This window comes from Mesocricetus auratus, unplaced genomic scaffold, assembly GCF_017639785.1.
Source record: "Mesocricetus auratus isolate SY011 unplaced genomic scaffold, BCM_Maur_2.0 Super-Scaffold_100027, whole genome shotgun sequence".
Classification (NCBI taxonomy): domain Eukaryota; kingdom Metazoa; phylum Chordata; class Mammalia; order Rodentia; family Cricetidae; genus Mesocricetus; species Mesocricetus auratus.
In genome coordinates this window covers 13,192,660-13,264,748 of record NW_024429208.1, presented here as the reverse complement: position 1 = coordinate 13,264,748, position 72,089 = coordinate 13,192,660, and the positions used below count along the sequence as shown (strand labels likewise).

Sequence of the window (72,089 nt, the reverse complement as noted above, 5' to 3'; positions counted from 1 at the left end):
AGCATTCCACAGGCCTGGGAGAGATGAATTCTAATAGTCCTATGATAGAAATCAAGACTAATAGGGACAACTCGTATTTGAGTGCAAAAACTCTGATTGCATCAATTGACACTGAAAAAAATTGTCCTCTACAGATTTATTCCACATCAGAAATTCCATAATGGTTGGTATGAATGCCATAGAGATCAGCCTTCATGAGTAAAAGCTCATGTTTTTAGTCTGTGATATGCTGAGTTTCTATCCCTACCACTCTGGTAATGCATCCAATGCATAAGAATTAGGCTTGCTGGCCCCAGACAGTAGGGGCTGTCAGCTGGCTCGCTGACTCCATCTACTTTGTGTTTGGTGTCTTTCCATACTGAATGCTACTTAGTAAGCATTAATGTAGGCTTCAAAGGGCTTTGTACCTTTGATCGCTTCAGTAAGTCCATCAACTTAGCTCCTCCACAGTCCTCTTTATCTCCAATACTACTCATTCTTGGTCCATAGACTAGCCATCCAAGCTATACTCCAATTCTGTGAGGCAGACAATTGTCCCATTTGGGGTTATTATTTTTATGCAAATTGGATGAAGTGGCGCTATTAGGAGGATGTTTTTCCTAAGAGCTCTGGATGTTTGGCTCTTGCTTAGCAGCCCTTTGCTAGCCAATACCCCATGCCTAACATTTCATCTGTGGAGGGAGCTCTGCCTTTCATCTCCTATGCTGGTTAGCCAAAAGGAAACCCAATGGGACATAAGTTCACTCTGAGGAAGAAGCCACATTGACAGATGGTGTAGAGGCTATCTACATATCAGCTTTATATAGCCTGGATGACACCCCAACTTCAGTGTTTCACTTCTACTTTAGGGTGGATTCCCAATGGGCCAACTGGACATTTGAATTGTTGGCTCTGATGGCACATAATCGGCATCCCCAATAACAGTCACCCCATGTGCTTACCCAGACTGTTTGTCTACTTGTACTGACATATGAAACTATTTTTATAGGCTCAGGTCATCATTAACTGGTGTTATAAAGCAGACCTATTAGTCAAGGGTATTCAGGTTACATTTTTTCACACTACGCTTGCCACACACTTAAAAGAAAGTTTCCTCTAACAATGTATATGCCTGTATTGTTCAGACAGCAGGGCTATTTGATCTATTGTCTGAAGCTCAGAGCCATTCTGTTTTCTGGGTCCTTCTCAAATGTGATGCTCTTGTACACCATTTAACAGAAGTAGCATCACATTATTCACAGGCATAAAATGTGCCATTGTCGCCAGAACCAGAAAACAACAGATGCTGAGCTAGCAATTTAGTGATGCACCTAAGATGGGATGATTAGTCCTTTGGTTAGGAGCTGTGTGTGGTCATATTCACCAGACACATGGACCACTTTTTAAAAAATCAGTTTTATGACAAAGGTTTTTCTCTTACCTATTATTCTTAATTTGATCTCCAGGGTTTTGAGGCATAGCTAAGTTGCTGAAATCTCCAATGTGTTTGCCACTTCTTATTCTCATTTCAGCTTAAGGTTACTTCTCACTGATAGAGTGACTAGGGTGATAGTAGTGGACTGCCCAGCTGTGCTCAGAATATTTCCCAATCCCAGTCAGGAGAGTTGGCATAACTCCTGATCTGTATTGTGCATTTGCAGTGATTCCTTTCCCAGGAGAGTGTGAAATAAGCCTGGGTCTCCCATATTAAAACATTGGAAAATAATCCATCAACCTGCTCGGTGGCAAGTTACTCTATGCTGAACATGATGCATGTTATGTCCTTTCCTAATTTATCACCCACAGCTCTTGTTTTATAAATAGTATCCTGTCTCTAGCCATCTTAGCTATTTTCTGCAGTTCCTTGATATATATAGTTTGATAGCTCTAGGTGTACTTCAAATCTGTGATAATTCTGAGCATCCCATTGCCTTTCTGATCCATTCACTGTTCCAGCAATGACATTTAATCATTTAGTCCTTATCATTAATATATTTCCTATGTTTATCAAGCCTTAGAACATCACTTCTGCCAATACACCACCACCTTGCCAATTTTGCTTTAGTTCAACATTATGCATACCTTAAGATTTTTAATTACAAGGCAAATCTCAAAACATCCACTTGTCCTAGGCAACTTACCAGCTTTTCAAATGGCTTCTCTTTCTACTTGTAGGATCAAATTATTTTTTAAGTATGTACCTGGCATGTGAATAGTTTTATAAAGATATACACATTTGTAATATACATAATACATTTATACAGATACATAAGTATCTTGTGCTGCAAATTAAATAAAAGCTTTAATAAGTCAATTAATATTTAAGAGAAATAGGAAAGTTTTACTCCTCTCCCAAAAAAATATGTTACCTTTGATTGTTCTCCAAAGTATATAAACAAATGCTTGGTAAATGTTCTGATTATCAGGATCAAATTCACATAAGAATGATCTGATGATGTATGAAGCAGATCATGATCTTCATGATGGGACCGCCTTGTCCAATTCAATTCCCATCCCAAATTAAATAATTTATCATTTGTAACATATGAGATTTGTTATAAGAAAGAGGAGTTCATTTAATTAAATGTACTACAAGGCAAAATGTTTTGTAAATCATCTGTTTTTCTGTGTGGATAGTTCTGTGTACACTTATATGATTTGTGGAGACCAGAGGATAATCCTGGTCATAATCCTGAGAAAACTAATAAGAAATTCAAACCCCCTTTGACAAAGAATCTCTCAATGGTCCCATGATCAATAATTAGGCTAAGATGATTGATCAATAAGCTCCAGGGACCCTTCCAGATCTGTCTACCTAGCATGTGGATTACATTTGCAGACCAACAGAACCTGTTTTCTGACATGGATTTGAAGTCAAATTTAGGTCCTTGCACTTTCCTAACTAAGCTATATCATGAGCCTTTTAAACTATTTATTTAAATATAAAGTTAAAAATTAAGGCCAGGAGAGATGGTCCAGAGTCTGAGAGTTTGCTATTCTTCTAGAGGAAACAAGTTCAGTTCTCAGCACCCACGTCACAAACCTTACCGTCAACTGTAACTCCAGTTATAACAGATGAGATTCCTTCTGGCTTCTGTGGGATTCTATAGACATGTAGAAATCACTAACACAGCCACGTATACATAAATACATAAAAGTAAATCCTAAGCTGTGTGTGGTGGCTCACTCCTTATATCTATCTCAGCACTCAAGGAGGCAGAGACAGGTGGATCCTTGATTTCAAGGCCCATCTGGTATAGAGAGTGAGTTCTAGAATAGCTAGAGAAATACTATTTTGAAAAATCAATAGTAGTAGTAGTAACAGTGATAATAAATAATTTATAATAATAAATCTTAAAAATGAAACACAAACTAGAATTTATATGACTTTATATAAATGAATTTTCACAGGTTGACTCATTATAAGATCCATAATTCAGCTTCTTCTGAGCATACATGGATCAGAACCCATTTGCAAACTGCTTTTACTGCATTTTATACTCAGCATTTCAGCACTGTCACCTTTTCAAGCACTGATTCAGATTCATTTTGTAAAACAGGAACTAAGTGTAATTGTTGTCTCCAAGACAATTCATAGTGTTATAGGATTATATTCCCTTAGCATAAATACTTTAATTCATGTATTTTGCATAATTCTGCAGCTCCAAATTTACGATGAGGGCAAAATCACCCTTTACTCAATGGATTTTTCAAAATCAGCAGAAGGGATTGCATTTAAATGTAAAAGCAATTTTAGGATGCTTAAGAAACATGATTATTTTGTACATACAAAGATTTTAAAGAAAAGACTTAATGGACTGCTAGAACACCAAACAATAATCTCTCTCTCATACACACACACACACACACACACACAATCATTATACTAAAGTCAGATATTATTTAAATGAGATAATGAAAAAAATTAAAGTTACATTATTGAATTCATGTGAAAAGAAGAAATTAGTTGACTAAATTATTAAGGGAAATTGGATGCTAGAATTTTATGAAATTTTATTTTAAGTAAAATTATGCTCTTTTGCATGAACCACTTTGTGATCTATAAAATTCCTATTCCTAAAAATGATAGTCAGTGCTAAAGTTGGTTGCATCCAGTGCAGCAGTCTGGAGTTCTTCATGACAAGAGGCATGCTGACTGTATAAACTTATTTGGGGATTGTTAAAAGTAATGCTTCCTGGTAGTGAGTAGTGTTAACAAAGTAAAAGAAATAAAAGTAAAATGTGCAGGGTTTTTACCTTGACTTTCATGTGCTTATCAAGATGATGGGGTAAAACTTTCCACAGAAGCATATGACACACATCAGTACAAGAGTACAATCTGTGTGTGTGTGTGTGATAGAGAGAGATAGAGGGAGAGAGAGAGAGAGAGAGAGAGAGAGAGAGAGAGAGAGAGAGAGAGAGAGAGAGAGATTATGTATTGCCACTTGGACCATTTGTTTACTAATTTAGATAAAGTATGTTTATGTTACACTTACTAGCCAAGAGAAAGAAGGTCCTGCTAGGATCTACTCCGTTTAACATTCCTGGATCACAATTTCACTTAAATAGAATTTGGTATCAGAATTGTCATTGTTAGTAATACAGCTCTGGCTTTCAGTTTACAAAAACTCACTGCTTCTGTTATTCCCATGGTTAGTGAATACATCAACATGGGTTTCCAAAATTTGTCTATTTTGTGTTTTCAAACTTGTCCTGTGAATATGTTTGACACATTTAAAATCAATGTGACCTCTGGGTCAATATTGTTTCCCAAGGGCATACACTTTGGATTCCAGGGCTGACTTAAAGTAGCAGTACTAATTGTGTGCCTATCATCACTTTATGTTTGCTGTGTATTTTCCTAGGTAGTCATTTATGACAGTGTAACACTGACTACAAGTAATCGCACTTCTGGTTCCTCCCCTAATTGGGCTTCTCTGGCTAATATGACAGGGAGAAAACATATAATTTGAAATCTCTGACAACTGTGATATTGAGATTGAGCGAGTAAGTTGTAATGTCTTTAAACCAAAACCAAAAAAAAATCCATTGGAAGAAGAGGTATTAAAAACACAACCAAAAAGAAAGTTCAACAACTGAAACTCAGCTTTATATTCACACTCCCACTGTGGCTAGATAAGTTACACAATCTTGTATCCAAAATGTCTACCTTCAAGTACTGATGCAGATCAAGACATCAGTTGATCTAACATATTCTTACGGAGCTACTAATGTGCAACATTGGAAATATTTGAAACTCATGTGTATGTATTCATTCACCATCCTGCTCCACTTTAGGGAGCTTTAACACCACAGGGATGTTACTGCACTGTCCCCCATGTGTGAAAAGTAAGACTAGAGCCCAAATCAGGAACATCTTAAATCTCATGGAGGTTTAAAGCTTACTCACTGTTCCTCAGACTGTGACCCTTACCAATATTTAGCTTATTCATTTTGGTCTAAAATGACACAGGGACTATTTACTTCCACTAGGATTTCTGGGAAAACCTTTCGGGTTCATAGACAGTTCATGTTAATAGGATTACAGTAGCAGGTTCATATTCAAATTGATCACAGGTTTCCATTTTATCTCATGTTTTGGCATCCACCCTGATGAAAAGAGTTCAGATGTCTCTCACTTTTATAAGACTCTCACGCCTTGAATTTTTTATTTACTGGCACGTTTCTTGCCCTTTAAAAAAGTCAAAATGAGATTGCTGGATAAATCTGTTGGATTTTATGCATACATACTTTCACTTCCATTTATAGAAAACCCTGCTTGGATCAGAAAATGACTTTTCAAAAGACTTAAACCTTTCAGTGGGAGTGGGGGAGGCAGAACAGGAGGTAAATATAGTCTCCAACCTTGAGACTGAGAAGCACATGATTAGTACTGGCCAAATAGCAATTAGTGAATTATAAAAAGTAATTAAATTTGAATGACTTACCACTCCCAAGTCCCAAAGGCTCTGATTATTAGCATACAGAAGCAAATAAATGGATGATTTGGGCCTGAAATGGAATCATTAAGTTTTCATGCTACTGAGAGATGAAATTCTCAGATTATTGGAGGTTTGCTGTCTACAAAGTATAATGCAGGATTGGAAAACACTGTTGAAGAAGAAAAATGCAATGAAAACTGGGTTTTACACATGCACAGTGGCTATTACAGCCATGCCCTCTCCTTTCACTGAATCCTCAGAATGATGGCAGACTGGCATTTACTAAGGAGGATGGCATAAATACTCAAATAAGAAACTACTATTACAGTGTGAGTGAGGAAGTACTCTTCCCTTGAAAATAAACCTTCAGTGAGCTCATGTGAAAGCTCCCTCCAAAGGAAGCATGCAGAAAGTCTTCTCACCCAGTTCTTAACCCCGTAAATAAGAACAGAGAATAGAGAATTCCCTGATTTTCCGATTAAACAACTCCAACAAAGCTTGGGTTAGAACCTAAATGGGAAAACTGAAGCAGAGTGAAGAAAATTTAAAATGTATGTGTAGCTATATCCTTAGGAGAAGATAAAATGCTTCTACTCAGTAGATATAATATCTCTTTTCTCTATTTCTCTCTCTGTCTGTGTCTCTCTGTATCTCTCTCTGTCTCTCACACAACTTCATGGGGGAACAGGAAGTTTGAGTCGGGGGGGGGGGGGGGGGTAGAATAGGGGGAAGAGGGAATCATAGGTTAGAAGACAGATCAGGCACCAGAGTGACCTCTAGTGATCTAAAGGGATGACACCAATTGGCAAGCTAAGCAATAGTGGAGAGACCACCTCGTATGCCCATTCCTGATAATGAACTTGATGTCTATAACCATCCAGGAGCCTTCATCCACTGACTGATGGAAGCAGAGGCAAACACACAAAATTAAGCACTGAACTGAACCCAAGGAACCCAGTGACAGAGAAAGAGGAGTGATGAGCAAATTGGCAAAGAATGGGCTGGCAAAACCAGCAGAGACAGCTGATCTGAACAGGGGAGAGCTCTTGGACCCCAGACCGATAGCAGGGAGGCCAGCATGGGACTGATCTGGACCCCCCCCAAATGTGAGTGTCAGTGAGAATGCCTGGGCAACCTATGGGGCCCTGAGCTGTGGATCAGTGTCTATCCCTGGAATACAAACAGTCATCGTGTGCCCATAGCACAAAGAGGGATGCTCTCTCAGCCTGGACTCTTAGGGAAGTGCCTGGACCCTACCCAGAGTGAAATGACAGACTCTAGATATCCCCTATATGGAAGGATTGGGCAATAGGGTTGGAGGCTGGGGGGGAAGGGGAGTGAGGGAGGAGGGGAGGGAGAGGGAACTGGGATTGACATGTAAAACAAGCTATTTAAAATTAAAATAAAAAATCATAAAAGAAAAAAAAAGAAAAGAAAAATGCATGAACCTTCAATATTTCCTTCCTTTTATACTAATAATCTAACAACTTTTATAATTAGTCTATGAATACTTCACTTACTAATAAATTTTAGACTTTTGTGAAAAAAAGTATTGTTCACATACCAATCCTGATAAAATGGCAAAATCTATTTCAAGGAAGAGAGGACTCTTGAAATTGATTCATATAAAACACAGTTTATATGAAGTTACTTGATGCTTTTTGATAGGTTTGATTTCTAATGCTCATTGTGTCAACCAACAAGTTGGATATTCCTGGCTTAAAACAATAGTTAGTTACGTTAACCACCTGCTAAAAGTTTTGGCTGGTTTATAGGACTTCATGAATGAATCTGAAGGGACACCTGGCAATGAAATTAATGATGACCTGGGAATGTCATGCTAAACCAGGCTTGTAGTTTAAATTATCAGCAGACATTATCAGCTAAAACATGAGAATAATATTTATTTCAATTTTATGTGTATGAGTATTTGCCTACATGATGTATATGAAAATAATTATAATAGTGGCACACAGGACATTCCAGTTCATCAGTTAAATAATATTTCTGGAAATAGGAAATGTATTTTCTGTAAAAAATAGTCATGATAAAAGTATATTTGATGTCATCTGTATAATCAAGAACCTTTGGCAGGTGGGGCAGAACCAAATAGTAGTCAAAAAACCAGAAATTCTTTTAAAGATAGTTTTAGCAATAAAAGCAACACAAATATAAGGTCCTAAGGTCTGTGTAAGTGCTAGATCAGACACTTTCACTCATCTTTTTGTGGGAAGAAATTATACAGGAAAAAGTACATAAAGGATGTATTTTTCAACAATATCTGAAGTAGTAGATACAAATGAAAATGTGCATAAAGTATTCATTACCAATGATGAGATTCAAGAGCTCTTGTAATAACAGATGAGACTGAGGAAGTCAGAACTCAAATAAAACCCCATTTTCCCTTGTGGGTTCCTACGGGCTGGCAGTTCAATATTCTGTTGTCATATTGCTCCTACTTAATATTATCTACTTAGAAATCTGTCATAAACTGTAGGAGTACCAAGTCTTTACCACAGTTATATGCAAACCCACCTTGTTCAAAAAGTAAAACCCACCAGGGCTCTAATTTTATGAATGATCATGAGTTTATGCGAGTCAATGGGATACTAACAGGTGTGATGTGACAGAAAATTTAAAAGACATTTGTATACAAGACCTTTTTTAACTTTAGTCATGACAATGTTAATTTCCATGTCCAAGGAACCAAAAGGAGAACCTGAAAGATCCATGAGACAGACCTGATTTGCTCAAATATGCCATCTGTGACCATTCCTGACCAGTTGACGGTCATCCAAACTCCTAAGAGGAGAGCTGCAAACAACAGGCTGCAAGTGTGTGAACGAGCCAGAAAGCTCAATCAAGCCAAGGGCGAATCCCACCAGATTTCAGGAGCCAAATAAAGACATTTCAAGCCACTCATATTTTGAGTTATTTGTCACATAACATTGTCATGAGGATATTTGTCAAGCACATATGAATATACTTAAATACTGTGATCATAACTGTATCTACAAAAAGGCCAAAGTTATTGATAGTGATGACCCTGACTGCAGAAGGTTGAGCATCATCAGGAGTCCTGTACGGATTCTTGGGTTATACATACATACAACAAAGTAGAAAGCAATTACCATGTATTTAATCTACTTTGACTATTTAGCACTCAAAAATGTTATTGAATTGGGGAGCAAATTTCCATTTCATAGAGATAGAGTTGAAGTTTGAGAAGCTAAATAGCAAAATGATAACAAAAAAACCCCACATTTGTAAGAAAAGAGGCCAACATCATTTGACACAAAAGTCTATACTCTAAACAGTATGTGATACCTATTTACCATGAGAAATATTTATTCTCCTCAAATGCTGCACTAGCATTGAGTAGTTAATATGTTTCTGAAAGGAAAGTCACATTTACCCTGTTATCAAACAACACATCATAAAAATCTGTCATAAGGAAAAACAAATATCTCAATTACTTGATTTTATTCATACATAGTCAAAAGGTCAACTGGAAATTTAGGTCCCAGAACCAACCTGGAATTACTATTTAATGCACAGAAACTGAGATCAAAAGAAAATTTAAAAGTTAAAAAAAACGAAGAATGGAGGTAGAAGGTCAGACCAATAACAAAATGTAAAACAAAATTGCTTGAGTAACATGTTCATATGTCTCAAAATTAATAGACATGCTCGACCTGTTTATCTTTTTATTATTTCCATGCACAAAAAAGACAAAGAAGTAATGCACACACAGAAACACAGTCGCTCTCTCTCTCTCTCTCTCTCTCTCTCTCTCACACACACACACACACACACACACACACACACACACACACACACACACACACACACTGGTCTTAAGAATACCAACCGCATCTTCTAAAGAAAGAACAAAGCCATCATTTACATCACTGAACACGGAGCTACAGTCAAAGCAAACGTGTTTAGGGAAATCATCTTCTACAACAGTAAAGAACTTGAAAGCATTTTTATTCATAATCTAAGTGTCAGTATCTGTTAGGAAAATTTGTAACACAGCATTAAATTTTGACATCTCTTTTCATATCACTGGAAAAGATGCTAAGCAAAACACCCCTTTGGTTTTAATGAGTTTAATATTACATGTCTGACAGACAACAAAAGAAATCAGAAGTAAGGCGGTCTCTGGGATGTCACACATTTGTATGAACAAATTCATTTTTACTTTGTTTTGCTTCCCAGGGTCTTGAAAATGAGCAGAAAGACAAATATGTCCATTTATACATGGATATTAGCTGTTAAGTAAATGATAATCAAGCTACAACAGACTGAGTTATAGAGGAGATGCATGAAAGCCCCTGGGAAGAGGAACTAGGATTGATTATGCAGGTGGACGAGGGGCAAGTGGTGATACAAATGAGGAATCAGGTAAAGGGGGTAGCATGGGAGAGACAGCAGTAATTGGGGGACATTGTGGGTGTGTGGAAGCCTAGTGTAATGGAAACTTCCTGTCTGTGAGGATGACCCTAGTGAGGTCTCCTAGTAATGAAGGATATGGAGCTGGAACTGGTCATCTTTTGTAGCGTGGCAAGGTTTCCAGTGGTGGGATTAGGTTGCATTCAGTTAAGGTGATGGCCAAGAATGTTCCATGGAGTTCTCTAAACAATCCAGGCTGATTCTGGGACAGAGGATGGCTCTCCAAAAATGGACAACAGAGTCCCATTGCTGGGGACAATATCCACACAGTGCATTGAACATAGAGAGGTCAATTTAGTCTCCTTAGCATGGGAAGGTACACTGCAGTCTCTGGAAAGAGAAACCTGGACACCAGACCCAGCCACAAAATAGTCAACTTAAAATTTGCTCTGCCTGCAAGATATGGTGGAGCAGAACCTGTTGGAATGGCAAACCAATGTCAGGCTTAACTTGAGGACCATGCCATGAGAGGAAGCCCATGCCCTACAGTGCCAGGGTGACCAGGACCAGAGACTGGTTAGTTCAGAAACCTAGGGTAGAACCAAACACTATTAGGAAAAAAATGACTCCTAACTATATTCTGCAATATTCATAGATTTGTGCCTTGTCCAGTCACCATCAGAGAAGATTCCTCCAGCAGCAGATGGGAGTGGGTACAGAGACACAGAATCAGACATTATGCAGAAAGAAATTATAAATTGGGCGTCTCCACTGAGTACCTCGCTTAGGAGTTCAGGGAACCTGGCAGAAGAGAGGAAGAAAATACCGTAGGAGTCAGACAGGATAGAGAACATTGCGCACGGAATAAACTAAACAGGGCTCATATGGACTAACAGACACCGAAGAGACAGACACAGGGCCTGCAAGGGTCTCCATCAGGTCCTCTTAGTATATGCTATTTCTGTTAGCTTGGTGTTTTTGATGGAACTCCTAACAGTGAGAGAGGTATATCTCTGACTCTTTTGCTTGTTCTTGGGACACGTTACTTCCTATTGGGTTGCCTTGTCCACCCTTGAAATGAGGGCTTTTGTCTTGTCTTATTGTATCTTGTTTTGTCCTGTTTGGCTGTTGTTTCTTCTGCTGTATTCTGTAGAGGAAAAGGAGGGGGGGCAGACCTAGGGGAGGGGGTGGTATGGGGAGAGCTGGGAGAAGAGGAGATGGACAGAGGAGAAACGGTGATCTGGATATATAGCATAGAAGAAGAATCTATTTTCAATTTTAAAAAATATAAATTAGGAAGTAGCTGTCCCTCTGGCATCATCAGGTAAACAGGCCAGCTTCCCGGCCTGTGTTCCAGAGCCTGCAGATCGCCTAGGAACTGCACAGAGCTCCCAATCCCGGCGGGAGCCAAGCACCCCAGACTCCAGATCTTCTCTCCCACCAACGAGTCCAGGAAACTAGAGAAGGCTGGGCGCACAGGGAAGTAGCTGTCCCTCTGGCATCATCAGGTAAACAGGCCAGCTTCCTGGCCTGTGTTCCAGAGCCTGCAGATCACCTGGGAACTGCACAGAGCTCCCAATCCCGGAGGGAGCATCAGGTAAACAGGCCAGCTTCCCGGCCTGTGTTCCAGAGCCTGCAGATCGCCTGGGAACTGCACAGAGCTCCCAATCCCGGTGGGAGCCAAGCACCCCAGACTCCAGATCTTCTCTCCCACCAACGAGTCCAGGAAACTAGAGAAGGCTGGGAGCACAGGGAAGTAACTCTCCCTCTGGCATCATCAGGTAAACAGGCCAGCTTCCCGGCCTGTGTTCCAGAGCCTGCAGATCGCCTAGGAACTGCACAGAGCTCCCAATCCCGGCGGGAGCCAAGCACCCCAGACTCCAGATCTTCTCTCCCACCAACGAGTCCAGGAAACTAGAGAAGGCTGGGCGCACAGGGAAGTAGCTGTCCCTCTGGCATCATCAGGTAAACAGGCCAGCTTCCTGGCCTGTGTTCCAGAGCCTGCAGATCACCTGGGAACTGCACAGAGCTCCCAATCCCGGAGGGAGCATCAGGTAAACAGGCCAGCTTCCCGGCCTGTGTTCCAGAGCCTGCAGATCGCCTGGGAACTGCACAGAGCTCCCAATCCCGGTGGGAGCCAAGCACCCCAGACTCCAGATCTTCTCTCCCACCAACGAGTCCAGGAAACTAGAGAAGGCTGGGAGCACAGGGAAGTAACTCTCCCTCTGGCATCATCAGGTAAACAGGCCAGCTTCCCGGCCTGTGTTCCAGAGCCTGCAGATCGCCTGGGAACTGCACAGAGCTCCCAATCCCGGCGGGAGCCAAGCACCCCAGACTCCAGATCTTCTCTCCCACCAACGATTCCAGGAAAGGAGAGGAGGCTGGGAGTACAGGGAAATAGCTGTCCCTCTGGCATCATCAGGTAAACAGGCCAGCTTCCCGGCCTGTGTTCCAGAGCCTGCAGATCACCTGGGAACTGCACAGAGCTCCCAATCCCGGCGGGAGCCAAGCACCCCAGACTCCAGATCTTCTCTCCCACCAAAGAGACCAGGAAACTACAGGAGCCAGGGAGACCAGGGGAGTAGCAGTTCCAGATCAGGTACAACAGGACCCAGCATAGGGTCCAGGGGACCAGGTAGGAGGCTAAGTGCCCCAGATTCCTGTTCTTCTTCTCTACCCACGGACCAGCATTTGGACAAGGCATAGAAGAACCACCAGATTACTGGACTTACTAGCACCCACCAAAAGGGAACTCTGGTCCCCAGACCAGGAAGGGGCTCTTTCTGTACCCACTAGAAGAAGAGATGGGAAAGAGACAATACAAAAACACAGTCAGCAACAGAAAAACAAATATGACACCGCCAGATTCTAGAGACTCCACACCAGCAAGACCCCAATATTCCAACGCGAAGGAAGCAGAAGAGAACGACCTTAAAAGCACTTTCATGAAAATGATAGAGGCCCTAAAAGAGGATATTGGAAAATCCCTCAAAGAAATGGAAGAAAAAACAAACCAAAAAATGCAAGAATTGGAAGAAAAAACAAACCAAAAAAGGCACGAAATGGAAGAAGAAATGAAGCAAAAAATGCAAGAAATGGAAGAAAAAGCAAAGCAAAAAATGCAAGAATTAGAAGAAGAAACATACCAAATAAGGCAGGAAATGGAAGAAGAAACAAAGCAAAAATGCAAGAAATGGTAGAAAAAACAAAGCAAAAAATGAAAAAAATGGAGGAAGAAACAAACTAAAAAAGGCAGGAAATGGAAGAAGAAACAAAGCACAAAATCCAAGAAATGGAACAAAAAGCAAACCAAAAAATGCAAGAAATGGAAGAAAGAACAAACCAAAAAATTCATAAAAGGCAACAAACGGACGAACAGATAAACAGAAAATTGCAAGAAGCAATGCAAACGCTGCAAGGGTTGAAAACTGAAATAGAGTCACTAAAAAAAAACACAATCTGAAGAAAGGCAGAAAATAGAAAAGCTGGACAAACAGTCAGGCACTACCAATACAAGCATTACCAACAGAAAAGAAGAGATGGAAGAGAGAATCTCAAGTGTTGAAGATACATTAGGAGAAATGGATTTATCAACCAAAGAAAACCTTAAATCCAACAAATCCTTAACACAAAACATCCAGGAATTATGGGACACCATGAAAAGACCAAACCTAAGAATAATAGGTATAGAAGAAGGAGAAGAAATCCACCTCAAAGGGGCAGAAGGCATATTCAACAAAATCATAGAAGAAAACTTTCCCAACCTTAAGAAAGACATGCCAATGAAGGTACAAGAAGCCTACAGAACACCAAATAGAGTGGACCACAAAAAAATCCCTCGCCACATAATAATCAAGACCTCAAACATACAGAATAAAGAAAGAATATTAAGAGCAGCTAAGGAAAAAGGTCAAGTAACATATAAAGGCAGACCTATCAGAATTACACCTGATTTCTCCATGGAAACTCTGAAAGCCAGAAGGTCCTGGATAGATATTCTACCTACACTAAGAGACCATGGATGCCAACCCAGACTACTATACCCGGCAAAGCTCTCAATCACTATAGACGGAGAAAGCAAGATATTCCATGACAAAACTAGATTCAACCAATATGTGTCCACTAACCCAGCCCTACAGAAAATTTTGGAAGGAAAACTCCAACCCAAGGAAGCTAACTACAACCAGAAAAACATAAGCATTAGAGAATCCCTCTCTACCAACAGCCAAAAGAACAAAGGGGTGAAATTCCACCCATAATTCCACCACCAACAACCATCGCAAATCGAAGAAGGATGAGCAATCAATGGTCATTAATATCCCTCAATATTAACGGCCTTAACTCACCCATAAAAAGACACAGACTAGCACAATGGATTCGAAGACAGAAGAACCCTTCCTTCTGCTGCATACAAGAAACACACCTCACCCTCAAAGACAGACATTACTTGAGAGTTAAAGGTTGGGAAAAAATTTTTCAATCAAATGGACCCAAGAAACAAGCAGGGGGTAGCAATCCTAATATCTAACAAACTAGACTTTAAAATAAAATCAATCAAAAGAGATGAAGGAGGTCATTACATACTCATCACAGGTGAAACCCACCAAGATGAAGTGTCTATCCTGAACATCTATGCCCCCAATACAAAGGCATCCACATTCGTTAAAGAAACATTATTAGAACTTAAATCTCATCTAAAGCCCCACACAGTTATAGTGGGAGATTTCAACACACCACTCTCACCACTAGACAAGAATACCAGACAGAAACTCAACAAAGAAGCAAAGGGTCTAATAGAAGTAATGACCCAACTGGGATTAACAGATATCTATAGAACATTTCATCCACATAAAAAAGAATATACCTTCTTCTCACCACCACATGGAACCTTCTCAAAAATCGACCACATACTTGGCAACATATCAAACCTCAGCAGCTACAAAAAAATTGGAATAACTCCATGCATCTTATCAGAACACCATGCCTTAAAATTAGAATTAAACAACAACACAAATTGCAGAAAACCTACAAACTCATGGAAATTGAATAATGCTCAACTGCACCATCCCTGGGTCAAAGAGGAAAAAAAAAGAAATTAAAGACTTCCTCGAATTCAATGAGAATGAAGACACAACATACCCAAACCTATGGGACACTTTGAAAGCAGTGCTACGGGGGAAGTTCATAGCACTAAGTGCTCACATGAAGAAACAGGAAAACAGTTATACCAGAGAATTAACATCACAGCTAAAAGCTCTAGAACACAAAGAAGCAAACTCCCCCAGGAGGAGTAGACGCCAGGAAATAATCAAATTGAGGGCTGAAATCAACAAAGTAGAAACCAGGAAAACAATACAAAGAATCAATGCAACGAAGAGTTAGTTCTTTGAGAAAATCAACAAGATAGACAAACCTTTGTCCAAACTTACCAAACAGCAGAGAGTGAACACGCAAATTAACAAAATTAGAAATGAAAAGGGGGACATAACAACAGACTCTGAGGAAATCCAGAGAATCATTAGGTCATACTTTGAAAACCTATACTCCACAAAATTCGAAAATTTAAAGGAAATGGATGACTTCCTGGACAGCTATCATTTGCCAAAACTAAATCAAGAACAGATAAGCAATTTAAATAGACCTATAACCCCTATGGAAATAGAAGCTGTCATCAAAAGTCTCCCAACCAAAAAAAGTCCAGGTCCAGATGGCCTCAGTGCAGAATTCTACCACAAATTCAAAGAACAGCTTATACCAATTCTTCTCAAAGTGTTCCACACAATAGAAGCAGAAGGGTCTTTGCCAAACTCTTTCTATGAGGCTTCAATAACCTTTATCCCCAAGCCACACAAAGATACAACCAAGAAAGAGAACTTCAGACCAATATCCCTCATGAACATTGATGCAAAAATACTCAATAAAATACTGGCAAATCGGATCCAAGAACACATCAAAACAATCATTCACCACGATCAAGTAGGTTTCATCCCAGGGATGCAGGGATGGTTCAACATACGAAAATCCATCAACGTAATCCACCATATAAACAAGCTGAAAAACAAAAATCACATGATCATCTCACTAGATGCTGAAAAAGCCTTTGACAAAATCCAACACCCCTTCATGATAAAGGTCTTGGAGAGATCTGGGATAACAGGGACATACTTAAACATAATAAAAGCCATATACAGTAAACCAACAGCCAACATCAAACTAAATGGACAGAAACTCAACGCAATTCCTCTAAAATCAGGAACAAAACAAGGCTGTCCACTCTCTCCATACCTTTTCAACATGGTACTTGAAGTTCTAGCTATAGCCATATGACAACAAAGGGGGATCAAGGGGATACAAATTGGGAAGGAAGAAGTCAAACTTTCACTGTTTGCAGACGATATGATAGTTTACATCAATGACCCAAAGAACTCTACCAGGGAACTCTTACAGCTGATTAACACCTTCAGCAAAGTGGCAGGGTACAAGATCAACTCAAGAAAGTCAGTAGCCCTACTATATACAGATGATAAAAGGGCTGAAAGAGAAATCAGAGAAACATCACCCTTTACAATTGCCACAAACAACATAAAATACCTTGGGGTAAAGCTAACCAAACAAGTGAAAGACCTGTATCATAAGAACTTTGAATCTTTAAAGAAAGAAATTAAAGAAGCCCTCAGAAAATGGAAAGATCTCCCATGCTCTTGGATAGGTAGGATCAATGTAGTAAAAATGGCAATCCTGCCAAAAGCAATCTACAGATTCAATGCTATCCCCATTAAAATCCCAGCACAATTCTTCACAGACCTTGAAAGAACAATAATCAATTTTATATGGAAAAACAAAAGACCCAGGATAGCCAAAACAACCCTGTTCAACAAGGCAACGTCCGGAGGCATCACTATCCCTGACCTCAAGCTCTATTATAGAGCTATAGTCCTGAAAACAGCTTGGTATTGGCACAAAAATAGACAGGCAGACCAATGGAATCGAATTGAAAATCCGGGTATTAACCCACACACGTACGAACATCTGATCTTTGACAAAGAAGCTAAAAATATACAATGGAATAAAGAAAGCATCTTCAACAAATGGTGCTGGCATAATTGGAGACTGGCATGTAGAAAAATGCGGATCGATCCATGTTTATCGCCATGCACAAAACTTAAGTCCAAATGGATCAAAGACCTCAACATAAATCCAGCCACACTGAACCTCTTAGAAGAGAAAGTGGGTGGTACCCTTGAACGAATTGGTACAGGAGACAGCTTCCTGAACATAACACCAGTAGCACAGACAGTGAGATCAACAATTAATAAATGGGACCTACTGAAACTGAGAAGCTTCTGTAAGGCAAAGGACACAGTCGGCAAGACAAAAAGGCAGCCCACAGAATGGGAAAAAATATTCACTAATCCCACATCTGACCGAGGGTTGATCTCCAAAATTTACAAAGAACTCAAGAAGCAAGTCTCCAAAACAGCAAAGGACCCAATTAAGAAGTGGGCTGCAGAACTAAATAGAGAGTTTTCAATAGAGGAGTCTAAAATGGCTGAGAGGCACTTGAGAAAGTGCTCAACATCCTTAGCCATCCGGGAAATGCAAATCAAAGCAACTCTGAGATACCATCTCACTCCTGTCAGAATGGCTAAAATCAAAAACACCAATGACAATTTATGCTGGAGAGGATGTGGTGAAAGGGGGACACTCCTCCATTGCTGGTGGGAGTGCCAACTGGTTCAGCCACTTTGGAAATCAGTATGGAGATTCCTCAGAAAAATGGGAATAAACCTACCACGAGACCCAGCAACTGCACTCTTAGGCATATATCCAAAAGATGCCCATTCATATAACAAAGATGTCTGTTCCACTATGTTCATAGCAGCTCTATTTGTAATAGCCAGAACTTGGAAGCAACCTAGATGTCCCTCACCCGAAGAATGGATAGAGAAAATGTGGTACATCTACACAATGGAGTACTATTCAGCAGAAAAAAATAATGGAATCATGAGATTCGCAGGCAAATGGATGACACTAGAAGAAACCATCCTGAGTGAGGTAACCCAGTCACAAAAAGAGAAACATGGCATGTACTCTCTCATATATGGATTTTAGACATAGATCTGGGGAGTGCCAGCCTACAATCCTATTGCCAGAGAGTCTGGGAAACAGAAACTTCATTTACTGGCTGGTTAAGTACTGAGCTGAACTCAAGAAAGCCAGTAACAGAGAGGGAGGACTGATGATCAAAGGGATTAAGACTGGGCTGGTTTAACCCCCCAGAAACAGCTGACCAGACAAAGGTTAACTCTTGAATCCCAGGCATCAGCCTGGGAAGCCAGCATGGGACTGATCAAGACCCCCTGAATCTGGGTGTCAGTGAGGAGGCCTAGGTAATCTATTGAGCCTTGGACAGCAGATCAGTACCCATCCCAAGTATACACACGGTCTCTGGACTCCCATAGAACAATGTGAGGTGCACTCTCACCCTGAACTCTTGGGGAAGGGTCTAGGCCCTGCCCTATATGAAATGACAGACTATGGACACCCCCATGGAGGGCCTCACCCTCCCTGGGGGAATGAGGGGATAACGGGGGGGGGGGATGGGAGGGAGGGCACGGGAGGAGGGGAGGGAAAGGGAGAGGGACCTCGTACTGACTTGTGAAGCAACCTTGTTTCTTATCTAAATTTAAAATGGAAAAAAATATTAATTAAAAAAAAGAATAAAAAAATATATATATAAATTAAAGGAAGAAAGACAATATGGAATGCCAAAACTTTTGGCTTGCTTCCTACCCAACCCTTCCTGTGGTTTGTTATTTGTTTAGGAAATGATTCAGCAGCATCACTTTATATACCATAGTAATTATCCATTAACATTGCTTAGGGGACCAGCAGTATGCCTAAAGGTACCTGTTGCCAAGCCAGAATACCTAGGATCAATCCTCAGGACAGACAGGGTTAAAGGACAGAAGTGATTCCTACAGGTTGTCCTCTGATCTTTGCATATGTACCATGGCACACACATGCCCACACACATACATACACACAAAATGAACAAACTATAATATTTATAGCTAGATATTTGACATAAACTAGTACTTGATTCCTGTGTAAAAGTCACTGTGTATAAAGTGCATTTAGTGGCATTTCACACAGGCCACCTTTGAATAACATCAGATGAACAGAAATGTATTATTCATCTTTCTAGAGGAACACTTATTTGGGTCAGCTTCAGAGAATCCACACCTATATAGTTGGCTCCATTTTTTTATGGCTAAGTCAGCACACAAGGACTCTCAAGCCAGCAAATGCAAGCTGCTGATATACACTCACAGGATTTATTCCTGTCTACTGAAACAGGAAATGGTGGGTAGCTATAACATACAAGTACATGCGAAGCACAGCCACGATACTAATTACAATATATTGAGTCTGCCCTTAAAACAACAGTGGATATATTTTATATGTAAGCCAATATTTCTTGAAAGTCTTGCACATCTAGTGAAAAAATCTTTATGTAATTATTGCAAGGCCATGGCATCCACTAAAATTTGTCATTTAAAGACACCATTTCTTTCTCAATGAATTCAATAAATACGACAAATCATTGCTTTTAAATCCTTCCCAGTGAATTGACTCTTACTTACATGAATCTAAAATATATAATTTCTTGGTATATATTATGTATACATAATTAATTATATATTAAATCAAATTAATTCCATAAATTTTATTATAATTTTCTATAATTAAGTATAATATATGAAACTTACTCTTATGCATACTTATGAAATTAGTCTGGAGGAAATATCTTGCAATGATGCTTACATCTGAGAACATGAAAAGACATGAAATGTACCAGAAAATCTCATAATTAGAAGTCAAATGAGAACTAAGCATATTACCATGCATGAATTTTGTGGTGAGAAAGTCTATCTTACCTATATAGGTGTTCAGTTTGCTGCTCTAGTAGATAATGCTAACAGATGGAAAGGAATTTCCTTTTTCCAATATGTACAACAGTGGTTCACAAATGTAGAGAAAAGAAGTTAATAGTTAAGAAGATAATAGACAGTCAAAAACATACAGTTATACTGACAAATGATATGCAGACGATAGATACATAGGTCGATGGAATGATAGATAATAATTGATAGGTGATAGATTATAAATTGATTTATTGATGGGTACAAAATTGAAGATTAATGTATAGTAGGTGATATAGAGGTGATCAATGGATGATAGACAAATAATAAAAGGTCGTTGATAGATGATAGATAAATAGATTAGATAGATAGATGATAAATATATGATAGATGGATAGGTTTATAGCTAGATGATAGATGATTCATGGGTGACAGATAAATAGGTAGATGATATATTGATAGAGAAACAGACAGACAACAGACAAATAGTCTACACAATACCCTCCTCCTTATAGGACACTGCAGCACGATGTGTATCCTACCATCAGCATTACACATGCTCACTGGATGCTCTGAGATACAAAGGTTCTGACACAGACAAATGCATACCTCCAAGACCAAACTACTTAAAAATATTCCACATATTTATTTAGTGTGTATATGTGAGAGCTCATTCTGTTGTGTGCGCATGAATGTCCCTCTTTTATCATGTGGGACCTGGGAATTGAACTCGGGTTGTGAGGCATGGCAGCAAGGCCCTTTCCACTGACTCAGCTCTCAGGGCCATGCTCCATTGCCTCTTTTAGTGCTTTTTCTTATTATTTTCAGCCATAGCACAACTTTGGGGCTCTTACCCTTAGGGGAATTTCTAAGCACTTGTTTTCCTGGACTACAGCACCAACTGATAAGTTATAGTTAATGTTGACCTTTTTGAAGAATCCTGGGGAGCTCTACTGATTTTTTTAAGGGAATTGCTTTCTCATGCTGACAACAGACGGCTCATGTGTATATTAACCTCTTTTACTATTTTGGGGGAGTCAGTTGATAACTTCTCTTGTGCCACGTTTCATAGGACCATGGACATCCCTGAAAATAGATGCTCTTGCCAACAATGAGTAGATATTAAAAAGAGAACACAATTCTTTAGGTGGACCCTTAAAATTCAATAGAAGAGAAATAGTAACAACCCTAAAAATGAATGTTCATTCTCTCCTTAAGGAGACATTCAGAGCAGGCCTTATATTGGCCTACGATTTCCTACTTGCAGAGACCATTGTTACCTTGTATTTTTTTCCTACATACTTGGAGAAATATACTTGAAATCTTAGCCTCCCAGAGCAAACAGAGGAATGAGAGTCAACCCAATTTGAAAGTTATTGTTTAGCAAATGGAACAATTCAATGTAAAAAAATTTACATTTCTAAGCCTCAAGATTAAATTTTTTCTACATTACAAAAATATCTTTAAACAATAAATCTTTTTCTCTAGCCTGTCTAATATTCAGAAATAGTTTTAGAAAATAAAAGATCTGTAGTTTGTGTGTAGTTCAAAGTATTCTACAAACAACTGTGATGTTGGGAAAATCTCACCTCTCCTTTGTGAATTTTCATATCCTGTTTGTCTTGTGAGTGGTTTTTATGAGCCATGAAAGATCAGTATCCACTCATATCTTTGATTTTCCTTGCAATAAACTCACACAATAAAGTCTCTTATTGTGTTACATTGTTCCCTCATTGGCATAACTTACATGTGCTCCCAGGTTCAAAGCAGGTTTCTATGCCTGAAGGAAGAAGACTGCCCTGGTGAACAGCCTGTCCACAAGCCTCTCACATGAAACACAACAGGTGCCTTTGCTGTTTTTCTTTTTAACTTCTTCTATTATTTCGGATCTGGTTCCCTTTGCTCAGTTCAGCCAATGAAAATGTTGCTATTTTACTTTGAAGCATCTGCGTACTGGTGTCACTAGGAACATCCCATTGTATTGAAATTAATTTTCAGTATAAGCTCCTTCAGGAAAGAGTGATTAAATTTAATAGAAACCTTGATTTTTATTATAATTTCTGAGCTCTTCAAGTATTCCAAAGTACACTCTGGGAGGTGCTGGACTCATAGACGGATTTGAAAAACACACACCATGACTTAAATACCTTCATTAACTTATCTTGAAGTAACTTAGTGAACTTTGGCAACCTGATCATTTAATGGATACCACAGTCATAGAAAATTTCTTTCTAACAGTTCTAAAAAGTAGTATGAAGATAATTCAAGTGCATTTGTTATTTTAAATATAACTCAAGCATGGGATCCTACAGAACATGATGCTACAGGTAGAGCCAAAGTAATTGCAAATGGAATGTGCTTGAATCTAAATTTCATTATTAGACACACACATGTACTGTATACAAAATTCAAGGGAAATGACTAATGGTTTTTAGTAAAAATGACACATAAAAATTAATTATTTAGGTTGTATAGGTACATTTATGTCAATTGAAATATGTGAAAATTCAAATGTAATCTGCTGGTCATGGAGGAAAAATCTAAATGTCAAAGTATCTATTCATGTGAAACTCTTAAAAATATTTCTTTGAGCAATCAACATTCTCTGAATGTGTTAGCTGACAAGGTTATTTCTTGTTAGACTTGGCATTTGAATCTTTGTAGATGGAAACTCTGGGATGACAATAACTGTATGAGATGAGGGAAATGGATATGCATTGCCAGAGTTTGAAAGAGGCCAAGGAAGGCTTGATGCTTAGCTCAGTTTAACAACACCAGTAGACAGGACATCTTGAACTTTTATGTTCACAGAAGGAAGGTAGGGAGGGAGGGAGAGAGGGACACAGGGAGGGAAGGAGGGAGGAAAAGAGGGATGAAGGGAGGGAAGGTGGGAGGGAGGAAGGGAGGGAGGGAGGGAGAGAGGGACGGAGGGAGGGAGGAAGGAAGGAAGGGAGAGAGAAAGAAAGAAAGAAAGAAAGAAAGAAAGAAAGAAAGAAAGAAAGAAAGAAAGAAAGGGAGAAAGAAAGATAGAAAGGAAGGAAGGAGAGATGAAGGAAGGAAAGAGAGAGGAAGGAAAGAGAGAGGAAGGAAGGAAGGAAGGAAGGAAAGAAGGAAGGAAGGAAGGAAGGAAGGAAGGAAGGAAGGAAGGAAGGAAGGAACTTGTAAATTCTCTTCCTGGAAGCCTGTGGCCATTTTCTCAACAGGGATTGTCTTTGTCTAGCACTGGGGCTAGCCAGTTGGAGTACAGTCAGGAGCTCTAGCTCACTCTTTGCTCCAGGTTACAAAGCTACCTATTGTCATGAATATAGGTGAAGCCAATTAGAAAACCCGAATAGTCCATCCACAGTCCCCACAACTACCAGTTTTTAGTGTGTCTCTAGGACTTCAGGAAATACAAACTTAGACTCAGGTCCTATCTTAGGAAGTTGGCAAATCTGTTTTATATCAGTCAATAGGTAACCATTAATTTTGCAGCATTAATGTCTTCCAAAATTAATCTCAGCTGAGAGACATGAATGAAATTAGAACCTTATTCAAAGTATTAGAAACGCTTAAATAGAGTACTAACCCAGTCATCAGACAAAGATCAGAAATCTGTGTTTAAAAATGAAGAGAGTTGGGCTAGAGAAATGGCTCAGTGGACAGGAGCACTGACTGCTCTTCCAGAAGAAGAGCAAACACATGGTATCTGTAACCCCAGTCCTAGGGTGCTCCTACGCCTTCAACTGACATCCACGGGTATGCATGTGGTACATACACTTAAACAAATCTAAAAGATTTACAAAAATTATCAGAAGAGAGAGTGCCACCATGACTCCAGGATCCCAGTGAGTATGCATTTAATCAAACTCTATTCTAAACAGATGAACCTCTGAGCTACTTGCTTTAATCATCTAGCGGAGTTATTACTGGATGTCAGTAGCACGTCTGTTTTAAGCAATTGTTAACCAGGCTTGCTTGGGCATATGTACACATGTGAGTGCAGATACCTACAAGTCAGAAGAGGACATCAGAATTCCTGGAGCTGGAGTTACAGGCAGTTGTTCAGTGCTGGGAGCCATACTTAGTTTCTGTGGGCAACCAATGCCTACTCTTCACCGTAGAGCGATCTCCTTGACCTACTATCTAATTTTAAATATTAATTGTTAAAGTATTTTGTTTTTAGTCTGAAACCATCAGACATGCTCAGCAGAATTTAACAGCAAAGACAAAGGAATTCCTTATTACATATAGTCTCTATTGTTCACTTTGAAGTGAGACCCACAAAAGATTTATGCAGACAAAATTCCATGACTTTTCAGGTGAAACACACAGTCAATGTGGATTTGGGAAAGATGGAAAGTGAGAAACACAAGGACATAGCTTTTGCAGATTCCGTAAACTTGGTCTTTTTAATCATCAATACTGGCTAAATAGCTATTCAAGTTATATTTGAAATCATCTTTAATGTTAGGAGTATAAATATCTAGTCAATTTCTATACTAGAAAAGAGAAACATTAAAATTAATTTTACTGCATCAGAAAAAGTTCATGTATTCAAGAAAAGGCAAGCAATGGTTTCTTTTGAAAAGAAATTTTCCTTGCTATGCCATGTTTGGTTGTATCCCTGGGAGGTCTGCTCTTTTCTGAAGGAAAATGGAGCAGGAGTAGATCTGAGGGAGAGAGGACGTGGAGGGGAGGAGACTGGTAGTAGGAGAGGAAGGGGAAACTGCCATCAGGATGTAATAGGAGAGAGAAGAATAAATACATTTTCAAAATAAAAGCAGTTTTAATATTTAATTAAGCATCATTTGTCTAAAAAATCTATATAAAGAACACACTAGGTCATATAATCATGTAGATATTTTTAATTCAAAATGAATATACTGTTTAAGCACATTGTAAAATATGATATCCTAAGCAGGCAGAAGCAGGTAAACCACTCCATGGATTGCTTATTGAGTTCATATCATCATTTGGGATAGATTTAAGCCATATGTTTGTTAATGTGATGTGGGCTTATGAGGCCCACACACCTATAATACAGTCAAGGCAGTAAGTAAAGGATCAATTCAAATTCTAGAATTTGAGCAACAAACATGTTTCTATTAGATTAAGGGCCATTTGGATACCTTCCTTTATTATTAAACATTTCTACTACTATGGCCATACAGCAAAGCATTCTAAACATGATTGGCTCAATGCAACAACTATTTAATTCACTAATGAAATGGTAGTATAGGAGGCACTCAGCTGGCGCAGTATGACTGCTTCACAGGGTCAGTGTCCCCTTAAGTTCACTTGCCATGCACCTGGAAGTTGGATATACAACATCTTACCTTGAACTGAGTACACTCAATCTTCCCAGAAAGTCTGCCTGTGGGGTCTGTCCTGGGGTTCTTCAGCATGGAAGCATCTATAAACAGGAAGAATTCTATGTGGCTCAATGATTCCATGGAGACGCTTCTGAAAAAGAACCAAAGCGAAAGGTCTTGCATCAGAAGAAATCACCTGTAGAGTTGTAAATTAGTGTTTCTACACTACATTGGTCTGTGGAGTTAAGAAGATAGCTAGATATAGTTCTCCGTAAAGGAATGCTGTGTTGCAAAGATGTGCAGGATGGGTTGCTGGATTGGCAATAATTAAAAAATACAGCCTCCATCGAGAATAATAAAACCCACCGATAAGACCCATTGGCTTTAGCATTAAAGTAACACATTTTTTACCTGGGTTCAATGTTTCAACGGCTTGGTCCTGAAGTGTTATGGAGTGATAAAGAATTAAATGCTTGCTTACTTTCCTGTGATGTGACTACTACATTTAGAAAAGTGAGGAGGCCAATAGAATGTGAGAAATTGTTAATAACCAAGACATGTTTTTATTGTAATTAAAGGCAGTTTAATTATGTGTGTGTTAGGATTTAAGATACTCTGGAAGAAATCCATCCATTCTAAGGGAAATGACTAGACCATGCCTGCACATTAGGGCACCCACATTTCACTACACAATAAAAATCTATTGATGCAATATTGGGGTTATTGTAAAATGAAAAAAGAACTTTTTGTCTGTTTATACATGTGATGCAGTTTCTATTGTCAGTATTAACTTCACCCAATGTCAATTTCACCCATTCCCTGGGATAGGAATCTCAATGATTTGTTTACATTAAATTAAGGTGTAGGCATGCCTGTGAAGGATTATTTCTAATGGGTTAATTGAGGGGGGAATGCCAACCTGGAGTGTGTGCAGCACCATCTCATAGTGGGAGCCAGGCTGAAGGAAAAGGAGAGAGCAACCTGGTTGAGTACAGCATACATGTATCTACTATTCTCTTCTGATTATAGATACAGTGTAACAAACTCTCCATGTCCTATTGCTGTAATTCCTCACTATGGTGGACTATAATCTGGAATCATGAACTAAAATAAATTCCATCTTCTTCTAAACCTATTATAACACAGAATAGGAAACTACTTATACAAATAATTGTGTTCAGATCCATGCTTCATGACCATCATTTCTCAATGCTCCCCATACTCTTCTCTATATCACATTATATTTCATACTTCTTGTTTCATTAGTAGCTTATCCAGTGTTCAACTTTGCTTCCTATCTTTGTGATAAAAAACAATGACCACAAGCAACTTGGAGAGGAAGGGTTTATTTCAGCTTTCAGTTTATAGTTCCTTATGAAGGAATATCAAGGCAGGAACTCAAGGCAGGAATCTGTAGACAGGAACTGACGCAGAAACCATGGAGGAACATTGTTTACTGTTTTGTTCATCACGGTTTGCTTTCTTATATTAGCCAGGACCACCTGCTCAGGAATGGCACTGCCACAGTGACCTGGACCTTCGACATCAACCAATTTTTAGTCAAGAAAATGTACTAGACTTGTCTACAGCTCAGTCCAATAGAAGCCATCTCTCAATTTCCAATCCCTCTTCCAAGATGTCTGTAGATTGTGTCAACTAGAGAAAAGTATTAACCAACACATTTTATTTTCTTCTACTTCATGAATGCAGGAGTTTCTTCCCTAGGTTTTTCTCATGTTGTTTTCACAGCTAGTCAGTGATTTCAATCTGTTTTATTTATTTTGTCTCAGGCACTAAGGATTTCATCACCCTCAACAAGACATCCCCTGAGAATTCCAGCCTCAGCATATTGTATTTCCCAGGGGTGGCCTCAATCCTCTGGGTAACCTGCGACTCAAACTATGCCTGCACAGCCTAAGGCTCAAGTCCTCCTCTATCGGAAAATAAAACACACATACAGTTTGTTACCCTTCCCTCACTATTTTAGATAGGAAGTTTTCCCACCACGCTGCACTGAGATTTCTATGACTGAATTCATTCCTGAGTTTTTCACTCTGCCTTTATCATTGTTATTCAGCCTCTTCGACAGGACCATAGCTACTCTCTGCCATGCTGTGCCTTTATCTGTGTTCTGACTTCAAGGCCTCCAATTCTCACAGAAGCTTTTGAAATGTTGTTTGTGTTGTTGATTGGTTTTCCCTCTCCTGTTGTGACAAATCCTGACCAGACTTATCTTCCTTAATCCCAGACATGAAATGCTATCAAACAATGTTAAAAATTTAAGGACCACAGAACTTCAAATGAATTCCTGCCTCCAATAGATTTTGATCTCAGTACCACAACCTGGAAACTGAAACACATGACCCCCCCCCATGTCTTCAAAACACACTCCCACCCTCCTATGTCTTCAAAACACATGCCTACCACCCCCTGTGTCTTCAAAACACATGCCTACCTCCCTGTGTCTAGGAGTTCAGCTGGGATGAATCTCTAAGTCATACTCTCAACTATGTGACACATGTTTATATGTCTGAATGCTTTTATTTCAAGTATAATAAATATGAGATAACAACACAAGAGCCAAGATCTGGGATACTTTTGAGAGACATGATAGAGAAAGCCTAACCTACTTTGACCTCACTGTGTGCACTGGGAAGATGCTATCAGTAGGGCCATGGGAAGAAAAGGACAAACTTGATTTTCAAAGGTAGAAGTATGGTCCTTACATGTGGGAAACAAGGTCAGTAGGAGAGTCTCCTGAAGTTATTGGCTTGTAAGTTAATTTGATTATTTAAATGAAGAAACTTCCAAGCAGCTTATTGAAAACACCATCCTTACTGCTTCCTGCTGCTTTTGATGCAGCGCGAGAGATTGACAAGGCAAGAATGATGGATGCAAAAGCCAACACTTGAAAATCCTCAGCCTCCCCCCCAGCATGGCAAAGGCTGTTAAAATCTAGAAATTGCTTTTGAAGTTATGTCATAGAAGAAAGGGGAGAGGTGTACAACCTTTTGCTCAAATTTCAGAAAGATCAGAAGGTCATAATATTGCTCTGTATCAAGGGCCTCTCCCAGAGATTAAGTGGCTGCTTCACAGATCCTGTCAATCATCAGTAAATCTTAGGATTCTCTAAGGGCCATGCTTCTTTGCCACGGCAAGAAATGATTTAGAGGAAGGACTGTGGATGTAGTCTTTGTATACCTCAGCAATGCTGAGGCCCCTTGAAGACACCCAACACCCACAGCAAAATCATTTATGCAAACACTCCAAAAGGGGACTACAAATAACTGAGAATTTTTATGATTGTTTGTTTGTTTTTGTGGCACTAAGTTGATTTGGGTAAGAGACTGATGTTGTGGAATAAAATATTTGTTTAACTATGTAAAGATATGCTGTATTTGTTTAACTGTATGTAAAGATGTATCACTGTTTCACCTTGCCTGCCTGATGCATCTGATTGACCTAATAAAAAGTTTAATGGACAATAACTAGGCAGAGAAGGGATAGGCAGGCTCACAGGCAGAGAGAAAAGGAGAGTCAGCCAGCTAGTGGGGGACCAGCCCATCATGGGCCATCCCACCAGGGTACCCCATCTAGACATGTAGGAAGCAGGAAACTAGGACATACAGAATAAAAGAAAGGTAAAAAGCCTTGAGGCAACAATAGATGAAAAGAAAGGAACAGATTAGATTAAGTTATAAGACCTAGTGGGAGAAGCATAAGATAAAGCCAAGAATTCATAATTAATAATTAGTTTCTATGTTATGATTTGGAAGCTAGTGCTCCAAGAAAACCTGCTTCAGACTGACAAACTCACACAGTGCCAATCACATGCAAATCAAACTCTGTCTTACTGTGACCTGGTGTAGCTATTTATTTTACAGATAATTAAGCAGTTTTCTTTTCTACTTTTTTTACTTCACTGAAGGAATTCTCTGGAAGGACTAGTCAGAGAGTGCTTCAACTGGCTTCTTATTTACAAAGATCTTCGGAACCTTTTAGATATATCAACAGCATTGCAAATGGATTGGGGAATGATGATTTCTCTGCTTTCTCAAGTATTAGAGAGTACAGGAAAATGAAAGTATAGGCAGGCTGTCATTGTGACAGGTCCTCAGCATAACACAGGCTCTGTGGAAAGCCTGATTTATCTAGGATATTTGCTAAAAGGATGTTTAGTCTATAGAAATTTCTTGAAAGCAAGATACCCTAAAAACTAAGCACAGCCACCATGCAACTGAGTGGTGTTGTTGCCAAAACCATTGTTCTTGGGGCCATTTTGTGTGTTATGTGTGGAACTGCATAGGGTTATCTCCACAGCTTGACCTCAGGGGTCACTCGGCTTCTTCACCATGGAAACTAGTATTAGTCACATTATGGCACACCTTTTTAGACTGTTGGTCTATTGGAGTCCTTAATCATTTTCTTTATTACTGCATTATGTCTACATACTAGTATGATTAGTTAAAAGACAAATGATGTCATCCCTACATGTGGATTTGCATGGGTTCTTGGACACTGCAGACACTACTCATCAGTCTGTGGGGTCTCACAGGCTGGTAACTGTTTAGACTGCCGTTTTAGGTACTCACCCTTGGCTAAAGATACTCGGAGTTCGTTGCTTGCTTGGCTCTTTTTATCTCCTCCAAACCATCAAATTACTGCCCCCAAATGGTCATGTGACATACTAATCTCTGACTGAAACTCAGAATTTCCTGTTTCTGGTCCCTGAAACACAGTCTCGTGTCCTCACTTATTTCTTTCCCCACTCCTTCCCTTCTCTTCTGCTCTTCTAACTTCCTTCCTTCCTTCTCTTCTCCCTCCATGTTAAGAATTAACTCCTATTCACTGATCAGGGAATGTCTTCTACTTCAATCCTAGTGTGGGTGTCTACCCATAGATCCCTCTCAATGAACAGCTCTCTTTCCCTTCCTCAGTGACCATCCTCACTCCTACTGTCATCTCTTAGAATGCCATTTCTACTGACCCAAGGCCTTTTTTTTTCATTTATCATTAACTTAAGGACACTGCAAGTAGAATATATATATATATATATATGAATCAATTAATAAAAATAAGTAAATGAATGAACGAATTTATTAGCAGATTTTTGTTTATGTTTGTTTTTGTTAATATAATTGCATTAACGTATCTTCTCACTTGGCATTATTCTTCCTCTTTTTATTAAATGCATTGATTCGGGGGAATTTGGGAGACATTTAAAACTCCCATTTTTATCACTCCAGATTTTGAGCCTGTCTTTCCCTTTCAGTCCTGTCATTGAATTCCTGACACAGTTACCTCTTAATATTCTATTCTAAAAGAAGAATGATGTAGCTCATCACACATCATCTTGCTGATAGAAGCACTACCCCTTTCACAGTGTTAAAATCAATGAAGTAATTTTGACTGAAACTATGAAACAGAGATTTTCTTTTATACCTAAAAGTTTATGTCAATCTAATGCTGCTTTCTCATCCAATCACAGGTATCAGCTCCACCAGCCTGCCTATAACCAGGAGACTGCAGAGCACACATATTCGCAAGTGGCCAAGGGTTTTGAGTTCACACCTCTGTCTCAGTTAGAGTTTCTATTGCTGTGAAGAGATACCATGCTCAAGGCAACTGTCATAAAGGAAAGCATTTAATTGTGGGCAGCTTACAGTTCAGAGGTTCAGTCCTTTATCATCATGGTGTGACATGGCAGCATGCAGGCAGACATGGTGCTGACATCAGAGCTGAGATTTCTGCATCTTGACTTGTATAAATCAGGAAGTGTATACGAAACCTCAAGTAAGCCTGCACAGTGACATACTTCATCCAATAAGACCACGCCTACTCCAACAAGGTCACACCTCCTTGGGGGCCATTTTCTTTCAATGCATCACAGCTTCCCTATTATCTTAATTACTCTGAGGGTCTGCCCATCATCTGCCTGCTGTGCAAGGACACAGAGCAGCACAGCTTGTACCTTGTGTAGCATGAAAAATAAAAGACCCAGAGACAGATATCAGGGTTCAAGCTTCAAGCTGAAGATAAGACTAATCCTGAGACTTTAATGTCGTTCTAGCCCCAGTGTGGCTGAAGAATGAATGCCAGCTCTGAGACTCTGTTGCTCTCTTAAGCTCTCATGAGTCTTGAGATTAAAGCCATGAGTTCTGATTCACTCTCTGGTACCCCAAGGTGGTATTGGACTCATTAAGATGTGAGCCTGGCTTCTAAGGCTGACTTGTATGGACTGCTTTACTATTTTAATCTCCATTGTCCTTAATAAATAATAAGCAATGTGCCACACTTGCGACTTCACACACAGACTCCCTTCCCAACACTGCTGTGCCATCAGCTCACATTTCTGGCTTTTGTTTCAGGAGGTGGTTGGAATGAAACCACATGGGTGCTATAATGTGCGAGAGAAGCAGGAAAGATGGGTGCCAGCTGTGCCTGCTTCACTTGGTGATCTGGTTAAATTTTTTAAAAGTCACCCTTGAAATTTCTAAGTTCCATGTTCCTCATGTGAAAAGTAAGTGGCTGATGAGTTTCACAGCCATGGAAGCGAAGCAAGTGAGTTGTTGTGGTATCTCACTGGGAGCTAGAAAGAAAGTATTACCAAGTGGAGCTACTGCTTAATTCACAGGGAAGACATCTTGCCTGCAAACAGGACCAGGAATGATAAGGACTTCAGTGAGTTTATAAAGGAAACATTTCTTTGTTGGAAGAAACTCAACTTAAAAGAGAAATCACTGTTGAACTGGGGAGACTGAGTGGGTAAAGCGATCGACCTGCAAACCTGGCGACCTGAGTTCAGATCTCCAGAACCCATATTAAAAAGCCTGGCTTGTTAGTGCCTGAGTCCACGTTACCACGATTCCCTGTGAGGAGACAGGAAAAAGAGATGGAAGAGTAACGCACAGATTACAAACCTGCCAGGCTGTTGCATGTGCACAGTAATGAACAGGACAACCTGCGCTGAAGAACGTAGGTGGTAGGACTGGAACCCAAGATTGTTCTCTGGCTTCCGTATGTATATGTCTTTGGATGCACTGGGCCTGGTACATGCATGCCCATATTCAAACATGTATGCACATATGCAACATAGACATATTTGTGCATCCACACACCCGTGCACACAGACAGACCACCTTCTCTCAACATTTTCATCTTTCCCTCAGCTTCAGGAATTAGAGCAAAGAGCTGAAGAATTAATTCTTAGGCTTTCAATTCACTTTCTTCTCTGAGTTACACATCCTTACACATGACTGAGGCACTATAGGTGAGATTTTGATGGTTTTATATTCTGTTTCTTCATGAAAGTCTGTAAAATACAATTCTATAAGCAGGAGGGCCTTTAGACTTCTGGATGGTGTGTCTGGAGTCTATAATTCTGAGTTGTTGCCTGATGTTTGTGGGTGTTAGAAATGTTTTCAGCTCTCTTCATCCATCCTCTAAAAGTCTGGGTGGACACAGACTCAGGAAAGTGAAGTCTTCAGTGAAGTCACTAAAGAGCTGAACTTTTAGATCTTGCTACTGGGGACCCAGGAAGGTAGTGATGTCATGATATAGGACTCCTATCCTGTCCTTGTGAAAGGCTGCAGGTGCCTAGGGTTAAGTGTCTTTTATAATTCCTCTTTTCTGTCAGGTGAGGTGAAAGCCTAGACACTGACAGCATTCCCTGTCACTTCTACTTAGCTCTCCATACTGGCCTGACTCCAGAGTCTCTGTGACAATTCTGTTCAATGCGTGTTTGTCAATACTTATTGGTAAAAACAAACCTGCTACATGGTTCTAGAACCTTCACTTTTAAGTTTCTCTTCAAGGGGGTTGGAGAGATTGCTGAGTCAGTAAATTGGTTGCTGCACAATTGTGAGGACCTGACTTTGCTCCCCAGCACCCATGCTGAAAGTAGGCATGATGACTTGTGCCTATTGTCACAGCACCACTGTGGAGATGAAAAGGGAGGCTCCATGGAACTCAGATGACTGCTTCCAGTCTAGTTAAATCCAGGAGCTCAGGTGAGAGACCCCCATCTCAGGAAATATGATAACAAGCAACTGAAAATGCCTTTTGATGTTACACACACAGGAGGCCATATAGCCCCCAAAGGGATTGGCAATATTGGGAGGTGTGGGTTTGTTGGAATGGATGCAGCCTTGTTGGAGGGACTGTGTCACTATGGAGGCTGGCTTCAAGATTGTTTGCTTAAGCTTCTCTTAGTGTTATAGTCTCCTCCTTGTTGCCTACAAGATGTATGACTCTTAGCTACTTCTCCAGCACATCTGCCTGTACACTGCCATGCTCCCCGTCATGAAGAAAATGGAATAAATCTCTGAAAGTGTGAGTCACTCCAATTAACTGTTTCTACGTAAGAGTTTCTATAGTCATGGTGTGTCTTCACAGCAACAGAAACCCTAACTAAAACATTAATGAAACAAACCTTATTTGATTTAGAGATCAAAGATAGCTGCCTCAGAGATCCTGTGATTTTTCAGGCTTCCTTTATACTTTTATACTTACTATATGGATAATATAATAGGAAAATCCACATAATTTACAAATATTGTCTCAGTTAAGGTTACTATTGCTATTATGTAACTCCCTGACCAAAAGTAACTTGGAAGAAAAGGATTTCTTTGGCTCTTATATCCTGAATCACATTCCATCAAGGAAAGTCAAGGCAAGAAGTCAAACCAGGGAAGGGACTGGAGACAGGAGCTGATGCACAGGCCATTAAGGAGTGCTGCTTACTGGATTGTGGCTCATTCTGCATTACAATAGCATCCAAGCCCACCAGTCCAGTGGTAGCACCATTCACAATGGCCTGGATCTTCCCCCATCAATAATTAAGAAAATGTCCTTAGGCTTGCCTACAGCCCAATCGTATAGAGGCAACTTCTTGATTGACATTCCCTCCTCTCACACGACTCTAGTTTGTATCAAGTTGGCATAAAACTAGTTAGGGGCAAATACTAAAACCTTACCATAGTTACATTATTTTTTTCTAATCTATACCCCATTCATTTATGATATGTGCACATTTTTTTCACACTATTACATTATTTTTTAAAGTGGAATCTAATGATTTCCTTTTATGGATATTAAAAATATTAAAAGGAAGTTAAAAAGGGAATGAAAAGATGGCTCAGCAGTTAAGAGGGCATGCTACTCTTCCAGCCATTACAGTAACTTCTGTATTTGTGTGTGTGTGTGTGTGTGTGAGAGAGAGAGAGAGAGAGAGAGAGAGAGAGAGAGAGAGAGAGAGAGAGCATGCATGCTCATGTTGTGACTTTAGAGATCTAAGGATAATTTTCAGAAGTATCTTCTTCCGCCTTGATAGGCAGTGTCTCTTTTGTTTCTGCAATGTCACACAGTCAGCCCAGCTGCTCCCTCAGCTCTCCAAGGTTCTCCTGTGTCTACTTCCTATCTCCCTAGGAATGCTGGGATTACACATACACATCACCATGATCAAATTCATACATAGGTTCTAGAACTCAAATATGGGTTTCCAAAGTGCTTTTACTCACTGAGCTATCTTCCCAGCTCAATATCCTTATTTACTTTAGGTTTTTAAATTATTTATTTTATTTTTGAAATTATAATTACATCATTTATATTTTCGAAATGACAATATAATTACACCAATCCCTTTTCCTCCTTCCAAAACCCTTCCATGTACCCCTCCTTGCTCTCTCTCAAATTTATAGTCTCTTTTTAAATTAATGGTTGATATGTGAATATAAGTATATACATACATATTCCTAAATATGACCTGCTCAGTCTGTATAATGTTATTTGCATGTATGTTTTCAGAACTAGCCATTTGTTGTTTGATAACCCCTTGCTGTGCTCTTCCCTAGGGAAGACTATTTCTCCTGCTCTAAACATTCTTTATTTGAGCTTAGTTCTTTGTCTAGGGATGAATTTTCCTGGTCTCTCACCTCTCTGCTTTGGTATATCCCTTGTTGCCATCCCTGCTCAGTTCATGCTCAGGGAGTCATGCTGATGAAACATCATGTTGCTTTCTGATGACTCTTAGGCTGCTTTTTGTTTTGAGAAAAGATCTCACTGTGTAGCTTTCGCTGGCACGTAGACCAGCTTGGCCTTGAACTCAGAGATCTACCTCCTTTTGTCTCCTGAATGTTGGGATTAAAGGTTGTGCCAGGACACCTGGCCTGAGTTTTTCACTTTTGAAGCTTCAAGGTAGGATTTCCTGTAAAGTGTTGACAACATGCTATGCACTATTTTAATGTGTCTGAAACTAAAAAAAAAGAAATTGATTGATTATAGAATAAAAAACAATTCTTTGTAATTATAAGAAACCTATTGTAATCAAACTGACATAAACTAACTTTAGTGACGAGTTTTAATTGGCTACATCCAATGTATGTCAAAGTAGTGACAGAAGAAATATCCTTGAATATTTATTTAATATGATGAAGGCAATTTTCAGGGCTGTAAAGTTGGCTTGACTAGAAAATACAGCTAGTAAGCAAAAAGGCAATAAACGTAAGGTAGAAAAAATTCAATCGATGATAGCTCTTTAAAAAATATGTTCCAGTTGCCAATATGGCCTGGGCAATAAACCCATTTTAATAGAAGTAACATGGATATAATACCAAATCCTTCATGGGCAAGAAAATAATGTCCTTCCTGTAAGGGAAGCTTTCCTTGAGATTCAAGTGTGGCAGAGCGCCTCTTAAAAATAAAATAAAATATTTTTTTGAGATTATAATTACAAACTTTCTCCCTTCTCTTCCTTCCTTCCAAATACTCTCATATACTTTTCCCTACTTTCCTGAATATCCATGGCCTTTCTCTCCCAAATTGTTATTTCTTTCATATGTGTATTTGTAATTATGTAAATATTCTTAAATATGCCAGGTATTAGTGGCACACAAGTTTAATTGCAGCACTCAGGAGGCAGAGGCAAGTGGATCTCTGAGTTCAAGGCCAGACTGGTTTACAGAGTGAGTTCCAGGACAGCCTCCAAAACAATATAGAGAAACCCTGTCTCGAAAAACAAAAACAAAAAAAATTCTTAAATGTAACCTGTTAAGTCTGTAAAATGTTACTTGTAGCCGGGCGGTGGTGCCCGCCTTTAATCCAAACACTCGGGAGGCAGAGGCAGGCAGATCTCTGTGAGTTCGAGGCCAGGCTGGACCGACAGCCTCCAAAACAATACAGAGAACCCCTGTCTCGTAAAACCAAAAAAAAAATGTTACTTGTGTTTTCAGATATGTTTGAGTGTTTCCAGGGATAATGATTTGGCAATGGAAAACCAATTGGTATGCTCTTCCTTGGGGCAGACTGCCTCTACCATTTCCAGATTTCTTCAGTTGCCTAGGTGTAGGACTGGGGAATCCACTTTATCATGTCTACTGGTGTCATCTTGATAGCTCCTGCTTGGGTCGCTATGTTGGTATAATACTAGGAGACACAATCTCACAGCAAGTTGCTTAGTCCTCTAACTCTTACAGTCTTTCTTACCCTCTTCAGCAATGCTCCCTGGCCTTATGTGTGGGAATGTTTTGTAGATATATCCATTAGGACTAGGATTGACCACTCTTCATTTTGATTGGTTGTGGCTTTCTGTGGTGATCTCCATCTGATACAAGAAGAAGCTTCCTTGATCAGGGGTGAATACTACACTTTTCTGTGGGTATAAGGACAAATGATAATAGATTGTTGTGAGGGATTGTTCTGATTTAGTAAATTCGTGGTTGTAGACTGTCCTCCACTAACCATGATTGTACCAGTACAGAGTAGTTAGTTGTCTAAAACCAGGCAGAGTAGGTATCCCTCTTGATGAGCAAGACTTAAGTTCCATTACAGAGCAGTTGGTTACTGCCAATGTATAAGTGTACCACTATTGTACCTGTTGGGTAACTGCCTTATTTTATAAAAGTTTTTTTCTTTTTATACATGTGTATGCATGTGGGTATACTGTGCATAGGTATAAGAACATGCATGCAAGTCTTCAGAGCCAGAGACAATGTCAAATCTCCTGAGCTAGTTGTATGTTCACTGCTCTGGGGCCTGGGAATTGAACTTGTGTCATCTATGTGAGCAGCAAGTACATTTATCCACTAAGCCATTTCTCCAGTATCAACAATATTTTATTTTTTCAAATGTTGTTGCAATGAAGATATCCCAGCTCCCATCCTGGTTAGAACTTTAGGCCCAGGCTGGCAGTTACCTGCTCTGTGCCTGGTGTGATTGTCAGCAGGAGCATCACACAGAGTCCCATGTGAGTTGTTCATTTCTGGACATCTTAAACTAACACAAAGAAAGCTGGAATCAGATGAAAAAATTCTAGAAACAGCAAGCTTTGGTAATGAGAAGGGATGGATTTTGAAAACCAGAAAGGCTTCATCAATCTTGAGCTAAAAATTGTCAGGTAACACAGAAGACAATTAAATTATTCTCAGCCAGGCAGTTCCCACTCCAAAATGTGTGGTTTTACTTCTTGTTCTGTCCTTTGCCAACCATTTGGTATAGAGGCCTCAGTCTGTGTAGGAAGGAGAGTGGCTTGAGAGATTAACTAATTTTCAAATCCTGCTAATGGGATTCACATTGTATGGGCAAATGAGTATAATTTTCAGCTGAGGTTTTTAATTACACACTCTTGGTTTTAAAGGAACATTCTCATTTCTTTGTAATGTCCAGGGAAACTCAGTGTAGCTTGTTGAGGCCAAAGCTTATTTATATCAGAGCTGGCACTGGAACCCAAAGTCTGCTCACCCTGACTCTATGTGCCTGACAATTCTCTTAACTACTTAGAGTATCTATGAGAGCAAACATGCCCCAGTACAGCAGTATACAAAACCTGGAAGGCCTGCAGGGCCTTTCAATAACCTCTAGCGTGTGTGAATTCAGACAAGTGAACCTGTGATTACATCTTAGAACCCTGACACCATGATGTAAAAAGCTTAGCATCTGTGTTTACAGCTGTCCATATTCCGTAAGTATTATATGCCCTTGGCATTTAAAACATCATATGTTCTAAATTATTTTATATAGTTTCTAAACTTCTAAAATCTTTTCCCTAAAATGTGTCTAAGACTTGACTTCTTCATGTTAGTATCTTTTATTAAGGACTACAGACACTGATCATGTTGATGCCCCATGTATTACTACGGCTTTGTTTCCTAAAACCTGGGGTCCATATTTAAGACTGCAACAGAATCTTGCCTAGAATTTATAAATGTTGATATATTCTGAAGCATGATGCTTGCCATATATTTCCATAAGTGTGTTTTCACCAGTTGTTCTCATTTTCCAGAAAAGATCCTCTTTATCAAGATATTGAGAAATCTTCCTCAGACTTCATGAAACAGCACCAACCTACCTTTAAGTTGTTCTACATATTCACATCACATGCTGTAGTGGTTTTACCAAAGGAAATGCTAGGCCACCATTGCAACATTCCATTTGAAATCACAGAAACCTGAGTGAGTGGACAGAAGTACCTATGGACTGAAAGACTACATAAAAAACAAAATTGCTTTTCCCAAATGCAATACTTATTCTAAAATTTTTTTAAGAAAATTGAAAAGCTAATTATTAAAACTATATAAAATATGCCAAGAGCAGTGGAGCTAGTTGTGAAAAAGACCAAACTTGTAGCTCAGAAGCTGTCTATCTGCATTGTAAAAGCCTGTTAGATAAAGTGCCAGGACAAATACAAAAGGAAAAATCCATGGATAAATGGACAAAGCAAAGCCCAGAAACAAACTGACATATGCTGATGCTTAATTTTGTAAAATGGTAATCTGGAGTAACCAGAGGACAGTGTGATCAACATGTAAAAAGTACCAATAGCAGCCTATGCTTCAACCAATGAGTCATTTAGATTTTATTATAAATAAAGGTGTCATGACCAAGATAAGCTGAACTTTCTCAACCTTTATGTAAAAGGAAACATCCATAAATAAAATCATTGATAAAGCTAAAATCAGAAATTTCTTTTCAGCAGAAAACATGGTCTAAGAAACAAAAAATGTCAAGTTATGGGACTAGGAAATGTGTGATACTAAACAAAATTGTCAAAGGACTTATATCATGAACAGTTTTTCAAAATACACAGATCAATGGAGTGAAGATAGTTACACTAGAAGGCAGTGGACATGAAACTAAATAAACAACACTGTTAAATGTTGAGTTGTTGGACATGTATAAATGGATAATCAGTGAAGGGAAAATATATGTAGCTTTCTGACAAAGTTGAAAATAGATGCTTCTATATGTATTCATTGAAATACTGATGTCAAACTATTGAGGTAATACCACTCATGATTGTGTCAAGATCACCTTTCAATGTCCTGGGGGTCTGTAGTGATGACTCCTCTTTCAGTCAATACAGCTTCTCCCTAATCTGTCTCCATATTTCATAGCAAGTGCTCTAAGGTTTTCTTGAATGCTCCCTCTGTCTTCTTTGCTCTTGGGCTATCTTACATTCTTTCTTTAATACACAAACCCACATGACTTCAGCCTTCTCCAATATTCTTTTACTTCTGGTTCCCAAGGTCCTCAGAATCACAAAAGTTTCAGAAAATACAGTATTCCAATCATCTACAATGAAATATCTCTTATCTTTGCAGCACTTAAACTGAAATTTCAAATTACCTATCTTTTCAAACATACAAGTGTTTTATATTTTAGTTACTGAAAATGGATCTTTTCTTTTTTTACAATAAATTTCAACCACATTTTTCCTCCTTCCACACCTCTGATCTCCACCTCCCCTTTTCCTCAGGTCTACTCCCCCTCCATGTTATCTTCAGAAAAGAGCAGACCTCCAAGTCAAACACAATTAAACAAGATACAATAAGAAAAAATGAAACCCCACATATCAAAGCTGGATGAGGCAATCCAATAGGAGGAAAAGAGTCTCAATTGCAGGCAAAAGAGTCAGAGATGCCCCTGCTTCCATAGTTAGGGGTCTCACAAAAACATCAAGCTAATCACCATTACATACATGCGGAGGATCTATTGCAGACCCTTGCAGATCTTGTGCATGCCATTCTAGTCTCTGTGAGCTCATGTATGCCCTGATTTGTTAATTTTTTAGGCCATGGTCCCCTGATGTACACCATTCCCTCTGACTCCTACAATCTTCCCACAAGTTGTCCAGTGGTGGGACTGGGTTACATTCCTCCGAGTTGTTGCTGTGGATTTCCAAAAGAGATCCCTAAACAACCGAGGCAGGTGCTAGGACAGAAAGTCACTCTCTGAAAACTCACTGTGGGGTCCCATTCTGAGGACAGTATCCGTACAGTTCAGTGGACATAGGGAGGTCGAACTAGTGCCTGCATGGAGCCTTCTACCTTATATTCTAGCTTTTTTTTCTCACAAGAAGGTCCTCTGCTGGATGTGGAAAGAGAAACTTGGACACCAACCCAGCTAAAAAACCCTCAACATATAATCTGATCTGCCTTCAAGATGTGCATGGATAATGGTGGGACAGAACTTGTAGGATCAGCCAACCAATGTTTGGTGTACCTTGAGACTCACCCCATGAGAGGGAGTCCATGTCCTACACTACTTGGATGGCCAGAAACCAGAAACTGTATAGCCTAGAGACATAGGTTAGAACCAAACATAACTTCCCCCCATATCAATAAAATTATAAATTTTCTAATAAAACCAATGTTTGGAAAGAGCAAAAGGTACAAACTTTAGCCATAGAGTTCACAGGCAGATCTGATGAGGAAAGACTGTGAACATTTTAATGGAGTATCATTTTCTAAGGTAGAAAGACTGAGTGCTGGCCTTGAGAATAAAGAAAATAAAAGGACCTGAGACAAAGGCCTGCTTGGAAAATTTCAACATTTTATTTTCCAGGCTTTTCCTGTACAAAACCTTTCTGGCAAATCATTAAAAGGAGACTCTGAAATGCTTCATGCTTCAGCTGGCTTTGTTAAAGAGTAATTACTTGTGAAAGACAGATGAAATGTAACTATTAAGTCAACAAAATATAATGCTACCATTATAAAAAGTCTGCATTTAGAAAAGTAATTTTGTCTTATTTCCTATTGTACTGTAGGTTCATTAACATAATTCTAGAATATTTATTAAATATTTCTTTTTCTTTTATTACATTTCTGGCTTTGTCATACTAACTAAGAAATATTCCTAAACTGAGATGTTTCTTACAGAATTTCCAATATTTCTCCTTGTCAATACTTAGCAGTTTTGCACTTTCCATGTTCCTCATTCAGGATCCAGTCAATGAAGTCTTGAGGAAACTTCTGGAATTAAGCCAGAGTAGAAACTTAGTAATGATAAGTGACTCCCAAAATGGGAACAGGCACACAAGGGTTGTTACAAGGCTAGGAGCTGTGCATTGGTGGGAAAAAACAGAATTAAAGCATGAACTCAAAGTAATGATCCTGGTACAATAACATGGCACCTAATATCCCACGGGGGAAAGATATTAAGTGCTTTATATGACTGTATTGTCCATGATTAACAGTTTTGAATGTGAATGTTCTCCTGCAGCAACCTAGGCAATTTAACACTAGAATAATTTCAGACGAAAATCTCTGTGGCAAGCCTTGGCAAAGTGCCAAAAGTACTTTAGATTATATTGTATGGTAAAAGAGACTCCAGAGTAAACCTTAAAAATCCCAAGACTGAAATGGAAGATTTTGACTTTTTTAATTTGAAAAACAAAATGAATTTTTATATAATATTTGTTGGAGAGGAAAACTCTTCTATAAGTGTTTGAGATAAACCATGCATTAGTTATCAGTTATCCTAATAAACATCTATGAGATAAACCATAGATCCGTTAGCATAATAAACATTTGAATTCACTTTTTTTTTGGTTTTTCAAGACAGGGTTTTTTTGTGAGCTTTGGAGCCCATCCTGGCACATGCTCTGTAGACCAGGCTGGCCTCTAACTCACAGAGATCCACCTACCTCTACCTCCCGAGTGCTCTGATTAAAGGAGTGCACCACCAATGCCTGGCTTGAATTCACTTTTATAACACATGCATGAGGTTATTCATTCACATATTACAGAAGTATTTCTTTTATACCTAGCATAGGATTTGGGTTTAATGAGGTCAACAAATGAAAAAAGACTCATGAACTATATTTTATGACTTCAAGAATTTACAGTGACATGGGGTTCTTTACTAATATCCCTGAAAAATGATATTTAGGAAGGGACATAACTCTCATTAATTACCCACAGATTACGGTGTCCTGAGTTACTGTGGTTGGGTGTCTTCCTTTGCTCTTCACATGGTGGCAGGTAAAGTTCCAAATCTGTTTTACCGGGCCAGGTCCTCCCTAAAATGATGAAAGGCCATGTTCTTTACTGCTCCTAAAAGTCATGAAGCCTAAAAAGAAATAAACGAATATCCTTTAGTGGTATAGCCACTGGTAATGTGTCTTTGCTCAAGTAAGTATCGCCTACCCATACCCATGTAAGAAACCTACTTAAATGCAATGAGCCAGGAAAATTTAAAAGGACATACAAATAGGAGGTTGACATGATAGAGAAGAGAAAAGGTTTTATGGAAATGGGAGGGAGGAAACTGGAGGACAACGAGGGGAAGTCAGAAATATAATCAAAGTATGCAAACATACATATATGTGAAATTTATGAAATAATACATAGTAAGAAAATAAGAACTAAAATAACATTTGCTACTTTCAGTTTTGTTTTGTAGTTACATAATAACAAATAAATGTGATATTTTTCATAGTTATTTTTCTATTGCTGTAATAAAATGCTATGACTGAGTACATACGTGATTTGAGTTTTAGTAATGTTTCTTTTATGAATGTGGATGCATTTGTATTTGGGGCATAGATGTTCAGAAATGAAACTTCATTTTGGTGGATTTCTCCTGTGATGAGTATGAAATGACCTCCTTCATCTCTTTTGATTGATTTTATTTTAAAATCTAATTTGTTAGATATTAGGATTGCTACTCCCCCCTTGTTTCTTGGGCCCCAGATTGATGGCTCTGTGGAAAGCATGGGACTGAATCAGGGTGTCAGTTAGGAAGCCTAGGTAATCTATGGGGTCTTGGGTAGTATTTATCCCTGGTGTACAAATAGACTTTGAGTGCCCATCCCACAATGAGGGATTCTCTCTCAGCCTGGACTCTTGTGGGAGGGCCTAGGTCCTGCCCTGGATTAAATGACAGATTCCGGAGATCCACCATGGAGGGCCTTACCCTCCCTGGGGATCAGAGTGGAGATTGAGTGGAGGAACAGGGGCCTGGTGGTAAGGGCTGGGGAGGAGGGGAGGGAGAGGGAGCTGGGATTGACAAGTAAAACAAGCTTGTTTCTAACTTAAATAAAAAAATAAAGAAAAACTGCTATGATTGAGGCAACATATAAATGGAAGCACTTAATTTGGCTTCTAGTTTCAGAGGGTTAGGGTCCATAATGGCAGAGCAAATGTATGGCAGCAGTAACAGCTGAGAGCTTCAAGCAGCAGGCTAGGCAAGAACCCTGGGACGGACATAAGAGTTTTGAAATCTCAAACAGTGATACACACTCTCCAACATGGCCACACCGCTCCTCAGACTGCTTTATCAACTGGATGTCAGTCTCATTCAAACCATTACACTATTCTTTTCTTTATGCAATCATAGCTCAGGTGTCCTCCCTGGTTTCTTGGTGATTCATCGATGAGTTATGTGTTCTGGGTTCCCAGGTTTTAAACAGCACAAGGCAGATCCACTGACATATTTACTTGAGACAGGGTGAGAAAGAAAAGGAAGAGGGGAGTTTCTACTGGGGAGGGTCTTGAGCTCTGTTAGAGGTCATCCTATCCAGACAGTGATGAGGTCCTATGCAAGTCATACTGGCTCAATGAGGAAAGCACAGGGACCATGGGACCTGAATGTATCTGGGTAAGGGAAGAATCAGAACCCTGAGAAACACATGCAGGAAGATTGACAGGTCGCATCTGTCATAAGATTCCAAACTAACAGGAGCCATTAGACAAGCAATAGTCTCTCATTTGGAGATGATTAGTCAGCCCGGGATTCAGAAGAAATGACTCAAATAATAGATCATTAAGTCTGTTATGATTGTAGGAGGGGGATAAAAGTTGCAATCATGACTACATCTCAAGGCATTGGGATATGACAATATGAAATTCTAAGGAAAATCTATTTTTCATATTTTCTTTTGTCTTCAGCATGTTTTTTAAAATTGTTTGAGTGAGTTTTACTATTGTGGTTAATAGAATCATAAGAATAAGTAAAGAGAAAGAAAACAATGCCAAATTCCCAGAAATCATGGGAAGGTTAAATAAGGTGCCCAAACCAAGCTCTAGGCAGACACTGAAGTATCTAACAAAGGATTCATCCTGATAGGAAAGGATGGCCTGACTTTTCTGCCAGCCATTGGAGTATCTAAGTAAGGATTCATAGCGATTGGAGAGAATGGCTTTTTTGTCTGCCAACCACTGCACTGTCTGAGCCAAGATTTGTCCTCGCACAAGAGGCTGGATTGACTCACCTACTAGCCACTGCAGACTATACTGAACAAGTAAGTCTCTCTGGTCTTTCCAGGGCCAGAAAAGTAAATAAATGTCTACTTGATGTATACAAGCGAAAAGAAACCCCTCTTAACAAGAGTTATCAGGGAAGAAACTTCTCTGTTAAACTATCTAACCTGTTCACTGCTTAGATAATTGAACTTTTCATGTCACTTTTGAAAAGAAATCTGTTCCACTCACCATAAAGACGTTCATTAGATTACCATGAAATTCTATACTCATTCAATGATCAATGTGTGCTCACCTCTCACATATGATCTTTGAATATTTGGTGATTACACGTCACAGCATTGAGTTAAATCCCTTTAGATAAGGCACTCCTTCAAAAGGTACATTCCCAGTAGATATTCAACAGTATGTATTCTTCTTTAGCCCGTGATCAAAATACTGTTTGTATTAATTAAAAGAGAATTTTTCTCTCCTAGAATCTATGAAGTTTAAGGAGGTTATGGGTTACATTGATGGGTTAGAAATTAAGAGTGTTTGCTACTCTTGTAGAGGTTCAGAGTTTAAGTCTCAACACACACCAGGCAGCTCACAACCACCTGTAAGTCCAGTTATAGATGATCTAATTCCCTCAGGGACATCTGCTTTCATGTGCACACACATGTGCACATGGGTGCATGTGCACGCATATACACACACACACACACACACACACAAAATAAATCCTTGAAAAAATAAGGAAAGTAGGTGTTCATAAATATTGTTATCAGATGTTATCTGCAGAGTCACTAATGGAGACAGAGGGGAGAGTGACAGGACTCTACCAATGACAAGAACATTTATCTCATTTGTGCCATCTATGTAGTGACACACTTTCCAGGTAAGGACATGCTTGGAAGAAATAAATCTAGCAAGCACAACAAAATAAAGCAAGAGTTACTAAAATCGGATTTGTACAGCTACAGAAAATGCATACATTCTTGGACTTTAGGGACATACACTGAAGAAAATGAGCAAAAACATGAGAGAATCTTGAACAGGAAACACAGGGACTAGAATATGCACTGCACTTCCTTGGGGAATTGGTGTTACTCTGGGAGTTGCTCAAATATTGTGGCAAATGGAGTTGGGACTCTACAAATCCACCTAAGCAGAGTAGTTCTAACTCCCATGCTCTTGATCCTTCTGTTTTACTATTTCTTGAAAGACATATTTGGGGTATAGTGTATGGTAAGTACTGAGGTTTACCTTAATGTCTTTAACCAATTTATTTAGAAATCGTGTTTTGGAGCTGTTGCTATTGCCTTCTGTGACTGCTTCCTTTTGTCTTTGTTTCTATCTCCCTCCTTTTTCTCCACTGAAGGTTTATTCCATCTTATATGGGTCTCACATTGTTTTGAGAATGCCTATAACAGTACTGAAGTGAGTTCCAACTCTAGTAGTTCATACTTTATCCCAGTGTACTTTTCTGTGGTTCTTACTGCTTTAAACCTCACAATAGGCCAAAAGCAAGCACTTTGCAGAATCACTCAGAAGCACAAGTTAGCTCCCAACTGTTTGCACTCTAAAAATTAAACTATATCAAGACCTATGAAGCATGTCAAGCCATACTGCTTCTTAGAAACATTTTTTATTCCCTTGTGGAGGTAAGTAGCAAATTATCAGATATTTGAAGATTAATTCGTAGTCATCCCTATTTTCCAAATAATTGAGGAAATTATCCTATAGAACTATACAACTAAGAATGCATGTCATATCACTCACTCCCCATACATTTAATCATTCATTTTGCCTCACTACATATCATCTAGGTTATCTTTGGGAGTTTCTTAATGTTCTGCTTCTTTGTATGAAGCAAAAATACAAATAACATCTCTCTTAAAGGATGACATGGGATACCAAATGATGATGTTCATAGAGAATGCATAGTAGGTGGCTCAAGAGACTGTAAGTCACAGAAATTCATCTTCTCATCCAAAAGACTTTCTCTTTTGTTCTACCTGCATATACATTGCTAAGTGAGACATTTCATCCTATCCTACAAGGGCCACCCATCACTGTCTTATTTATCATTTGCCCCATAGGAAGTCCCCAAATCACTCTGAAATACATCAAGCATAACATTATCCCCAAATCACTCCCAAATACATCAAGCATAACATAATCCCAGTCACTGGGGACCAGAAATCCTGAAGAGTTCTACAAGGTTTAAATACATTCAAATTATTTTGTGTCAAGATGATGAGAGGATGAATCAGAGTACATTCATTACATGCTTGCACGTTTGTGTGTGTGACTGAAGAAAGCTTCTATTCTTTATGTATGATCCTCCCTGTGGGATTGCACATGAACTGGTGGCCAATGAATGAGTAATGAGAGAGAGGTGGTGAGGGAGAGAGAAAGGAAGAGGAAAGGAGATAGAAAAAAACAGAAAGACAATGGGTTTTATAGTCCAGTCTTGGAAGTGACAAACATTATTTCTACTCTAGTCTTCCATTTGCACAAACTCATTGTGGTTTACTATGGGGAAATATTCACAAACAAGTATAGGTATTGGTAAGAAGGAATCATACTTGGTTAATGTGATGGTTTGACTAGGTATGGTCCCCATAGACTCATGAATTTGAATGTTTGACCCACAGAGAGTGGCACAATTAGGAGATGTGGCATTGTTGAAGTAGATGTGGCCTTGTTAGAGGAAGTGTATCACTGTGGAGGCAGGCTTTGAGGTCTTATATGTTCAAGTCATGACAAGTGTGGAACACAGTTCACTTCCTGTTGTCTGTGGATCAAGATGTAGAACTCTCAGCTACCTCTCCAGCACCATGTCTGCCTACATACCATATATCATGCCATGATGATAATGAACTAAACCTCTGAAACTGTAAGCTAGACCCAATTAAATGTTTTCATTTACAAGAGTTTCTGTGGTCATGGTGTCTCTTCACAGCAATACAAACTCTAACTAAGACAATTATTTAGGGGGGCTGGTCAACATTATCACCATTCCAGTAAATGCCCCTTTCCCTTCACACCATGACTTGCAGTATCACTCTTACCTCTGACCAGTCAGTTGCTAGCATATTTATCCACATTACACAGCTCCAGGTTAGATCTTGGTTAATACTTAACTTTCAGGGTGAACTATCTTTTGTTTCACTTCTCTGTAGCTTCAAAGTCTAGTCTGAATCCATGATCACCATACAGATGTCCTATACATCCTTAATGATTTCAGTCTTTCCTGAATTCTTCCAACCCTTGCTGTGAACTTCTCATATGGCAATTCTCATGTGCAGATAGATATTTTTGTATCTATAACCTTTTCTTGTCCTTGCAAATTATTAGGTCAGGTCTGAGACTCATCTTTGCACACCTCCCATGCCTAACCCTACATGTGGTTACTATGGTGCCTGCATCAGACTTTGACCCCACCCTTTGACCCCACCAAACACTGCTTAATTAGTGCTGACTGTAGAGAAAGTAATAAAGAAAGGACAGTGGAAAGTCATAGTGTGAGTCAATTTTCACCTGATGCCAGAAGATTAATAGGTAACTGCCTCATTTGGTTAATTCAAAAGATGTGGACTTGGCTCTAATTTTGAAGTGGCATCAGCATGTTTCATTGTGCTACCGTCTTTAATTGTGTACACTCAGGCAGATAGCTGTTCATTGTAAGCAACAAAGAACATGTGAGTGAGCCAATTCTCTTCATTCAAGTTAAGGCATCAGTAGGGAGATCTGGCATATTGAAATCCCCACCCCCAAACTGAACACCATTCTACTAAGACATGAAAGATTTCTGTTTCTTATGTTATACTTGTAAAGAAAACAAGAATAGGTAAAGATTTCTAGTTGGTTTTTAGTGTGCTGGGTATTCCTGGGTGAAGTGACTGAATATTGCTTTCTCATTTTCTACCAACTGAATACAATATCTGTAGTATTCATATAATATACTACCAAATGTCATTTTTATACTTACATCCAGGGGAAAACAATAGCAATTGAGGTATTAAAAATGATGTTTTCTAAATGCTACCTTAAGTTTATAGAATTGCCCTCAAGTTTCAGAAAAAATTTCACAACACAATTGTTACAGGAAAAATATGAGTTACATGTTTAAAATATACAACATGGACCACACTTTCTGAAGCCTTTACTGAAATTTAAAAGAATATAATTTTACAACTAAAGGAACATGTCTGATTATTCAGTAGTGTGTTTATAATATAGTCTATTTGCTACATTGTAACAGTTATAAAATTCTGAAAGATTTTTGTGGTATCCAGCTCATGATAGTGTGTTTTTTTTTTCATCTGATTCTTACTAAATTCTGATCCTCAGGTGAAATTGTATGTTCTCAGTTAACCTAGTGCTGCCATCTAAACAGCCTGTATTTCCAGCATTTGGTTCTATTCTCCATCTACTAATGAGTGCATCTGCTCTGATCCAGATGTCTTGCATATCTTACATCATTTAATAACCAAGTAATATCATTCCCATACTAGCGACAATAAAATTGAATATTACATTATCAAAATTGAAAATGATGTGCTTTGTGGACAAAATGACTACTAAGAGGGGGATACTAGAAAAAAAGCAAAAGGCAACAAATGTTCTTAGAGTTATAAGTAATTTAAACTGGTGTTTGGAACTTAGTGTTGAAACTGAATGTTTTAACAATAGTTTAACATGCAAAACATATTTTTATTTTGGTTTTTTGAGACAGGGTTTCTCTGTGTAGCATTGGAGGTCATCCTGGAACTTGCTCTGTAGACCAGGCTGGACTCGAACTCACAGAGATCTGCCTGCCTCTGCCTCCCGAGTGCTGGGAGCAAAATACATATTTTTAAACAGTGAAAATTACAGAGTTCAGATTGCAACACTGTTGTAATTTTTTTAAAAAGTGGCTCAAGAGAGAAAGAGTTCAACAGACACAATGCAACCGAGTTCAAATGGAGGAATATTTTATTAAGGCAAAAACTTCCTGAAAGGAGAAAGGGGAAGGGGGAGTCCAGAGTCCAGCCTCCGGGAACAGGAGCAGAGAGGCTGGGGTGGGGATATGGGGTGGGAGGAGAGCAGGGCCCTTTTAAAAAGAATATAGTGGATCAGTCCTTCCAGACCCCACAAGATTCAGGTGAGCTTGGGTCCCCCTGACAACACTCGCCCACCCATTACCCACTCCCTTGCCCATCACCCACTCCCTCAATCTTCCTGGGCCTAGTCCTAGCATTCAGAAGATTCCCCCCACACAGGAAAGACCTCAGTCCTTCCAGACCCCACCCTCCAGCGTCCCAAGCTTCATCTTCAGGAAAGAAGGAGACCAGTGGAGACAGAAAGACCCCACCTGCACCCATTGGAAGAAGAGATGGGAAGAAGACAAAATAAGAACTCAGTCAGCAATAGAAAGACCAACATGACTCCACCAGAATCTAGAGATCCAATGCCAGCAAGACCTGAAAAGCACTACATAGATGAAGCAGAAAAGACAGACCTTAAAAATTATTTTATGAAGATGATAGAGACCCTCAAGGAGGAAACGAGGAAATCCCTCAAGGAAATAGAAAAAAACAAACAAAAAATACATGAAATGGAGGAAAAGATGAACCAAAAATTCAAGAAATAAACAAATCTCTTAAAGAATCTAAAGAGTACCAAGGAAAAACAACCAAACAAATGAAGGAACCAACTCAAACAGTTGAAGGATTGAAATCTGAATTAGAAACGATAAAGAAAACACAGAATGGGGGAATGTTGGAAATAGAAAAGACGGGTAAATGATCAGGAACTACAGATGCAAGTATCACTAATAAAATACAAGAGATAGAAGAATCTCAGGTGTTGAAGACTCATTAGAGGATGCACAGTCATCAACCAAAGAAAATCTCAAAACCAACAAATCCCTAACACAAAATATCCAGGAAATATGGGACACTGTGAAAAAGCCAAACCTGAGAATAATAGGTACAGAAGAAGGAGAAGAAATACAGCTCAAAGGTACAGAAAACATATTCAACAAAATCATAGAAGAAAATTTCCCTAACCTAAAGAAGGATATGCCTATGGACATACAAGAATCTTACAGAACAGCAAATAGGCTGGGCCACAAAAAGAAGTCACCTCGCCACATAATAATCAAAACATCAAACCTACAGAATAAAGAGAAAATATTAAGAGCAGCTTAAGAAAAAGACCAAGTAACGTATAATGGCAGACCTATCTGAATTACACCTGACTTCTCAATGGAAATTATGAAAGCCAGAAGATCCTGGACAGATGTCCTACAAATGCTAAGGGAACAAGGATGCCATCCCAGACTACTATATCCAATAAAGCTTTCAATTGCCATAGATGGAGAAAACAAAATATTCCATGACAAAGTCAGATTTAAACAATACGTATCCATGAATCCAGCTCTACAGGAGGTTCTGGAAGGAAAACTTAGACCCAACGAAGATAACTACACTCACTAAGACATAAGCAATAGATAATCCCACTTTACCAAACACCAAAAGAAAAAGGGAGGAGAACCTACACACAATAGCTCCACTACCAATAAATCAAACACAAACAAGAATCATCAATCAATGGTCATTAATATCCCTCAATGTTAACGGTCTCAACTTGTCTATAAAAAGACACAGACCAGCAGAATGGATACATAGACAGAACCAATCCATCTGCTGCATACAAGAAACACATCTCAACGTCAAACACACCCGTTACCTCAGAATAAAGGGTTGGGAAAAGATTTTCCAATCAAACTGACCCAAGAAACAAGCTGGTGTAGCAATCCTAATATCTAACAAATTAGACTTCAAATTAAAATCAATCAAAAGAGATGAAGAAGGATATTTCATATTCATCAAAGGAAAAGTCCATCAAGATGAAGTCTCAATTTTGAACATATGCCCCAAATATGAAGACACTCACATTCATGAAAGAAACATTACTAAAGCTCAAACCACACCGGGCGTTGGTGGCGCACGCCTTTAATCCCAGCACTTGGGAGGCAGAGGCAGGTGGATCTCTGTGAGTTCGAGGCCAGGCTGGACTTACAGCCTCCAAATCAGAGAAACCCTGTCTCGTAAACCAAAAAATAATAATAATAATAATAAAAATAAACTAAAGCTCAAATCGCACATGAAATCTCACACACTAGTAGTAGGGGACTTCAACAGTCCTCTCTCACCATTAGACAGGACCTCCAGACAGAAACTTAACAAAGAAACAAAAGAACTAATAGAAGTTATGACCCAACTGGGTTTAACAGACATCTATAGAACTTTCCACCCAAACACAAAGGGATATGCATTCTTCTCGGTGCCACATGTAACCTTCTCTAAAATTGACCACATAATAGGAAACATAGTAAACCTCCACAGATATAAAAACTTTGGAATAAACCCCTGTATCTTATCAGAACACCATGAATTAAAGTTAGAATTCAACAATAACACAAATCGCAGAAACCCTACAAACTCATGGAAATTGAACAATGCACAATTGCACCATCTCTGGGTAAAGGAAGAAATAACAGGAGAAATAAAAGGCTTCCTGGTATTCAATGAGAATGAAGACACAACATACCCAAACTTATGGGACACTCTGAAAGCAGTGCTGAGAGGAAAGTTCATAGCACTAAGTGCTCACATGAAGAAACTGGAGAATAGTCACACTAGAGAATTAATAGCATAGCTGAATGCTCTAGAACAAAAAGAAGCAAACTTACCCAGGAGGAGTAGATGCCAGGAAATAATCAAATTGAGGGCTGAAATCAATCAAGTATAAGCCAGGAAAATATTGCAAAGAATCAATGAAACAAAGAGTTGGTTCTTTGAGAAAATCAACAAGATAGACAAACCTTTGTACAAACTTACCAAACAGCAGAGTGTGAACATGAAAATTAACAAAAACAGAAATGAAAAGGGGAACATAACAACAGACACTGATGAAATTCAGAGAATCATCAGGGCATACTTTGAAAACCTGTAAAGCACAAAATTCGAAAATTTAAAGGAAATGGACAATTTCCTGCAGAGATATCACTTGCCGAAACTAAATCAAAAGCAGATGAACAATCTAAACAGACCTATAGCCTTTAAAAAAATAGAAGCAGTCATCAAACTTCTCCCAACCAAAAAATCCCAGTCCCAGATAGCTTCAGTGAAGAACTCTACCAGAAATTCAAAGAAGAGCTAATTCCAATACTTCTCAAAGTGTTCCACACAATAGAAGCAGGAGGCTCACTGCCAAACTCTTTTTACGAGGGTACAATTACCTTGGTACACAAGCCACACAAAGGCACAACTAAGAAAGAGAACTATAGACTATAGACCAATTTCCCTCATGAACATTGATGCAAAAATACTCAATAAAATACTAGAAAATCAGATTCAAGAACACATCAGAAAAATCATCCACCATGATCAAGTAGGCTTCATCCCAGGAATGCAGGGATGGTTCAACATTAGAAAATCTATCAATGTAATCCACCATATAAACAAACTGCAAAAGAAAAAACACATGATCATCTCACTAGATGCTGAAAAAGCCTTTGACAAAATCCAGCACCCCTTCATGATAAAGGTCCTAGAGTGATCAGAGATAACAGGAATGTACCTGAATATAATAAAAGCAATATACAGTGAACCAACAGCTAACATCAACTAAATGAAGAGAAACTCAACGCAATTCCCCTAAAATCAGGAACAAGACAAGGCTGTCCACTCTCTCCATATCTCTTCAATATTGTAGTTAAATTTCTAGCTAGAGCAATAAGACAACAAAAGTAGATCAAAGGGATACAAATAGGAAAAGAAGAAGTCAAGCTTTCACTGTTTGAAAATGATATGATAGTTTACATAAGTGACTTGAAAAACTCTGCAAGGGAACTCCTAGAGCTGATACACACCTTCAGCAAAGTGGCAGGTTACAAGGTTAACTCAAAAAATCAGTGGCCCTATTATATACAGATGATAAAGTGGCTAAGAAAGAAATCATGGAAACATCACCCTTTACAATAGCAATAAACAGCATCAAATATCTGGGGATAACGTTAACCAAAGAAGTGAAAGACCTGTATATCAATAACTTTGAGTCTCTAAAGAAAGAAATCAAAGAGGATACCAGAAAATGGAAAGATCTCCCATGCTCTTGGATTGGTAGGATCAACATAATAAAAATGGCAATCTTGCCAAAAGCAGTCTACAGATTCAATGCAATCCCTATCAAAATTCCAGCACAATTATTCACAGACCCTGAAAGAACAATAATCAACTTTATATGGAAAAACAAAAGGCTCAGGATAGCCAAAACAACCCTGTACAGTAAAGGAACTTCAGGATGCATCCCTATACCTGACTTCAAGCTCTATTACAGAGCTATAGTAATGAAAACAGCTTGGTATTAGAACAAAAATAGACAGGTAGACCAATGGAATCGAATTGAAAACCCTGATATTAACCCACACACCTATGAACACTTGATTTTTAACAAAGAAGCTAAAATTATACAATGGAAAAAAGAGAATATCTGCAACAAATGATGCCGGCATAACTGGATATTGGCATGCAGAGAAGACTGCATATAGATCCATGTCTATCGCCTTGCACAAAACTTAAATTCAAATAGATCAACTACCATATTAGAGAGTCATAGGTTTGAAGAGAGATCTGGCACCAGTGAGACCTCTGGCTATCTAAAAGGATGACACCAAATGGCAAGCTAAGCAATAGTTGAGAGTCCACCTTAAATGCCCATTCCTGATAATGAACTTGACATCTACCGGGCAGTGGTGGCGCATGCCTTTAATGCCAGCACTCCGGAAGCAGAGACAGGCGGATCTCTGTGAGTTCAAGGCCAGGCTGGACCGACAGCCTCCAAAACAATACAGAGAAACCCTGTCTCGTAAAAAACCAAAAAAAATTGACGTCTACACTATATGCCATCCTAGAACCTTTATCCAGTGACTGATGGAGCAGAGGCAAACCAGCACAATTAAACAGTGAACTGAACCCAAGGAACCCAGTGACACAGAGAGAGGAGCAATGAGAAAATTGGCAAAAATGGGCTGGAAAAACCAGCAGAGACTGAACAAGGGGGAGCTCTTGGACCCCAGACCAACAGCTGGGAGGCCAGCATGAGACTGATCCAGATCCCCTGAGTGTGAGAGTCAGTGAGGAGCCCTGGGCAACCTATGGGACCATCGGCAGTACATACAAATGGACTTCATGTGTTCATAGCACAAAGAGGAATGCTCTCTCAGCCTGGAGTCTTAGGGGAGTGCCTGGACCCTGCCCTGAGTGAAATGACAGACTCTGGATATACCCTATTTGGAAGGAAGTGGGATATGGTGGGAGGCTGGGGGGAGATGGTGGTGGGGGTGCGGGAGGAGGGGAAGGAGAGGGAACTGGGGTTGACATGTGAAGCAAGCTATTAAAACTTAAAGTAATTATAAAAAGGAACATAGTGAATATGCACAGATGGTGCTCTTAGTGGCAGCAGCTGAGGGACTATACTAGAGGGCAAACTGCAAAGGCAGGGCAGTACAAATGCCTAAGTACTAATGAACAGATCACATGACTGACAAAATGGCTCAAAGGTAAACATAGTATCATTGAGTTGTCTGAATAACATGTGAGTACGTTTCCCAAACACCTTTTTCTGAAGTGATTAAAAGGGTGTGCTGAATATAGAATTACATGCTTGGTAGCAAGAGATTTCACTTTTAGATGTTGCAAGAAAGATACTAAATTTCATCTTGGCACGACAACTTCACCAATGTCACAAGAGTAAGCCCTACCTCCACATCCAGGCTCTTTGTTGGCGTTGGTGGCTGAAGTCCTAAAAGTGATGATTAAAGCTGAAGAGACCGCTCAAGGGCACTTGGTGGGGATGTTAAGGATGAGAGCTGAGTGGAGCGCTGACTTGCGGCCGAGTGACAGGAGAGATACTGAGACAAAGAGAAGGCATCAGCGCACACGCAACCCTGCACTACACCGACACAGCTGTACATGCCAAAAGGAGATGTTTCAGGTTCACCGAATCCTAAGAAATGTATTTTCCAATTGGTTATTCTTGTAATTTTCCTATAGTTATGGAAGTCAGGCAAATTATTCTTTGCTCCCCATAAAAAAACATAAAGTACAAGTATTGTATAGACAGTATATGTTGAAAGAATACCCAAGTTACCTAATACACAAAAAGTACCGCAGAGACTAGTATAATCTAAAAATTTAAATATAAGCAATTCTCATTATTCTGTTTTCCCCAATCTTAACTCAAAGAATAGCTAAGCATACAAAGCAATATACTGTTCAGGTCATCTACTTAATGACAGAACAGGGACAACTAGGTGCATATGTTGTAGCTCTCTTATTACAAATAAACTCGAGATCCTACCTAACAGTGATGGGATTTTCACCATAAACATATGAAACAAATTCAAATTACAGTTGATAAAATTTCTAATTTTATAATTATTTTCATTAACTCATTAATAAGGAAATTAATTGGTTAGAAGCATTAAACATTTTCTTAGAGATAATAATTAAATGAGGGACTAGAGAGATGGCTCAAGGGTTAAGAGCACTGTTCTTGGAGAGGACCTGAGTTCAATTCCCAGTACCCACATTAGGCTGCTCACAATTGCCTGTAACTCTAGCTCCAGGGTATCAATGTTCTCTTTGAACTCTGTGGGCTACAGTAATTTGTGCATACACACACACACACACACTCACACACACACACACACACACCGATTTTAAAATAATAAACATAGATCTTTTAAAAATAAATTCATAGCAGTAACTATTTTATGAATTGATAACATAGAAACATATTAGTGCACCAGTGTTTATTGCAGAAGATAGCCCTGGCACAATATTTCTGGTATTTCAGCCTAGCATCTTTCTTTCTGAGTTTTACTTCCACATCAGATTTTCAATTTGACAAAATCTGAAATTCAATATAAATAGTTGAATGTAATTAGCCCCCATAATCTCATAGGGAATGGCACTATTAGGAGGTGTGGCTTTGTTGGAGTTGGTATGGCCTTGTTAGAGGAAGTGTGTCACTGCGGGGGCATGTTTTCAGGTTTCCTATGCTCAGGATACTGCCCAGTGTCTCATCTGATTTCTTGTTGCCTGCATGACATATGCCGGCAAGCTGCCATGTTCCCTTTATGAAGACAATGGACTAAACCTCTCAAACGGTAAGCAAGCCAGCTTTATAAGAGCTGCCATGCTCATGGAGTCTCTTCACAGCAATAAAAACCTTAACTAAGACAGTGTTGCAATCTCTTCCTTATTCTCTGATTACTATACCACCACTTCTAGTAATGTATGCTTTCTTGGGCTTCTGGGATTAATGGTTGCATCCTCACCTTTTTTTTCTAGACTTGAAACAGACTTTCAAGCTAACACATGTATTGCCCAGCTATGTCTTATACAGTTAATGTGACATTACTCAGCAAACTCAAAAGAAAAATTAATCTAGACAATGAAAATCAACAGCCACTATCAAAAATAAATAAATGAGGGGTCATCAGATATTAGACATACCCTGATAAAAGAAAAATAATAAGTTTTCCAGGATTATGATTTCAGCTTCTTTTGTTTAGGGTATGCAGGGACTATGCCTTTGTAAAACATTCATAGAATAAAGACCTTGGGTTCTTTCACATACAGGGATTAAGGACAATGGTCGAAGGAGGGCTGGACAGATGGCTATGTGCTAAGCAGCGCTTTGTACTCTTTCAGAGGACCAGAGTTCAGTTCCTACCAACCCCATGACAGCTCACAGCTACCTAACTTCAGGTCCTGAGAGACCACACACCTTCTTATGGCTTGAACAGGTACACACACAAGGTGTAATACACTCAGATGGTCACACCTATAAATAAATAAAAATAATTTTAAAATAGTTGAAAAGGGAAGGCACAAAATAAAAGAAACAAGAGCTATATAATAAATTGTAATACAAGCCCAGAGTGTTGGTAACTACAGAAATCAGGAAGAGCCATGACTGGCAGGTGGTTATGGATCGGCTGGTTTCTGAAGACTGGAAAATTCCCTATCCTGGCAGTATCAGTAAGAGCACTCACACACCCTAGTACTGTCCAAGCTATGGAACTAGAGATTATAGTCTCTATTGTAAATTACAATAACATTTGGAAATATAGATTACATCTTATCCCATTGTAAAGATTTATATCCATACTTAATGCTCTTCAGTGTTGACAGTTGACTGGCTGATATTTTGTGATAAACAGAACCTACAATATATTAATAACTACCACTACTTATTGATTAGTGTATATATCAGACATAGTACTCATCACCCATCTCTAACTTCCAAAGTTTAAGACATTAATGCCTGCACATAATAGTCTTTTTGTCAGTTTGCATTGACTCTCAATGCCCAGTTCTCCATTTTCTGATCCCTGACAGCTAGAAAGGCTGCAAAGAGGTTTTTGTTTTTGTTTTGATTCTTGGATATATGGTTACCCACTGCTCCCACCCACTACCAAGTGTGCCATTGTCTTCAAGCAGAAAGAATAAACTCCTGGGCAAGTCCCTCCTGCAGTCTCAGCTCTCTGCCCCTTTCCATCAGCTCTGTGTGCCTTCAGTGCCTTCAGATTGCTGCACTTTTAAAGAACATTTGTGCAGTTCACTCCACTGTTAACTGAGTGTATGTTACTCAATGACAGCTGCTTAATCGTAGGAGATACCAGAGGTTTGTTTGGATAACTGAATAGTCAATAAATCAATCTCTGTTTCTGTCTTTTTCCTTTTCCTCTCCATCTTCTCTCTCTCCCTCTCCCTTCTCTGCTTTCTTCACTCCCGCTGCATTTCTTTCTAACAAGATATTAATATGCAGACAAGGCTGTCCTTAAAATCGAGATCTATCTGCCACAGATTTCCATTTGCTAGGATTCCAGTTACATGTCCATATCCTCAGCAAATTCCCATTTTCTGCATGCCTTTTCATGTCATTTAAATATCAGATAATATAATATGCATGAATAAAATGTTTCCAAAAAGTCATCAATCAAGATTTCTGTATGTAAAAGTAATATTAATGTATTTAGCTCAATAGTGTCCATTATCTAACTTTTACTACATTTATTTTAACTGAACTATGAGGTCAAAAAACTATACATATAAATTATTTTTATGTGGTATTTTAGTACAGGTATGTATTATGTAAAGTTAAAGTCAGGTTAGGTGTGTTCACTAGTGAAAGGGATGATTATGATGCATGAAGATTCACTCAGGTGTGCTTGCTGAGGTTCAGATTTATTATATGAGACAAGAATAAATAGAAAAGAAAAGAACAATATGACAGAACAGAAGATAAAAGAAAAGAATACAGTTGGGCTCCTGGTGAGTTGGATTACTTTTAGTCATGCAGAGATAGAGAGCATGACACCATGCCATCCAGCCTGCCAAATGATCTTGACAGACATCCCAAACCATAAAGGACAAAGTTCCTAAGATAACTGGGCACATCGTGATGCCAATAGACCTACTATATCTGGTTTTTTTGGGGGGGGAGTTTCGAGACAGGATTTCTCTGTATTGTTTTGGAGGCTGTCCTGGATCTTGCTCTGTAGACCAGGCTGGCCTTGAACTCACAGAGATCTGCCTGCCTCTGCCTCCCGAGTGCTGGGATTAAAGGAGTGCGCCACCAATGCCTGGCATACCTACTATTTCTAAACGGATATTTTGCTACATTCTTATGACCTTCAAGCCTCTTTGCACAGATTAGTTTATAAGCCCCTTTTTCTGCTTTGGGGTTCAAGACCTTCCTACAAAATATAATCTTCTGTTCTGAAGTCTTGGATAAACTTCACTCTATCCATCCTGGATCTACTCATTTTGGGTTTTGGTTTCAAAGTGCCTTCTGACTTTGGTGACTTGTTTCTTACATACTGGAAGAATATTTTTCCAAACTCCAATGTCATAAAAATGTATCTCCAAGCATAAGCATGACCTCAAACTCTTTTGTGTCCTCAATCCCTTGGCTGATTATTCAAGATTAGCCAAAACCAGTACTTCAGAGATGTAAGTATATTAAAGTGTATTGCTATTCTCATCATAATTTATGAGCAAGGAACCATCCCAAAATGTGCTGTATAAAATCAGAACACATTTGCTCAGAATCAGGAGGTTAGAATTTGAAAAGAGAAACAGAGGCTCTTTCTCTGTGTTGCAAGGTTCTTCTGGGTAGGTTTGAAACCTGCCAATGTGATGATGGCTTGAAGTCTGAAGCCTGTTAACACATGTGTGTTACTATACCTGACACCAGACCTAGGAGGACTCAAATACAGGAGGTTTTGAGCACAGAACCAGAATTTGGCACAACTACACAGATTTGTTTCTACAAATTTGGTGGATTTCACTTAGATAAACTTCTTTCATGACCATGTGCAGCCACAAGCATCACTGTTCCTACAAAGACAGTAAGAGATGATGAACCTCTCTGACAGATATATCTATTGTCTCTCCTGTAGGGTTCTACAGGTTAAAAAGTAAATCATAGTCAACCAAAATTCAAGGAGACATTTGTCATGGACTTTCAAATGGAAGATTTTCAAGAAACTTATGACCAAAACCTGTCATAATTGACAGGCACAATCACCCAAATGTTCTACAACCTTCCAAAATTTCTTCATCACTTGGAAACCAAGTGTTCAAACAGAGGAGACTATGAGGGACAATTCACAATCAAACCACATCTGAAGTTATATACTGTGTACACATATGCACATTTTCACTTTGAATAGATATAAAATTTTATTTTAAGAGGTTGACAGGATAGGCACATTGCATATCTTCTATAGGTGTATATACAACTATGGTATTCATAGGTTTTGAACTTTCTCACACTTAAATACTATGACTTTTAGAATGGATCCATTTAAAAAACTGAAATGGAGGCATAAAGTGACTAAAAATAAACATCATAATCAACAGTATCTTTAGAAAATGAACCTATAAAAATGAGAAATATGTTATGATATAAGCTATAGAAATACACGCACACTAACACAAGTGGATTACCTTTTTCTGCTTTGTATCTGGCATTTTAATGATGTTTGTGTAACTCAAAAGAAAATTTTCCTCTTGAATCAGGAGCTCACTCTTGGATTTCAGCAGATGGCCCTAATATTGTGAAAGATTTACTTGTGTCTCTCTTCTTATGTGTTTTTTGATCAGCTATAACAAAGCATGCATATATTTTAACGGTGATTTGTGTGTACTTTTTGAAAAGCCCTTTCACTAAAACACAGAGCACCTCTGACAAAAGAGACTAACAAGGTACTTTCAGTTATCATGATCCTTATTTAGCAGTAATTTTTATTTCTATTAAATAGGTATAGGCACTATGACTATTGTAACAGAAAAAAAAGTACAACGTGTTTGAGAGTAGAGTGGGTTTATGAAGCCCTTCACTGACTGTTCATCTCTCACGTTTTCAGTGGTTTCTATGTTATAAGCATACTGCCACACCAATTTCTGAAACTTAAGTTGGTATCTAGATTTGCTATCAAAATTAGAAAACAAATGTTTAATAAATCAGCAATAGTGGTCAATTGAATATGCTAGTAACACACATATATGGGCATGTCTATTCCCTTTACAACCAGAGGAGTACTCTTACAGAACAATGACATTGAGCTTACAAAGGACAAGTAGTTAAGGGATGGCAATGAGAGCTTCGAGCACAGCTAGCAGGATGGTTGATGCTAAGGAGGATTGGATCTTCCTAGGTGAACCAGAGAACTCAGGAGGTAGAGACACTACAGAAAGGCTGGAAGTGTAGTGTAGAAATGCTTGGATGTACAATTACTCCCTACATTTGAGGAATAAGAACTGTTGAAACTGTGCTTCAATATTAGCTTTGAAGGAGAATTTGCATTAAAATGAAATGTGAAGGAATGTGACACACGATGAACAGTCTAAATGCTTTCAGAGTTATTTCCTTGCCAGTAGATCTGGGAAAGATGCTGTCTCTGCAAAATACAAAATGCTCTCAAACACTAAAATGATTTTAGTTCACTTCTAAAATATATACTAACAGTACTTTTCACTTCCTACTCAGTAAAGTGAGGGTCAAAAGCACACATCAAAATCTTTGTTTTAAGATTTGACATTGTGTTCTCTCTCTCTCTCCCTCCCTCCCTCCCTCCCCCCCGTCGTGTGTGTGTTGGCTAGTTTTATGTCAACTTGTCACAAGTTAAATTCATCTGGGAGGAACATGCCTCAATTGGAAGAATGTCTCCATAAGACAATTGTAGACAAGCATGTAGGATATTTTCTAAATTAGTGTTTTGTGTAGGACATTGCAGCCCAGTGTGGATGGTGCTGCCATCCCTAGCCAGGTGGTCCTGGGATCTCTAAGAAAGCAGACTAAGTAAGCCATGAGGGAAAAGCCAGTAAGCATCCATGCTTGAGTGCCTGTGCTAACGTCATTTAATGACAAACAGCAATGTGGAGGTGCAAGTCAAACAAATCCTTTCCTCCCCACATTTCTTTGGACATGGTGTTTTCATCACAGCAATGATAACCCTAACTCAGACAGAGACAGAGAGGGGGTTGTTATACTGAACTTCTTATTAGAATTTGGCTCAAATAGCCAAAAATGATATAGAACTCATTTATAGAAATTAGGGAACAAGAAGTTTCTAGAGGAGAGCAGATGCATTGTTCAGAGTTCTCAATTCAAGTATGCAAAGAGAAAAGAGAATTAAAATTTAAAACATAGTAAGAATCATAAAAGAGTACTAGTTAAGAGCAAGAATTTCAGAGTAGCTGACTCATTGTGAAAAGAGACTCAGATTCATCTGGGAATATTAGTATTCTGTAGGAATTATTTTTAATAACACAGAGTGATACTTTGGAGGAGATAACAGGATTAGAAGTCTTACTTGACTTTAGGCTAAAATGAAGCCCTCTGGAATGACAATGGAGAACTGATGACTGCTGCTGAAATCAACTTGAGTCTAGCCCTTAACTTACAGCCTACCTTTGAATTGGATGCCTGATACAACTAGGAGATTTGCAAATGTAATCAGGAAGATCTAATAAAAATATCACGACACTTAAATACTGCATAGCCATATATCTGAAGGCTGATGAATGAGAAAAAGTAATTGCTGTTGGAGATCTGATGAACTACATGTGATTACAAAGGAGAGTGGAGACAATGCAGGATGACTCAACAACATTGTCATCCAGAATCATAACAAACTTAAAGATTTCCTGCCACGGTCTTCAGTGGTTCACCTGAGGAATATGTGCTGGCAGATCTTCATTGTCAATGCTATTAGATTTAAAACCATCATAGTAATACACCTCTTGGTGTATCTATTAAGATACTTCCAGGGGGAAAAGTACTGAAGAGAAAAGACCCATAGTGACGTTTACTCCACAGATTGGGGACTCAGAATCCAAAATAAGAGAGTCCAACTGAGGCACAGTGCTCACCTCTCTGCATCCTGACTATGGAAGTAGTGCAGCTGGTCCCACAGTCCAGAAAGCACACGTATGGTGCCATGATGGGCTGTAACCCCAAACTGCACCCACAATAACCCCTTCATCCTTAAGCTGCTTCTTGTCTGGTATTTGGTCACAATACAAAGAAAATGACTACTACAGAGTACCTTCAAATTTCTGAATACAACAATTAATCATCGAAAGATGAATAGTTCAACAAGTCCCCAAAGAAGACAAAAAAATAAGATGAGAGTTCTAAAAGCACACTGGAATCTGTAAATGGCTAATTTTCATTTAGATACTCTTGGAACTAAGAAAAATGTTTCTCAACTCCATCTTCTTCACTAGGCAGTCCTCATATTTGAATGTCAAAGAGGTCACATTCACACTACTGATTAATGACAAAGGCCGAGGCAGGTTTCTTCCAAAGCTGCCTGGCACTATTGCCCTGAAGCATTCTAAAACATTCTTAATAAATGCAAGTCATTCAACATATCACTTTTAGTATGAAGGAAATATGTATTTAGGGAGCTCCTGCTTCATTTACATAGCTTAACTATAGTTAAGCCTCAGCAGTTAATTTTGCAATTTTAGAGGGGAAGAAAAATTTTAAGCTACCGACTTACCATGACCAAGCAAAAAATGGTAACTGAAACATTACTCAACCATAGGGAAGTCAGAAGATGATATCAGATCCCTTGGAACTGGAGCTACATGTGGTTGTGAGCCACCATAGAGATGATAGGAACCCTACCCAGGTCCTCTGCTGAGCAGCAAGTGCTTTTAACTGTTGAGACCCCGACCCTACTTGTATTAGTTTTTAAAGTGCTAACTTTAATTTGTTATCTTCTTTAATTCTCAGTTAATAATAATGCTAGATTTAAAAAATATTAAAGACTTTTTACGAAGCTACAGTTACCTTGGTACCCAAACCACACAAAGATTGGAGGATACTACAAGAGTTTGGTTTGGTAATGGTAGATAGATATGAGCAACATGCATTCTATAAATACATGGGACATTCAAAGGATAAAAAATATTATTTAAAAAATTCAATTCTCCTGTTATAGCTACCATGCTCTACACAACACTTACTCCATTAATTATGTATAGTTCTATAATAATAAATCATAAATGTGTTCTTTTAAGTGTATGAAAACTAGGAGCCAGACTTCATAACAAGCGATGGTTCTGTTCTAATATTTGAGTCACTAGAAAATAAGCAGGAGATGGGAAAATTAGCTGTCCCCACTTTATTCAGTCAAAGATCAATATTTTGAGTTTTTAATATTCTCTGACTTTGTCCAAGTCTATAAAAATGTAGGAAAAGATGGGCAGATAATACCATTAATATGGCTTGATAAACATTGGAATAGAGAGATAAAGATAATGAAGTTTATACTAAATATATCCAAGATTTTTAAAGCAGGATCTGAACACATCTAGTGCATATCTTTGAAAATTAGTGTATTTGCATCATGGGTCATCTCATCAAACTGTGATAGGAACTATTAGTATTGACCCTGTTTTCTAAATAAGGAAAGTTAAGTAGACATTATAATTCATTCTGATCTTACTACTCTGACTGAGCAAAGCTCTATAAGGTAGGAGACTGGTTATCTGTGTGCAAAAGTTATGCCTTCTACCCCCACTGTTGCTGTTGCTCTATTTAGTTGTTTGTTTTAGGCTTACTGAGCTGAATGCACATTAAATTGAGAGAAAAAATGAAGACTAGGCAACAAGTAAAGGATCTTTCAGAGTCTGAATAATTTCTAAAGGAAATCTTTGACACAGAAATTGTTTAAGCAAAATCATCAGGAATTAAAAAACACTGATTGGGGCAATTTTTCTTTTTAATAAAATAAGTCTTCTCATTTGCTGTCATTTCCTATGCTCTGACTTGACACATGGGTTCCCAGACTGTCACTAGAAGAAAACAACCTGCAGAAGGTTGAAGCCACCAAGAAAGCATGGTCCCAAATGACTTCATATGACCTCATGGGAAATTGAAAGATGACAGTGTACTCAAAAGTAAAAACCACAGCCACAGAGCACAGCTCCTAGGTGCAGCAGATGAAAGTGTAGAGTACCCAATTTAATGTGATGTGTGCTTTCAACTCCAGCATGTATATTTCCCCTACTAACTCTACCATAGAATTCAATGGGAAGGAGGAACATCTGAAGAAAGAACCAGCTATGGGCCACCTGTGTGGATTATAACCCAAGACCCTGACCACTACGACAGATGTGTGGCAGGTACACATCCACGTTTTGCCTAGGAATATGACTATTTCTCATAGTGTTTCCTCCTGGGACTTATAAGTTCAAAGTACAGATGTGGCTCATGACCAAGCCCAAGCCCAGCTTTAAAGCCATTTCTACTTGACTACAAATTTGATACCACCTTTTGCTTACAAAATATAGGAAAAGTGTTTTATTAATAACTCAACAAATACAAACTAATACAGTTCAAATAAAATAAATACCATCAGAAATACAGGATGTTAGGGTAACCCAAGTTTCCCATAGCAATTTTAAATTCTTTTTTTGTTTGTTTGTTTGTTTGTTTGTTTGTTTCGAGACAGGGTTTCTCTGTATTGTTTTGGAGCCTGTCCTGGAATTGCTCGGCAGACCAGGCTTGGTCTCGAACTCACAGAGATCCACCTGTGATCTGCCTCCCAAGTGCTGGGATTAAAGGCGTGTGCCACCACTGCCCGGCTCAATTTTAAATTTTTATCTTGAATTTGGAAAAAAATTCCTCAAAAAAACCTCAAGTTATTGAAGTTCAAAAGAAATAACCAATGCCTACATTATAATAAAATATTGTAAACTATCTAGGAAGATGGTTCAGCAGTTAAGAACACTGGATGCTCTTCCGGAGGACCTGGGTTCAATTATTAGCATCTGCATGTTGCTCATAATTGTCTATATCTCCAGTTCCAGGGGATTCAACTTCCCTTTCTGACTTCCACATTTACAAGGAACCCATTTAGTGCACAGGCATGCATTCAATAAAATACCCACAGACATAGTTTTCTTAAATATTAAAAAATAACAAATGAATTCAAGGTTGATTCTTTGATGTGAATATAGATAGGTAAGTTATTTTCCAAAATTGGAGGTTTGAAGGAAAAGAATATAACAAAGCATAACAATTACAGGGATGAAAATATACAACCCAATTTCATACAACATTAAAAGAATTGTGGCAACACACTGTCTAATCCTGTGCAAATAATTACCATTCAAATGACAATGATTTCTAAAATTTGAAAATGTGCAATGATTTCTAAAATTTGAAAATGTGCAATGATTTCTAAAATTTGAAAATGTGCAGCATTAAATTTCCAAAGAGATGTAAAACTACAGTTTATTACAATAAAGTAAATTAAAGAAATATAGTAATTCCAAATATCCTGTTCCAAAACAACTCTCATTCCAAACCTGAATTTACTGGAATAATCAGCAGTATACCTTCACAGTCTGGGTCAAATTCAAGCTGTCTTCTTGGGCTGAACCTGTAGCTTGTTGTGTGCTGGTTTGTGCTAAAGTTGAAACATTTCTAGAATAACCAGACTGCATAATCATTCATTCTGCTGTCTATGAGCATGTTTTCCTGATATGATTGTAATTAGAAGAAGAGTGTACAGCTGTTTTTCCTCTCCTATTCATTATAGAAATAAGCTACACTCTTCAGTTTTCTTTGATCATTAGCTTTAAAGAATAGTAGGAATTGGTTCTTTATTACAAAAAGTATAGGGTCCCTTGACAATACATTCACACAAAACAAATGGGTTTTAGAAGGGAGCATGTTTACCTAACAATATCCCTATGCATCCAGTGTTCAGCACATACTTATTATTTGTTGAATATGTTGCTCTTTATCATAATAATTAGTACTCAGAAATGTAGACCTAAGAATATTTTAACATTATTTGATATCAATGTCTTTGTAGTGGAAAATCACTTGTAGGTCATTTCTGACTGAGCCTCACTTTGTTGCATTCAATCAGTGAGGAAAATGAATTCATTTCTATGATAGCACCCTGGTGCTTATTCATTGCCTGTTAGTTGCTTCTAATTTCTGCCTAGAGTTTGTTAGATTGGCTTATATAGGATGTTGTCTGAGTAGTCTCACATGGGAAAAGTTGAGAATTCAGTAGTAGTTGTCCAATCCTGAGATTGATTGTCTTAACAGTCCCAATCTGGAGCTGGAGTCATAGAAAATTCATGGAGAGCTGTTGGTCTTCAGTTTACATTGTTCCTGAGGAAGTTAATTTTAATACAGGTGAAGAAGCATCTCAGGAACAGGATACGTGAACTTGTCGGGTAGATTGAAGCCAATGTAGACAAAGGCAACAAGATTTCTTCTGTCATTTGATTTGGGCTGCCATTAGGTGTGGCTCAGATTTAGTTTTTCAACTTTAAATAATCAGGTCAAAAAATCACTCACAGGCATGTCCAGTCAGTTAGGTTGTCATTCATTCCAGATGTAGTCATCAAGTTGACAACCAATATTAGCCATTGTAAGTCCACCATTTGTCAACTTGATGAACAATCACATCCACTTATATTATGCTTCATTTCCAAATGAAAATAATAATCAGGTAAAAATTTTGCCCAGCATGATGTAACAACTCCATGAGCAACTGCAAAAAACATTAGGTATTTCAGAGTAGGCAGTAATGTCCCTTGAGGAATCCTTAGTCTTTCAGTGTCTCATAACTTAAAAATGATAATATTCACTGACAGTTTCTCAGTTGTTGCTACATTACATGATAAGTAGAGCAAAGAGTATCTGCTTAATATATATGTATGTATTGAATGTCTATTCTTAATATGGCACAGAAACATTCATGTAAATTATAACCCTTGTTTCTGCAACTGGTCACATGACCTTAGCTGGTATTTATAGTTACCTTTTTCTACTAACTTCTGTATATCCTTCAGCCTCAGCATGCACTTCAGCAGGTATTGGCTCTTTTCCTGGAAGAATGACCCACATACTCATCTCTGAAGAGTCTGGGCCCTTTGTCATCCTGCCTGGATTAGGTTGTTGTAGTTCCCATTGACTTTAATCACAGAACATAGTAATAGCAAGTGACACCCATAAACGATTTCCTGCAATCCAGACATAATCTTCCTTATCTATTGTGGAGAAGCAAAATCCAATTTTCCCCTGGTAGTATGGATTAATCAACTCTAATACTGTTATTCCTTTTTTAGCCTGTTGGCTTAAGGACATCAGAAACCCAAAGCGGCCAGGGGGTAATTCTGAGTTTCCAGTTCAATGAAATTTTTGTGTGTGTCCTGGGAGAAGCATTCTCCTATCAGGAACCAACATTTCTAGGCCAGCAGAACTTAATGTCAGGAATAGATTAAGGTTCAGAAACAGGAAACAAAAAATATTTCCTGGGGTTATAGTTAGTAGAACCATCCCCATTTTCACCCCTTGATTCCTGGACCCATGAATCTTGGCTATAGAAGAAAAAGTACCATACTGGTTGCTGATTCAAAGCCAGAAGGGAGTACACTGGCCTAGCCAGTCCAGTGCCACCTATTGCCATTGTAACTGTGTCATCAAAAGGTCATTCTACCTTTCAAGCCAGCTGCTTTAAGATGGTTGGGATATGGAGAGACCAGTGAATTCCATAAGTCTGAGCCCACTGGCTTTGAAGTAAGTTCCTTATTCAGAAAAAATACTACATGGAGTTATACAATGACAGAGTGACAATGAATAAAGCATTCTATAAGTCCATGGATGGCAGTTTTGGTAAAAGCATTGATACAAAACAGTAAATTCATAACCAGACTAAATATCTACTCCATTAGGGACAAGTATTTCCCTTTTCAAGAAGGAAGTGGTCCGAGTACTTAACCTACCACCAGGTCACTGGCTGGTCACCCCTGGAAATTTTGCCATATCAAGGACTCAGTGTTGGTCTCTGGTGTTGACAGGCCTAGCACCCAGCAGCAGTTGTAGTCCGATCAGCCAGGGTGAGTAGATGTTTCTATTGTTGAGTCAATTCATAGCTTCCATTTTTGTCACTGTCATAATGGCCTATCACTGCATGTAGCTGTGGTCCATTTGCATTTCTTATATACAGTAGGTTGCAGTCAAGATGTGTTTGAAAGAAAATGGCTCCCAAAGGGAGTGGCACTATTAGAAGGTGTGGCCGTGTTGTAGCAAGTGTGTCACAGTGGGGCAGGCTTTGAGGTCTCTTTTGCTCAGGCTTCCCTCAGTGTGACTGCCAGTTCACTTCCTGTTGCCTGAAAGATGTAGCACTCTCAGCTCTAGCACATCTGTCTGCATGCCACCATGTTTCCCATCATGATGATGGACTGAACCTCTGTAACTGTAAGCGAGACACCCCAATTAAATGTTTTCTTCATAAAAGTTGCTGTGGTCATGATGTCTCTTCTCAGCAAATAAAAACCTAACTAAGACAAGACAAAACAACAAAGTGTGTCCAAATCAAGTACTTTGGCTTTTAGAACAGCCTCCCGGAGAAGAATGGACTAGAGGCTGAGTACTTATATATTGGTTGGTTACCACAGTCTTCTCGTAGAACACCTGATGTATATCAAGACATTGTTTATTCATGTATTCTTCTAGGTTAAGTTTTATCATTTTTCTGCCTTTCTTCTCATGGCTGTAGAAAGTTGTAAAGAGGTATAGATATTGTACTGGCTGGTTTTGTGTGTTAACCTGACACAAGGTATAGTCATTATAGAGGAGTGAGCCTCAGTTGAAGAAATGCCTCCATGAGATCCTACTGTAAGTCATTTTTGAAATTAGTGATCAATGAGGGAGGGCCTAGCCCATGGTGCGTGGTGCCATCTGTGGACTGGCAGTCCAGGGTTCTATAATAAAACAAGGTGAATAAGTCATGTGAAGAAAGCCAGTAAGCAGCACTCCTCCATGGCCTCTCCATCAGCTCCTGTCTCCAGGATCCTGCTCTGTTTGGTTCCTGTCTTGACATCCTTCAGTAATGAACAGATATATGAAAGTGTAAGACAAATAAAACCTTTCCAATTTGCTTTTTGGTCATGGTGTTTTGTTACAGTCATAGAAACTGTACCCAAGACAAATATCTACTCAGTTAATCTCTTGTGTCTGAAAAATACAGTTGTCTTTTTTTTTTGAAACAGGGTTTCTCCGTATTGTTTTGGAGGCTGTCCTGGAACTCGCTCTGTAGATCAGGCTGACCTCGAACTCACAAGAGATCAGCCTGCCTCTGCCTCCCGAGTGCTGGGATTAAAGGCTTGTGCCACCAATGCCTGGCCAGTTGTCTTTTTTTTAACCAGAGAAATAAAGGAAACTCCCTGGAAACAACTGGAAAGTAGTAAAACAGACAGTCTCTGCACACTGATCTATGAGAACTGTATAACAGTAACTACTTAAGAATATGATGAGATGTCACATTTGGACATATAAATAGTTATTTACTTAAATTTCAAATTGAAAATAGATTCTTCTCTCATACAAGACATTCTGAGGACAGTTTCCCTTGCTCCCAATTCCCCCAGTGTCACCTATCACCCCTCTTCCTACGATCCACTCCCATGCCATATCATCTTCAAAATAGAGTAGGCCTTGAAGAGATAACAGTTGAACAGGATAAAACAAGATACAAAAAAATTAGGCAAAAGCCCTCATATCAAGGCTGAACAAGGCAATCCAGTGGGAGGAAAGAGTCCCAAGAACAGGCAAAAGTTAGAAAAACACCTGCTCCCACTGTTAGGAGTCCTACAAAATCATCAAGCTAATAGTAATAGCAGATATGTAAAGGACCTGTTATTTTTTTTTATCAACATTTTCTTATTATTTGTGGTGTGTGTGTGTGTGTGTGTGCGCGCGCCCGCGCGCACGCGCATGTGCTCATGAAACCATTCAGTTTTGTGGAAGTTAGAAAGAAAACTCTGTGGAGTCCATTCTATCCTTGCACCTTCTCTGTTTGGAGAACAGAACTCAGGTCACCAGGCTTGCACAGCAAGTGCCTTTGTATCTTGAGCCATCCTATCAATCTTCTGAGATCTGCTTGCTTCTGTCTCCCCAACTCTGGCATGATAAACCTGTGTCATCATGCCTGTCTCTTCTTTATTTAACTTCAGTTTCAGGGTATCAAGAGTCCTCATATTCACAAACCAAGCACGGTACTAGTTGAGTTTTCTCTTTAATCCAATTTTGATTCTTGTTAATGTTTCGTGATCTCCTCTTTTGGTGCCTGGAAAGTATAAATATGAGGTTCCATGACTAATATCTTTTAAACAGTTCTGAGGAAAGACCATTATATCCATATATGGGTAAAATGAAAGACAGACCTGATAAGCTCTGGGAACAAACAATCTGAATCTTACCAAAGAGATTATATTGAATTTTTGCCTAAACTAAGGCCCTGAGTGTCTGCAGATAGTGCCAGGTTGGAACAGCATTGTATCAGTAATGACGGTGCTGCCTGTTTGACTCACTGTGACAGCTGAGAAAGGCATGCTTGCTTTACCCTTACAGGTACAGAAGGAGGAATGTCTTTCTTACCTCTAACCCTAGAGAAGGTATTGAACCCCACACAGCTAACAC

The 72,089-nt window shown here is 38.9% G+C and overlaps 1 long non-coding RNA gene across 2 annotated transcripts; it reads right to left on the bottom strand.

Moving 5' to 3' along the window:
- Positions 1 to 25,566: 25,566 nt before the first annotated feature.
- On the bottom strand, positions 25,567 to 69,622 carry LOC121134215. Of its 2 annotated transcripts, XR_005871260.1 has the most exons (5): positions 69,392 to 69,622; positions 57,843 to 57,899; positions 55,810 to 56,054; positions 42,730 to 42,879; positions 25,567 to 25,687 (listed from the first exon to the last, which is right to left on the bottom strand). It is a non-coding gene; the product is annotated as an uncharacterized LOC121134215 (long non-coding RNA). The 2 variants fall into 2 exon arrangements; XR_005871259.1 differs by lacking the exon at positions 25,567 to 25,687 and having other exon boundaries at positions 42,646 to 42,879.
- Between the last annotated feature and the right edge of the window lie 2,467 nt (positions 69,623 to 72,089).